The 52,500-nt window shown below is 41.4% G+C and overlaps 1 protein-coding gene across 1 annotated transcript; it reads left to right on the top strand.

Annotated features, from left to right (window-relative positions):
- The first annotated feature begins 3,245 nt into the window (after positions 1 to 3,245).
- Positions 3,246 to 39,401, top strand: LOC145406050 (L-allo-threonine aldolase-like). Its single transcript, XM_080277237.1, has 9 exons — positions 3,246 to 3,410; positions 20,334 to 20,481; positions 26,220 to 26,303; positions 26,894 to 26,982; positions 29,496 to 29,675; positions 32,593 to 32,786; positions 33,545 to 33,681; positions 38,038 to 38,162; positions 39,225 to 39,401. Exons 1-9 carry the CDS (start codon positions 3,246 to 3,248, stop codon positions 39,399 to 39,401), a joined length of 1,299 nt encoding a protein of 432 aa, XP_080133363.1.
- The last annotated feature ends 13,099 nt before the right edge of the window (positions 39,402 to 52,500 follow it).

The following is a 52,500-nucleotide window of genomic DNA, read 5'->3' as shown; positions in this document are numbered from 1 at the left end:
GGAAACCTTCCTCCAGGATATGGACATACTGGCCAGCAGTATAACGCCCCTCGTTGCTGGACAAGTCACCCAGGCCATGTAGAGTCAGGTATCCCCAGATGTTACAGGTAACGTGACCCGATCGTGCCTCATCACAAATGTTGACCCTCTTGTATCTGCATGTTAAATATATATTTATTTTTTTTTTAATTACTGCAGCCATGAGACAGAATACTAGGTGATGTCATGTCCCCCTAACCTTATATTATTTAGTACTGATCACATTTTTTTTCTTGGCACTGTCTTTATACAAAGAAAACAGAGGCAAAGAGTAGAAGGAATCATATCTTTTTCCAGGACAATATGAACAGAATAAGACCAAAATAAGGGATCCTGATTATTTTAGATGCCTGGTCATATTGCCTTTAAAAGACTGGAAATCAAGGATGGAGGGGTATGCAGACTGCGGAAGACAGCTTCAGTATTGACCTATTCCATACGTAAAAGTCTGAATATCGGTTAATCACTGTAACAGTGATAGAAAACAGATGACTGCAACGAAGACAGAGCCTGGAGGGGGGCAATAAGAGTACGGAATTTTATCAGCAATAAAAATGGTAATATCATATACCTGGTGTTGTTTCTCCTCCAGCAGTGAACCCTACCATGCGAGGTGAAGGAGCAACACTTCTCATCCATGAAGATGACTCGCGACCAAAAGTCTAGGTTCTCCTGGAAGTAGCGTTGAACAAAGGCTAACCTCCCCTCTCTGTGTTGTTGTGCCAGGCGTTCCTTCATTGCTGGAATTCTATGGTGTATACCAGCGTCATGCAGCCTTCGCCTGACAGTCAGCGCAGACACATCTAACTGAAGACTGTCCCTTATGGGCACCGCGTTCGTAAGGGGAGTTGGCTCTGCTGCCGCAACAATAACAGAATCTTCAGCCTGGGTGGTTCTTCGAGGGGCTCCCGTTCTTTCTAACATGCACGTATTCTATTCTATCTATCTATTGCCAGAAGCCTCAATCCCTTTCGGGGTGGCCACAAACAAATCGCCTCCACGTCACCCTGTCCCTCGCCCTTTCACTGCCCTGCTCCCAACTCACACCCCCCTCTCTCATATACCTCTCCACCCCATCCCTCGTTCTCATCCTCGGCCTCCCCCTCCCTCTCCTCCCTTCCACTTCACTCACATACACTCTCTTCGTCAGTCTTTCACCCTCCATCCACTCCACATGGCCAAACCACCTCAGTGTATGAAAGTATTCGCTATTAGTAAATATGGCGCTAATAAAAATCAATGCCGAAAATCTAGTTTGGAATAACATTACGAGTATGCATACTTGTGTTTAAATAAATTATATATGAAAATATTGTTACAAGGGCAACTGTTGTACTAAACAAACTACTGGCTATAAAGCTAGTGGTGTAGCGAGACTAAATGCAGATTAAGGCCAGATATCCTGGTTTCACCCCATCACTGCACGGGACAACCCTGCAGAGGCGATTGCTTGACTGTGGTTCATGGCTCTGCTTGGCCAGACAGACCAGGGTTACACAACAACAACAACAACAACAACAACAACAACAGCTATACATTAAGAGATGGGAACTGAAGTCTCGTTCTTAGAATGACTAGGACTGACTTGTATGTGACCGTCATAAATCAAAACCCTGTCAGTTCCTTCCAGTGAAACGTAAACACACAAATATCTATTCCATTGAGATGCCTGGACACACTGTGTTTCAAATAATGGAGCACTGTGCATTGGAAGAAGACATGCTGAGACATTCCACAAAATAAAGTCGTATACAAGAAAGACAGATTACTAGTTAACAGTTGCATTGCAGAGTGGGTGGGTGGATGGGGCAAGGCTGGTGCCTCGTTTCAGTCATAATGGGGGAGAGATGGAAGCAGAGAATTCAGATGAACAGTGGTGTGTGTGCGGAGAGAGAGAGAGAGAGAGAGAGAGACCGACGGTTATGTAGTTATGTAGGGGAAACATCATGTAAGCTACTTCATCATAAAACATATCATTTCCATAATTCCTTAGACTCCACCAATCGTCTTCATCTGGTTTTGAGTATCAATATGAGTTTTAACTGTTCTGATATTTCTTAAATGTTTGAATATCTTGACTGCATACAAATTATTTTTAGCTGCTTGGATTTTCTTTGGAGTGGTAGAACAGATCATAGATACTGAGCTAAGATGGTTAGCTGAAATAATGCCCTTGTCTAGGGAGTAAGACATGTGCTAACTCACTAGCTCGCCTAATCACACTGATTCATAGCCGAACTTCTTATATTCTGTTACATGCATTTCTGCTATTAGTACTGTATTATATTTTTTAAGGCACGCGAATATAAACATAATTTCATCATTTAATCAGCAGTAAGATTGACTGATACCTACGAGTATGAAAATAAAATTCTCATTTCATTTAACAGTCGGTGAGCGAATGACACTGCTTTGATACTAGCTAAATTCTGGTTGCTCGTGGGAGGTTCGAAACTGTAACCTGTCGTCTGGGAAGGAGGGGCCGAGACTAGCGCCTTCCACATTGGGTGTAGTACGAATTTCTGAACGGAGCTGTATACTATCTGCAATTTTTATCCAACATGGACCAACATCCGAACGATAGATTGTGGAAAATTAGCTTGATTTTAGAAATTATGAAGGAATAATTTAGATCATACTTCAGGCCATTCCAGAAAGTTGTTATTTACGAGTCGCCTGTTCTGTTCTGGGGACGTCTTGCCTTCATACAGTACATACCATCAAAAAGACATCATTTTGGAATAAAGTTTCTTGTTTCGTGTGACTGCAAGACTGGCTTTGTGATAGATTTTATTGTGTATACAGCCAGTGATGCGGAGTTATCAAAGGACGACACCCATGGCTTCTCTGGGTTAGTAGTGAAGAAGCTCATGGACAGGTACTTCGGTGGCAACCATATCCTGTTTACCGATAATTATTACACGGCGCCAAGTCTGGCAAAATACCTGCAAGAACACAAGATTGGATAGTGTGGCACTGCCCGCGCAGAGGGGAAACATTGGCCATCCTTTCCCAAGGGCACCATGAAGGGGAAGTGCAGGACCTTGAAATCAGGTAAACTTCTTGCTATGCATTGGCATGATAAGCAAAATGTAAATGTCCTCTTCACGGTCCATGAAGGTAAGTTGATACACACAGGCAAGGTCGACAAAAAAACAAGGCAGCCAGTCTTCAGGCCAAATGCAGTTATTGACTATAACGTCAACATGCGACTCGTCGATAAATCTGATATGCAGATTGGCACCATCTACTGTCTGAGGCGGTGCTGTAAATGGTACAAGAAGGCATTCTTATATGTACCTGACATCTGTGTACTGAATGCCTTCATTCTTTACAAGGACAGTAACACAGACAAGCACGTCCCTAAGACAGTTTGAGAAGGATGTAATTTACGGCCTCCTGGAGAGATAGGGCCAAACAGTGCCTGCTGGGACAGTTTGAGAAGGATGTAATTCACGGCCCTCTTAAGAGATGGCCAAGTAGTGCCTGCTGGGTAACGGAGGCACAATGTACAGCAACTGCCTGACAGGTTGCCGTGCAGGGACTACCTCAGTAGGCATTACATGGATGCACTGCCTCCAACACCTGCAGGCAAGGAAGCCGTCAAGCATTGCTATTTTTGCACGCCGACCACAGTAATGCCATATGACGAGGTGGTGGTGTGCTGAATGTCAGGTGGCACTGTGCACTACCTGTTTCTTTGAATTTCACTCAATGACCAAGTGGTTGAAGTCTGGGTTGTATACATAAGTTAGCGTTAGTTTAGTACACATGTTGTTTTTTGTGTAATTAGAAAAAAAATGGTTTTATTGCTCTGTGTATATTTATGTGAGTAATGGAGGCAGAAACTTTGTTTCATGATGAAGTCAATGACTTATTTTTATTGAGAGTTTTCGTATGTGTACATATTTTTATTATGAAAAAGTACAGTGTACTGGAAAAAAAAATCTGTTTTAGTGGTAAATATTTTCGATTATGGACAGTAGGTGAATACCTGTTTTGTACACAATTGTTTTTTTTAAGTTTTGTGGAGTAGTAGTATTAGTAGTAGTAGTAGTAGTAATAGTAGTAGTAGAATGCAAGAAGGGAGGCTTTGTTTGCATCCGACACGATGAAGTACGCGACCTCACTGCCAAAATGCTGCAGGAAATATGCCATGATGTGACGTTTGAGCCAGCTCTGCTACCCCTGGACGGCGAACACTTCACCCACAGAACAGCAAACACATCAAATGATGCAACAGTGGATGTCAGTGCTCGAGGTTTCTGGACACGTGGGCAGAGGGCGTTCTTCGACATCAGGATATTCGATCCCATGGCAGCGTGTCATCGTGAACTGTCTCTTGAAGCTGCACACAAAAGGAATGAACAAGAAAAAAATAGAAATTATCAAGAAAGGATCCAACATGTGGACCATGGTCGATTCAATCTCCTTGTGCTCACAACATCAGGTGGAATGGGTCCAGAGGCAGTGAGATTCTACTCGAGACTGGCAGAGGTTCTTTCTGAGAAGAAATGTCAACTGCAGAGTTCTGTTATGGCCTAGATGAGATGTCGGCTGTCATTCTCCCTCGTGAGGTCTGCTCTGCTGTCTCAGAGGCACAAGATCATCAGCCCTCAGGCCTGTCTCACTGGCTGGTATGGATTACGAAGCTACAGTGGTCGAGAGTCACATAGACCAGCGACTCCAATAGCTTAATGTCTTAATTTACACTGTATTATCAATATATATAAAATAAAATAATAAGAGTAATAGTAGATGGTTGGTAACCACAGCCGTTGGCGTGCTTGGGGCCAACGGATTGTAATATGAGGGTTAGTGTTAACCTTCACATTACAACTCCAAATGGTGAACTGTATTAGGAAGGTTGGTTTTGATCTTCACAATATAATTCCCCAATGGATGGAGGTTATTTAAAAAAAAAATAAGTAGTAGTAGTAGTAGTAGTAGTTGTAGTAGTAGTGGTAGTTGCAGTAGTAACAGAAGTAGTATTTGTAGTAGCTGTTGTAATACCCAGACTTCTAGTGGCACAGCGGTGCTAGAATCGAGAGACAATGCAAGCCTCACATACATATCCGTGTGTGTGTGTGTGTGTGTGTGTGTGTGTGTGTGTAAGGCGGTGGTGGTGGGATGGTGGTGAGGCAAACAGGAACACTGCCTTGTACAATACCAGAGACAGCCTGCCTCAAGGTCGTTGCTATGGTTACCGGACTTGGAGCAGAATCATGCCACACTTCTGGAAAATAGACACAGAAATAGTGTTTGTGGTGGACTGTGGTCTTCTGGAAGTGTTATTATTTTGGAGGGATAGTTTAAGCCTTAGTTGTGTTACCGCACCTATGCTACGCACACAGACACAGGCAAAGAAAAAAAAAATGCCCCTTTTCCCCACTCACTCTCTCACTACACGCACTTCATGGACCATCTGAGGCAATCAGCTTGAAGTCGAACGATTGTTGAGTATTATGAAACTTAGTTTTTTATTGTTGGTTAAGTATTAGCTGAGATGTGAAGGTTAAAAAATAGACGATTGTCTCAGAAATGGCAGCTTGGAAGAAGGGTTGGCGGGAATATATGTCAGACGCGATGGGTTTAAGCACTTCTTTAATGATGATCCATGCATTCTACTTTTTAAGTATCTCTAACATGATGTTTATCATTTTTAGATAAGGACGATATATGTAAAAGTCTGTGCACGAGAACACTAACATCGTGTATACTTGAATAACAAACACAAGTAAATGAGGAGGGGAGAGGTGGGAAAAGGAAAACTAATGTTGCACTTTTTTCTGAATTGGAAAAATTGTTGCTGCTAAAGATAACACACACACACACACACACACACACACACACACACACACACACACACACACACACACACGCAACTAGTCACTGTTAAGCGAGAAATTCTGTAGCACAGCAGGTAAACATATTTTCTTTCTCCCAATTATATCCCTACCAGGAATGTTGTTTATGGTGCTTGGCCCCAGTAATGTGAGAATGTGTTTGTCCAACAAGGCACGTTTGATGGAAATGGAACCATGTTATGTAGCAGATAACACCTCCTCTCAAGTGACGTACCACTGCCAACACAATAACTAGTACCAATATTCACCTAGCACTAAAGCTTCACTCCACACACGCACTCATTCACACAAACTCTACCTAGTCAGGTGTGGCTTTTAATGTTTGGCATGGTTGTTGTTGTTGTTGTTTCCTTATCCAAACATGAACCTTCTGGACTGCAGCCTGAATTTGCCCTTCTCTTGCAGTCCAATATCCTCCTTCTGGAGGGTAAGGAAAGGACTGAGGGATAACTGTATAGCTGCACAGTGGAGCCGCCTGGATATACTGATGCCACCACGTGAAGGCATCCTTCTCCAGCACCAATAGGGATGGGTGCACTGCGTGTATGATAATTTATCCTTTGACTGTATATGATTTCCCAACAATTAACTTAAAGAGATACGACCTAGAATAAGGTACAGTACCCAGGAGTCACCATAACAGTTGAGCTGCAAATGGTACTAAGCGATGGGTATGGGAGGGGGTTGTTTCACATCAGATGGAAATTTTTTCCTGCAAAGTCTGTCATTTGTTATGCATTACTTTCTGTTTCTTTAAATTCAATGTGATATGACCTTGTGAAGTGTCCTCATCACTCAAACTTAAGTGTCCTGAGTATCATTTCAGTTCTTGTAAATGCATCTTATTTCATAGCGCAATAAATTGTCAATATCAATGCGTTATAGCTCCATACTCTTAAATTTTGGTTATTGTGAGAATACAGTTACTTCAGTTAATTTAAATCTAGAACTGGTTAAATCTCGGCGTTATTATATTAATATAAATGGACAAAATTTGCCGACTGGAATTATCAAAGCAAGTGGACGTGTAGTGGGACAGGAACGCATTAAAAGGTAAAGTATAATACCTGCTGAAAGGTTGTGAAACAAAATATCCAACAAGAATAGGATATCTGTTGAAGTTATGCAAAGTTTTGAGTATTTAATTTAGAGTTAATATTAAAGGGTATTAAATGTTATCGAGAGAAAAATCAGAAAGGAAACCGAAGAGTGGGGGTGGAACATTAAGTTGGTACATGACGAAGGGGAGCTTACCACTTTGATTGCCAGTATTTTTCTCAAATAAGCAAAATCGTCAGTTATTAGCCAACTCCAAATGCCAAATTACATTCCTAATACTGAAAATGACAAGGTTTCTGTTAAAGAAAATCCTGGTGAGAGTATTAATATGAAATCTGAATGCATCCAAAACAATGCCGGGATTAAAGTGGTAAGGGAGAACGGTAATAAGGTTTGCTCTTTTGACAGAAATTGCTAGAAGCGTTTTGCTGGTGCCAGTCCTGGATGAAGTTTGAGATTAAATTTCAAAGAATAGACAGACAGGGAGAATGAGGCTTGTTAGTTCAACAGTAAGACTGGAGTGTATTTGTATGAAATAGAGAGGACAGGCAAGATAGGAACGACAGTGAAGGGGTATTATTACGTTGGGAGGAAGTAATCAGTTTGCAAAATTGTAATCAATAATACTTGCAAGAAATAGGGTTTAATAGATTATACATATACAAATATATGAGAAGATTGTGTCAAGTTAAATCTAGACACAAAAATTTAAGGCTATAACATGAACAGACACTGTTAAAATGGAGTAACATGGGTAAACATTTATAATTGTAAGTCCATATGGTACTTTGTGTAGGCTATAGGACGAATGTTACCAGCATGTTACTGGGTTCATAGATGAGTACAAACGAAACTGGAATGCAGGTTATATTTCATTAACGTGCTCTCGACAACTTTGGATTCGGATCCAAAGTACTGGATCAGTACTATGAACATTCTGTCTCACACAGATAAGCCACAATTGTGGAACAGTAGTATTTATAGAAGTCTTTCAGGAAAGGAACTTGCTTATCAGAAGTACAAAACCACTAATAATGGGGATCATAAAGATATTTACCATAACTTATGTCATAATGCTAAAAAGTTAATAAAGCAAAGTAAGAAAAACGTTGAAGTGCATATTGCAAGCATCAGTAAGTCAAACCCCAAAGAATTTTTCAGTTATATCAGAAATAAGAAAATATTAACACCAACAATAGGACCATCAGTATCAGCAGATGGTGAGCATACAAATGATGAAACAGACATGGCTAAAATTCTTAATACTTTCTTTACATCGCTATTTACGGTAGAAAGTCCATGTTCGATCCAGACATTGTCCTCTGCACACGTAGATGAAAACAACACACTCAAAGAAATTATTATGAGTGAGAGAGATGTACTTCTTCCACTAAATAAATAAAAGATAAATAAAACACCAAGGCCAGACAGAATATCTCCAAGAGTCTTAAAGGAGGCAAAAGATGAAATAGTGAGACCCTTAACACATTTATTCATTCTCTCTCTCATAAGTGGCACTGTACCAAGCGGTTGGAAATTAGCAAATGTAACTTGAAAGGGTACAGCAGGGAAGAAAGGTTGCTGGTTCTTTGAAAGCAGTGATAAGAAACAGGGAAGTGAGCATGGAAGTGAAAAAGTTACTACATGACAGTATTGTGATACCAACTCTAACGTATGGAAGTGAAGCTTGGACGTTGTTGGAAGGACACAAGTCAAGAGTGAGAGCAGTGGAAATGAGTTATTTAAGAGGAGCCTGTGGAGTCACATGGAGAGACAGGCTGACGAATGAGGATATAAAGGAGCGTTGTGGTGTGGATGTGGATGTGATAGGAAGTGTTATGAGGAACACACTGAGGTGGTTTGGCCATGTGGAGAGGATGGAGGGTGAAAGACTGACGAAGAGAGTGTATGTGAGTGAGGTGGAGGGGGGAAGAGGGAGGGGGAGGCCGAGGATGAGATGGAGGGATGGGGTGGAGAGGTATATGAGAGAGGGGGGTGTGAGTTGGGAGCAGGGCAGTGAAATGGCGGGGGACAGGGCGACTTGGAGGCGATTTGTTTGTGGCCACCCCAAACGGGATTGAGGCGTCTGGCAATAGATAGATAGATAGATAGAACTCCGATATTCAGAAAGGGAGACGTCTCAACCCAGCACATACCGACCAACAAGCTTGACATCAGTTGTTTGCAAATTATTAGAAACCATAATCAGAGATAAACTGGTCAATATTTAGAACAGAACAATATCATCAAAGTCTCTCAGCATGGATTCTGAAATAAGTGGTCATGTCTTACTTGTCTACTTGACTTTTTCAACGATATTATAAACTTGTACGACAGCATTAAATTAGTCGGAGTCATTTACCTTGATTTAAAAAAAGCATTTGATAATATTCAACATATCCAACTTCTCAAGAAACTGTGCGTCTGTGGTATCAGTGGCAGTGCAGTAAGATGGATTGAAAGCTGGATTACGAATTATAAACAAAGAGTTGTAATCAGTGGTAAGGAATCGGACCGGAAAAATATTATAAGTGGAGTACCACAGAGCTCAGTTTTGGGTCCTTTATTATTCTTGAACTATAGAGACGACATTGGTGAAGAAGTGTTGTGTAAATTATCAAAATTTGCTGCTGATGTGAAGATTGGTAATAGAGCAGATACTCCAGAACAAAGAAATTTGATTCAAAGTGATATTGATGAATTCCTTAATTGGGAGGAAAAATGTCAAATGGATTTTATTATTGATGAATGCAAACTTCTAAATACTGGAAGCAAAATTGAACAACTTAGTTATACAATGAATCATTCTCAACTCATGAATGTAAACCATGCAAAGGATCTGGGAATAATTGTAACAGATGATCTGAAGCCAAGTAAACAGTGCACAGAAGCTATAAAGAAAGCTAACAAACTAGTTGGAGTTGTAGGTAGATCATTTGAGTTCAAATCTGAATATATAATTCTTACCCTGTACAATTCCTTAGTGTGCCCACATCTAGAGTACTGTGTGCAGTTCTGGTCACCGTATTGCAGGAAAGATATAGGGAAATGCAGTGATGAGTAACAAAAATGATACCCAGACTGAGGAGCAAATCATACGAGGAGCAATTAAATGAACTAAAGTTATTTAATTTATCAAAGTGCACACTACGAGGAGATCTGATTCAAGTATTCAAGGTTATTGAAGGAATTGATAATATGAATGTTGGCAAGTAATTTCCAACTGATCCTTCGAACTATACTTGAGGTAATGGGTATTAGATTATTGGAAAGCATTTCCAGTCTAATGAAGTCAAACATTTGTTCTCTAACAGGGTTGTTAACATTTGGAATAAACTGCCCAGGGATGTCATTGACTGCTGTATATTGGCGACAATAAAAAATCGCTTGGATAAGTATCTCTCTTCAAATCCCCAAATAAAAGCCTTCATGACTGAATAATAATGTAAACTGTTTTTCTCTATTTCAGATCATGATAAAACTACAGCAGGGAAGTAATATGTAATTAATGATAATTGTAGCTTTATTTTTTTGTTTATGTGTTCGACTCTGGGCATAGGCTTCACAGCCTGCTCCCAAGGCCAGTAGTCCAACTACATATGATACACCTCTACATGTCACCACTTCGGTGCTAACACCCACCGTCCATATGGAATACATGCTAGGGCTGTCTCATACAGGACTGGTGTATTGGTATTAGCTGGGGTATTTTTACATGTCGGGAGGTCTCGGTAAAGTCTGCTTTACATGAAATTCAAATCCATAAACTGTTCCCTGTTCCAGCGGGGATTTGAACCTGGGTCCGGTAGGACCACAGGCCACCTCTCTGCCGATTGAGCCACCGCCTCCCCCACCGCTCATTGACACCCGTATTGTATAGATATAGGACAGACTATAGCTTACCATTTTTCAGCCTTTTCTATGAAAATTCCATGTCAGCTTTTCCATGCTGCATTGTGGTACTTATCGCTTCTTTCCTGCCAGCTTTGACTGGAGGGTTTGGTGGATGGGGCAGAACCTTCTTGCTTTATTATCTTTACTTCTACTTGCAGAATCAGATATCATAGTGATAGTCTTCTCTGCAACAAGCAGCCTCAAAAGGACCATAAGGTCTGTTGCTGTTTCCGTTCCTTTGTACTCCTTTGCATTCTACTCTCCCCTTTCCACCCACTCACATACACTTTCCTCATCACTCGTCAGTCACTCGCTCTCCATCCTCTCCACATGGCCATACCACCTCAGTGTGTTCCTCCTAATGCTGCCAGTCCCATCCACATCCACACCACAATGCAAACATATATGGACAATACCTCTACAATAATATGCTTTTATAAATGCTATAATTACAGTGAGAAAATTTTTAAAAAGTCTTAATGAATTCCATATCAAGTGAAGATAATCATAAAACACTTTTGTATATCACAGTAGCGAGTACATGGATAATCAGCATGTCTTTCCCCCAACTATGGAACACAGCAGAAGAAAGAGTAGGCCTACGTATTTTTCTTTGGCCAAAGCGTTTATGTAAATACATCCATTATTCCATTTAGAGTTAACAGGAACCGCCACATTTGCACATTCTTGTACAAAGAAGTCCTGCCAGTTTAGATTTACAGTGACGATTACAGAATGGCTGGGCTTTACAACCACATTTAATGAATTCCCTGCAGGACATGGTTGCCGCTCGTGTGTCCAGACAAGCTTCCACGAATCACTGTCCTTTCTCCAAGCACAACCTTCGGGGATTGGTCGATTTTGCTCTGCCCGCAGACAGTCTGTCCAGGTCAATGCAGTCAAAGCAGATGGATCAGATGGTTCTGTCTGAGCTGCTGCATGGAATGCAGCCCAGGCAACCTTGTCATCCCTTTCAAGCTGTTCTTTCTCTAGCAGTTCAGAGGTTTTCTTAATTCAGGTCTTCTCAGCAGTTGTTTCATCTTCTAGTACCAGTATTTCATATATTTCTTTTAGACTGACTGGCGATACAGACAGAAGGAGATTCTAGCTAGCCACAGCAGGGACAGTTGTGTACTTCACTGGCAAAGTGTAGTTTGATTTACCCTTCCAGTCAAGTGTTATACATTCTCTGCTCTCTGCTGTTGTCTTTCTTTGGAAACTGAAGCATGTTAATGCCAGTTCCGTGAAAAGAGTCCTCAGCTGTTGTCGATGAAGGATTATGGTGCATGTTATCTAGAGCCTCAACTGTGAAGAAGCTTTTGCGTAGCAGACTGGGGCAGACATGACCTTCATCTAAGTAATGCTTGCAAAGCAAATTGCACTCTTGATTTCAATCCTACGGTTATAGTTTGCACTCAGACCAGGAGTGAGAAGTCTCTGCCCCATTTTCTTGTTTCTGGTAAGTGTGTGTGTCTGGAGACTCAAGTAAAGGGGCAGGGTAGGTTCTCTGTCCTTTGAGTGACGCGTTTTATCACCCTGCGACATATGGTGCATGTTGAATAATATGAGCTGGCAAATTATTAGGCATGCCTGTGACTCTGGGGTGCTCTGTTGTTTTACACATGTTCCACTAAGCAGTATGGAGACTAGCGTCTTTAGACTTCTTGGCACAGACTCACTTTGACAGCCAGGTGTAAACTTGCCCATGAACTGAAATCCACAAATGTCAAAGACATCTTGACGAAGATATTTCACGACTCTTACAATCGAAAGTGCCTCAGCCTGATAGTCCCTTGAGTCAATGGTTTCTCTAGAAAGCTCCATTAATCCCTCATTGGACACGACTAATATAATCCATCCATCTGACTGAACCTGGCATTGACTTTGAAAGTGTCCCCAAAGCTTGTCTCCGAGTCGTGTTTTTTGACTCTGCTATGTCGAAATCTTCCAAGCGGTGAACACAGAGGCTGTGAAGCTCCACAAGTTTAAATATATAGGTCCCTACCTCATCACAACTCTCAATATATGACACAAAGTCAGCAAACACACGTGCTTCCAGAAGTTTTTTATCTAAATTATCGTATCCATAGTCGACTCACTGAGAACTCCGATACCAATTTGTGTATTGGGTCAGACAATCCTAGTGATATTGTGCCTCGATTACAACCAAATTCCCTGCAGCAACTTCGGCGAGTAATGCTGCATCCTGAACTTCATTTGCCATCTGCCTAAGCTTTTGATCGAGGGTCATAATCGAGCATTTATGTAATTTGCCAACGTCCTTGCAACAGAAGATGCATTGTTTTTTGGTTGGGGCTTCCCAATGCTTTTCATTTGAACTTCCTCTTCTGACCCCCTTTTCTATTTTCATTTCTTCACAGATTGTTACCGTACTCTTTCTAGTTTCGAGGTTGCAAACTTAAAGTGGCACGCTTTATGCCACTTTCCCTTGTTGGCTGCGAGCGTTTCTGCATAACCTTTGAAGGAAACCTCAGTGGGCATTACATCAAGTTCTCTAAACTGGTCAACATTCTGGAGAAAGTTCTGGTAATCCTGTACCTCATTTTTCATATGGCTGTTAGGACAACGCAGTTCACCACCTGGTTTTCTACTGATAATGCACAATTCCCATTTCATTTTGTATCTCTGAAAAGAAAGAAAGCACCTAATTAATCTGAAGTACGTAATAAGGTTCAGACAGACAGACACACTATAATGCAACTAAAACAGCGTAAGATGGTATGCTCTGTGTGTATGCTAAATATTGTACAGTCACGATCCCTGGTTCCTTTACACCCCCTGGCTGGAGGAGGGTCGAAACCACGGTTGAAGAAATGACGGGCCACCGAACATTGGCCAGTTCATGATGGACGGGTTCACTAAACTGAACCTTAATAAGACTCTCTCCGACGAAACACACGAGCCCAGTTATGACTTCAGTGATAGGTTTGTAATATACACGGAGTTCAGAAATACCTGCTGTTTTTTTCATAGTTTGTTGTTCTGTAATTGCTTGAGATATGGAGATGCAGTATTGTGTATATGGAGAAATAACGTTTCATTTTCATATGGTCAAATAAGAACACAACGCTGTACCCTTTATATCATAGCCACTTAAACAAAGCTTATTGTACTGAACCCTGTAGGAATTTGACACCACGGAGAGAGCGAAATAGCAAATATTTCGACAGACAGTTCGGTTGTTGTTATTGCATTAATTATGTAGAGTATTGTTACCCACACTGATATATGGAGATTATGTAATAATGTTTTGGTTGGTGGTAGCATTGGTGGAGACATAATTTATTAACTTTAGCATTTATGGGAAGAGGATCTCAATAATGTGAGGGACGAATGAAATAGATGTAATAAGTGTTGAGTGAGAAAAAGTCGGGATAAAAAAAAAAGACAGGAGAGGAAGGGAAATGCACTCTAGTAGATTAAAAAAAAATAAGGGAATGAAGTTAAATTCAGGTGTAGGAAGACACAAATTGACTAAGTTTTTATTTTGTCCTCGCAGTTACATACTTACTGTAGATATCAAATTTTTCAGTTTTATCTATGCAACTATGGTCATTACAAATACTGTGGGACATATTATTATGTACTGAGCAAAACCCCAAATGATAATATAGAGCATATTTAACCTAATTTTGGGAAAAAAACATAAATCTTTAAAAACAGTCATACTGTAAAACAAGGACACAAAACTATTGTGCCAATGTGACCTAATATTTAATCCCTCCACCTTGAGCATCCAGGACCTTCCACAGTCTGGTCGGAGGAGAGTCCACCAGGTTGCTGCATATATTTGGCCTATGTCGAATGCTCTCCCATACCTCTCTCGCCTTTCTTTCTACAGCCTCCCGTGTCTGCTCTGGAGCCTCCCATTCCTGAACCATAAATCCCCATAGATTTTCAATGGGATTACAATCGCACCCTTTTGCAGGTACAGTATATATATATATATATATATATATATATATATATATATATATATATATATATATATATATATATATATATATATATATATATATATATATATATATATATATATATGGAGCCTCTGTGGTACAGTGGTAGAGTGTGCGTTTCGTACACGGGTGAGCCAGGGTTCGCGCCCCGCCAGGGTAAAAAACTTTGGGAGTGTTCACCCGGCCACGTACTTCATTGGCGAACACAAGGGGTGCTGTGGTTGAACCAGTGTCGCCTACTATAAAGTAAGCTTGGACCCAGTCGGCTTGCGCGGGCCGATTACACTTGGTTCACAGACTACACACACATCCAAAGCCATTCCAACACAACAATTACACTTACAAGCACTTCTCACCCTACATACAATCTCTACCAGACAGCCTAAGCCACTTGGCAGAGATATATTGGCTGTATCGTCCCGACTTCGGTCGGGATAGGCCGGTCCTGCAGTGGATACTCAAACGGCTGATGATGATATATATATATATATATATATATATATATACACACAAACGAGGTGCTACCCAAAAGCTCCAGTAATTTGAACAGAGGGAGCCAACCATTTGTAGTTCTGCCTTTTGCCGCTAGGAGGAGTCAGCAGCACCCTTTGTGCATCAGGGTGGCACCGGCTGTGCCTGTTAAAGGACATGTTGTTGAGTTACGCTTTCTATTGTAACGTGGTGTGTAGGTCATTTGGCGGTTTCGCAGTGGCGGACCAATGGCGCAGCAATGTCAAGTCGATGTTGATCGTTTTCTTTGATATCCAAGGGATTGTCCACAAGGACTTTGTCCCACCCGGTCAATCTGTCAGCGGAAAGTTTTACTGTGAAGTTTTGCAGCGTGTGAGGGAGAACATCCGCCACAAACGTCCAGAACAGTGGAAGAACAAGGACTGTGTCCTGCATCATGACAACGCCCCCACCCACATATCAATTGTTGTCCGGCAGTTCCTGGCTTCCACTAACAAGGTAGTCATTCCCCATCTACCCTATTCGCCTGACCTTGCCCCCTGCGACTTTTTCCTGTTTCCCAAGCAAAAATTACGACTGAAAGGGCGTCGATTTGACTCGATTGAGGATATCCAGACAGAATCGCAGGAGGTGCTCAGGACCATCACGCCTGAAGCTTCCAGGGATGCATGGACTCGTGGAAATAACGCTGGGACCACTGTATACATGCCCAAGGGGTCTACTTCGAAGGCGACAGTGAGAACTAGGAGGTAAGGTAACTTAATTTCCTACAATATTCAAATTACTGGAACTTTTCGGTAGCACCTCGGATATATACACACACACACACACACACACACACACACACACACACATATATATATATATATATATATATATATATATATATATATATATATATATATACAGTATATATATATATATATACTCATATTTCTCTCTCTCCCTCTCTCTCTCCCTCTCTCTCTCTCTCTCTCTCTCTCTCTCTCTCTCTCTCTCTCTCTCTCTCTCTCTCTCTCTCTCTCACACACACACACACACACACACACACACACACACACGTTCTGCACATTATCATAATCTTCCTAATTCCTATGTAACACAGGGATAAGGTAGGATCATCATCGTCGTCATCATCATCATCATCATCATCATCATCATCATCATCATCATCATCATCATCATCATCATCATCGTCATCATCATCATCATCATCATCATCATCAACCCTAGAAATAATTTCTACACAAGTGACAATACAGTTGAATCATCATCATTATCATTATCAACTCAAGCCCCCACCGCAAAAAATGCTGAGAGTCCACTGATAGCCTAATCTTTCAAAGTTCTCTCTCTCTCTCCCTCGTCCCTTTCTCGTCCAGTGTTTCTCCTTCTCTCCACTCGCTCTCTCCCTCTCTTGGTCTCCCTTTCTTCACTCTTCCTCCTCATTTTTTCTATCCTCTCCCTCTCCCCCGCTCCCTTTCCCGCTCCTCTCCCTCCTTCCTCTCACCCCCCAAACGTCTTGAGATATTCCCCAGGTGGTCTCAGAGCAGCCAGTCTGTCTTGGCGCTGTTTGGAGGAGGGGTCGCCAGCATCATGTCTGCCAAGACAACTGTAAGTAAAATTCAATCATCTCCCTATCACCTCTTTCTTACTGATTTATTTTTGCATATGGCTGGCTAATATCAATGTGTCTCTTATCTATGAAGAGTATGGTGATAACAGGATGATTTAAGTGACACATAAGAGAACGGTAAAGTGCAATAAGCAGAATAAATCACTTAAGAAACGGCGTTAGAAAATGTATCGTTTAGGAAGAGGTGTTAGCGAACTTCCTTAACCGAGGAGATTACATGCCTTAGTTATGAGATAGGAATGAGTCTCCTTGGTTATTAGTCTAAATTTTCCGCCAGTGTACTGCGCCTGGCAATCAGCTGAGTTCAAAAGGTTTTGGATTCTTTATATTGTGATTATTTTAACACAGACACAGGACAGTACTAGTAGTATCAGTAGTGGTGGTAGTAGTAGTAGTAGTAGTAGTGTTAACAGTAGTAGTAGTAGTAGCAGTAGTGGTAGTAGTAGTAATGTTGACAGTAGTAGTAGTAGTAGTGGTAGTAGTAGTAGTAGTCTTAACAGTACGGTAGTAATAGTAGTAGTAGTAGTGGTAAGTAGTAGTAGTAACAACAGCAAAAGCCGTAGTAGTAGTTGTTGTTGTTGCAACAGTAGTAGTAGTAGTAGTAGAAGTAGTAGTATGAGGAGGAGGAGGAGGAGTAGAATAGTAGTAGTAGCAGTTGTAGTGGTAGCAGTAGTAAGAGTAGTAGTTGTATAGTAGCAGTAGTATTAGTAGTAGTAGCAGTAGTAGTAGCAGTAGTAGCTGCAGCAGCAACAGCAGCCGCAGTAGAGTAGTAGTAATAGTAGTAGCAGTAGTGGTGGTGGTAGTAATAATAGTAGTAGTATAGCAGTAGTAGTAGTAGTACCATCAACAACTCTCTCTTTCTCTCTCTCTCTCTCTCTCTCCCACACAACTCTTTACCACGCAACAGACCCATATACTCATCGCAAAAGACTCCTCCCTACCATCCCCTCACCGAATTGAGTACCTGGGCTAGGCATTTTAGTCCAGAGATTTAAGAGGGTGACCAGCCTCCCTCGTCCCTGAGTTGCATTATGTGTGTGTGTGTGTGTGTGTGTGTGTGTGTGTGTGTGTGTGTGTGTGTGTGTGTGTGTGTGTGTGTGTGTGTGTGTGTGTGTGTGTGTGTGTGTGAGAGAGAGAGAGAGAGAGAGAGAGAGAATGGTTTGTCCCTCAGAGTATAAGGTAGCAATTCATCGAAAGGGTTGATGGTTGGCGTCCCAAGCTATCTATCACTCTATCTATTGCCAGACACCTTAATCCCTTATACGGGGTGGCCACAAACAAATCGCCTCCACGTCACCCTGTCCCCCGCCATTTCACTGCCCAGCTCCCAATTCACCCCCCCCCTCTCTCATATACCTCTCCACTCCATCCCTCCATCTCATCCTTGGCCTTCCCCTCCCTCTCTCCCCCTCCACCTCACTGATATGCACTCTCGTCGTCAGTCTCTCACTCTCCATCCTCTCCACATGGCCAGACCACCTCAGTGTGTTTCTCCTAATGCTTCCTATCACATCCACATCCTCACCACAACGCTCCTTCACATCCTCATTTGTCAGTCTGTCTCTCCATGTGACTCCACAGGCTCCTCTCAAATAACTCATTTCCACTGCTCTCGCTCTTGACTTGTGTCCCTCGAACAACGTCCAAGCTTCACTTCCATACGTTAGAGTTTGTATCACAATACTGGCATGTAATAACTTTTTCACTTCCATGCTCACTTCCCTGTGTCTTATCACTGCTTTCAAGGAACCTGCAACCTTTCTTCCTTGTTGTACCCTTTCAAGCACTTCACCCTCCAAACTTCTATCCTTACTCATCACACTACCCAAGTACTTAAACGTACTCACATTTTCCATTTCCTAATCATCCAACCTCACTGTACATTCACTGACTTCACCTCTCTCGAAGACTATAACTTTACTCTTCCCTACATTCACCTTTAGATTCCGTTTCTTACACACTTTCCCAGACTCATCCACCAAGCCTTGCAGCTCCCCTTCGTCTTCACTTAGCAACACAGTATCATCTGCAAACAACAGTACAGGGAGTTTCCAAACACTGCCCTCTCTCATTAAGGCCACTCCAACATCCACTGCCCTACCTTGTATCTGTTTTATAACACCATCCATATACAGATTGAACAACCATGGAGACATGACACATCCCTGTTTCAACCCAACCTTCAAATAGAAAAACTCAGTTCACTATCCACACGCACTGAAGCCTTAGCACCCTCATACATACTCTTCACAGCGTTCAACAACTTCCCATCTACTCTATATATTCTTAATACTTTCCACAATCCTTGTCCATCCACCCTGTCTTACTGTATGCTTTCTACAAATCCATGAAGGCCTCATACAACTTCTATCCTTTCTCTAGAAACATTTCCACTAAAGATTTAAAAATAAATATCTGATCTACACAACCTCTTCCCTTCCTAAAGCCTCCTTGTTCTTCTCCAACTAATTCCTCTGTTATTTCCCTAACTCTGTCAATAAGTATTCTACCGTATACTTTTCCTATTACACTAAGAAGACAAATGCTCCTATGAGTACCACACACTTCTTTTTCCCCTTTTCCTTTGTACAAGGGAATAATTATACCTGACTTCCAATCCTCTGGAACTCTACCTTCCTCCCAGGCCAATCAGCACATCTTCCACATTCATTCTACTACAATCTCTCCCCCATGCTTCAGCATTTCACCACACACTCCATCAGTTCCTGGGGCTTTCTCTATTTTGACTTTCTTCATTGTTTCCACAACTTCCATCCTACTGATTTCTCCCTGTCTTCTCAACTCCCTCCTTCTCCCGGCCATTCCCCAGCCACTTACACTCGCATTAGTTTCATTCTCTATGTTCAACAGTTCATTAAAGTGTTCTCTTCATCTGCTCACTTTTTCTCCCTTCTCAACTAGTATTCTCTCTCAAGCTACTCGTAACAAATAAAAGATATTCTAAAACAAACGATTATGTTAAAGCGAGAAAGGGAGATTTATTTCATTCTCTCTCTCTCTCTCTCTCTCTCTCTCTCTCTCTCTCTCTCTCTCTCTCTCTCTCTCTCTCTCTCTCTCTCTCTCTCTCTCTCTCTCTCTCTCTCTCTCTCTCTCTCTCTCTCACACACACACACACACACACACTTACAAATCTACTCACTCACTTTCTTAACAAACCCCACTCTATTAACATTATTATCATTAGTAGTAGTAGTAGTAGTAGTAGTAGTACCGCCACTTTTACCACCACCATACCACCATCATCACCATCATCATCATCACCACCATAGTCATCAACATCTTCATTATCATCACCTCCACCACCACCATCACCATCATCATCATCATCATCATCATCATCATCATTCTTGTTGTTTACCTCATCCCCAGGACAGCGGTGAAGGGAGCGGTGGTGGAGGGGTAAGAGTGGTGGACGTCCGAAGTGACATCACGAGCCAGCCGTCACCAGCAATGAGAAGGACAATCATGGAGGCTGTACTGGGAGCTGATCCGTATGGCGAAGATCCTACTGTTAATGGTGAGTGTAAGGGAATTTATGAACAAACACACATGTACACATACAAATAGACACACACACACACACACACACACACACACACACATTCGAGGCAAACTGTTTTGTTGGATGCAAGACTTTCTCATAAAAAGAGAAATGAGGACAGTGCTAAGAGGAAACTACTCATCATGGAAAGAAGTGACTAGTGGAGTACCACAGGGTTCAGTGCTGGCACCAATCATGTTTTTAGTGTATATAAATGATATAAACAGTAACACTGGAAATGAGAGCTATCTGAATATGTCTGCAGATGATGCAAAAATACAAAGGAGAATTACTAACACAGACTCTTGTAAAGAGCTACAAGAAGAATTAAATAAACTTCATGAATGGAGTAGTACATGGCAAATGGAATTCAATGTGGACAAGTGTCATGTAATCAAGTTTGGTAAAAGTGGAAAAAGACCTGATTGGGATTATAAGTTAGGAAATAAAACCCTATATACATCAGAAAGAGAGAAAGACCTAGGTGTGATTATCAATAACAGACTATCTCCGGCTGACCACATCAGCGAGAAGGTACGGAACATGTATACACTGCTTGCAAATACGAGAATAGCATTCACATACATAAATGAAGACATGCTAAGAAAGGTAATAACATCATTCATTAGACCAACCCTGGAATATGCATCAGTAGTCTGGAGTCCTCATCTCAAAAAGCACATAGACAAGATTGAAAAAATTCAAAGGGCCGCTACAAGATGGATACCAAGCTTAAGGGACCTAAGCTACGAAGAAAGACTAAATAAACTGAATCTACCAACACTACAGGAGAGAAGGAAAAGAGGTGACATGATAATGCTATATAAATGCATATCAGGAAAGGAGAAAATAGACATAAATGATTACTTAACATATGGAGAAGCATCAGCAAGAGGACACTGCAAAAAACTGCATAAGAAGAGGTGATAAAGACGTAAGGAAATTCAGTTTCCCAAACAGAGCAATTGATCAAAGGAATGCACTACCGAATGAAATAGTGTGTGCCAAAACAATTCACAAATTTAAGGATATGTACGATAAATATGGTTTAAGACACGGGACAGTACGAGCTTGACTCATTCCTGTAAAGATACAATTAGGTAAGAACAATTAGGTAAGGTAAGAACACACACACACACACACACACACACACACACACACACACACACACACACACACACACACACACACACACACACACACACACACACACACACACACACACACACACACACACACACACACACACACACACACACACACACACACACACACACACACACACACACACACACACACACACACACACACACACACACACACACACACACACACACACACACACACACACACACACACACACACACACACACACACACACACACACACACACACACACACACACACACACACACACACACACACACACACACACAGACATTCATACATAGATACACGCACACGTACTTGACACATACATACACACATATATACATACATACACACGTACATATAGGTATATACATGTATACATACAGACATACACAATTTCAAACACACACATACACATACACACGTACATATAGGTATATACATGTATACATACAGACATACACAATTTCAAACACACACATACACACACACAATATATATATATATATATATATATATATATATATATATATATATATATATATATATATATATATATATAATATATATATAATGTATATATAATAATATATATAATATATATATATATATATATATATATATATATATATATATATATATATATATATATATATATATATATATATATATATATATATATATATATATATATATATATATATATATATATATATATATATATATATATATATACTGTATATGCAGAACAGTGGGTATAAAACGTACTGTTAATGGCAAGTGTATGGTAATTTATGAACATACATACATACGGATATAAATATTGGACAGTGCTTATCTGTCTATCTATCTATCGGTCTAACTATGTATATCTCTTCCTGTGTAACTATCCATCTATCAGCCTCTGTTCATATATCTTAATCAACCAGTCAGTCAATTTATGTCTACCCATCCATCAGTCTATACATATTACTCAGTTGATCAACTATCAATGAACCAGTCAATCTATATATGTATCTGGCTGTCTACCCATCCATCCGTCTGCCTGTACAGTCATAGTCATAAATAATCAACTATCCTCCCGTACCCCGTGCCTCAGGCTGGCTCCTTTTCGCGCGGCAAGTCACAGTGGAGAAAAAGGGCTTTTACACATTCATCAGCCGGTCAAAAGTCGCCAAGAGTTCTAACCCATCGCAGATTCTTGTCAGATTGGCCAAGAATCCAGCAATCTATGAGTGCGCCAGGTGAGTGCTACAAGTAGCTACGCATAGCTTATGCACTGCTACGAGTTCCTTAGGGCGGCGCTATGAGTAGTTAAGAGTCACTACACATTGCCGAACCAAATGGTCCGTAAAGGTCTACAAGTAGCCATGAGTAGCTAAGAGTAGCTAGGAGTAGCTAAGACCCCCACTAGAGTAGTTATGAGTGCGATACGACCATCAAGAATTTGATGCGAGTCTGTCAGGAGTGTCGGGCGGAAAAAAATATCTAAAGAATGTGATGCAGGTGGACTACTCATTCAATAGCGAGCTTGTATTCAGCATAGACCTGTGTATCCTCAACGACCATGGCCGGAGGTGCCCGCGATTTGAAACTGCTGAAGTTGCAGGTGGATTTGGCATGTGAAGCAGCCGACATCAGTGATGCAATAAGTAGGTTGTTACTTGAGAAGAAGAAAAGGAAACAAAAGAGAACCCTTTGGAGAAGGTTATGGCTGCAACGACGTCCTATGTACGGCCAGTACGAGAAACTTATTGAAGAGATGAAGTTAGGGGACTCCCATAGCTTCAAGAATTTTCTTCGAGTGGATGACATGTTCATGGAACTGCTGGAAAGAGTTGGTTCCCGTATCGAGAAGCAGGACAGCTTCTGGATGAAGTCATTGTCACCTGGGTTGAGGTTGTTCATCACTCTACGCTACCTGGCGACTGGAGATAGCTACAAAACTCTTTCATATGGCTTCAGAGTGGCCCACAATACCATCTCATTTATCATTCCCAAGACCTGTGAGGCCATCATTGCCGAGTACCTGAAGGATGTCCTGGCCTGCCACACAACGCCAGAACAGTGGGAGGAGGTGGTTTCCCTTTTCTCCAACAAATGGAATTTCCACCACGCAGTCGGTGCCTTGGACGGCAAGCATATTGCAGTCAGGTGCCCCCCACAATGGTGAATCCCACTGCTACAACTACAAGGGATTCCAATCCATTGTGCTCTTGGCGTTGGTGGATGCGGACTAGGGATTCCCAGCAAACTCGCAGTGACTCCTACCACACTTTTACCATGTTCTTGGCGTATTCGTAGCGACTCATAGATAACGCTTAGCTACTCTTCGTAACTCATGGATGAAACGAAACGAAACTTTTGAGCACTCCTTTGAAACTCCTACCTACTCTTGGAAGACTCCTTGCTAGTCTTAACAACTCATAACGACGCCTAGCTACTCTTGGTTACTCACAACGATTCTTAGCAACTCGCAAAGGTTTTTTGATACAAGAATCGGTTGAGGGTAGCTATGAGTCGCTAAGAGTAGTCTCGAACGCCTTAGGTACGAGCTAGGAGGTAAAAAAATTCGTAGCGATTCTCGAAAAATTTTGAACATGTCAAAAATATCAGGAGTGCGCGAGGAGTCCTGAGACATTGCCGAGAGTCCGTAGGACTATAGAGGAATTGTCAGGAGTAGGGTGCAGAGTGTCTCAAGAGTAGCAACTCGCAATGATTCTTCGTCCGACTCCTGAATGTGTGAAAGCCCCTTAAGAGGGGCTGAGAGAGAGGGGCCAGAGAGAGAAGGGAAGGTGGGTGGGGGGACGAGTGATGGTGCGGGGATGGAGTAAGGGAGGGGAGAGAGGAGAGGGAGAATGAATGCGAAGTGGTGGTCACTTTGTCTATTTTTTTCATTCATGGCATCATATACAGGAGATAATATTTAGTAGATAATGCTGCATTACACCTTGTATACCGGCGTTAGATAACAAGCTTAGGATAGGTGGTGATATCAAGGGCTGCCTAGGGAGAGAAATATGCTGACGTGACAGATCAAACATTAATGCAGAGCCATCGAGACTATGTGGGCCAAAAGTGTCAACACGTAGGAGCCAGAGAACGAGACGACACGAGCCAGCCTCCTCTAGCACACCACGGACGAGCGAGAGCTGTTCAGACGAAACCAGCAAACCATCAACAACATTGTTCCCCGGAGCGGCGAAGACTACAATAGGTTACTGAGGCAGGAGGCCACTTGACTACTTTCTAAGCTTTCCTGGTTGCTTTGGCTTGAACAGTGTCGCTAAACATTGACATGGATATATTTTGGGAGTTTGGGTAGGATTTTGTTTCATTTTCCTTTGGACAGATGATGAGATATCGTTATTATATTCACCTATGTGCACAGACATCAAATTAATTTACCTATTATGCACAATTATTTTAAATAGCCTTTTCATATAGATATGCTATAAAAGAGTTGACATGATGGTGACTGTATAGAGGGAGCGTATACCGAGAGGATGATCATATCTACTGTGGACACAGTCATGTCGAAGGTTATATTAAGATATTTGATTCCAAAAATTAAATACTTGTAAGAGTAGAGGACATTTCTTACATAAACATTGCTAAAGTCAAAGCCAACCATATTCCATTCTGCGTCCGAAGTCAAAATATACGGATAAACACGAGTATCTGGCTCCGCTCTAATGTTTGATCTGTCTATCTATCTATCTATTGCCAGACGCCTTAATCCCGTACGGGGTGGCCACAAACAAATCGCCTCCAAGTCGCCCTGTCCCCCGCCATTTCACTGCCCTGCTCCCAACTCACACTCCCTTCTCTCATAATCCTTTCCTCTCCATCCCTCCATCTCATCCTCGGCCTCCCCCTCCCTCTCCCCCCCTCCACCTCACATACACTCTCCTCGTCAGAGTCTCACCTTCCATCCTCTCCACATGGCCAAACCACCTCAGTGTGTTCCTCCTAACGCTTCCTATCACATCCACATCCACACCACAACGCTCCTTTATATCCTCATTTGTCAGCCTGTCTCTCCATGTGACTCCACAGGCTCCTCTTAAATAACTCATTTGATCTGTCACGTCAGTATATTTCTCTCACGAGCCAGCCCTTGATATCGACACCTATCTAATGCTTGTTATCTGACGCCGCTATACAAGGTGTAATGGAGTATTATCTACTGAATATCATCTTTATATAATGCCCTGAATGAAAGAAACTAGACAAATAATGTGACCACCACTTCGCACTCATTCTGCCTCCCCTCCCTCACTCCATCCCCGCACCATCATTAGTCTCCCCACCGACCCTTCCTTCTCTCTCTGGCCCCTCCCTGTCAGCCGCTCTTATCCCACTGTAACTTGCAGCGCATAAATGAGCCAGGGTACGGGAGGATAGGTGGTTATTCATGACCCCGACTGTACCAGTCAATCTTGTCACCACATTCCTTAATCTTCTCTCTCTCTCTCTCTCTCTCTCTCTCTCTCTCTCTCTCTCTCTCTCTCTCTCTCTCTCTCTCTCTCTCTCTCTCTCTCTCTCTCTCTCCTCCCCAGCTCTACAGAAGCGCGGTGCGTCCCTATTAGGAAAGGAAGCAGCCTTGATCGTCCCTTCGGGCACCATGGCCAACCTTATAGCCGGTGAGTAGAGAGAGAGAGAGAGAGAGAGAATTATGATAATGTTGTTGGGATGTAATAGGTTTGTCAATGAAATAAAAGTAATTTTAAGAATCATAACTAAGAATAACTACTGCATCAACAACAAAATGACAATAATAATAATAATAATAATAATAATAATAATAATAATAATAATGATGATGATGATGATGATGATAATAACAATAATGAGAAGAAGTACCGGTAGTAGTAGTAGTAGTTGCATCCATAATAATAACAATAATGATAATAATAGTAATAATAATAATAATAATAATAATAATATCCAAAACGACTACAATATAATAATAAAAACAATGACACTACTACCACAATAACCACTTCTACTCCTCCTTCTCCTCCTTTTATTACTACTATACTACAACTACTACGACCACCAAACTCTTTATAATAATAATAATAATAATAATAATATCCAAAACGACTACAATATAATAATAAAAACAATGACACTACTACCACAACAACCACTTCTACTCCTCCTCCTCCTCCTTTTATTACTACTACTCTACTACAACTACTACGACCACCAAACTCTTTTTTCCTTTCAGTCCTGAGTCACTGTGAGAGGCGAGGTTGTGAAGTAATATTAGGAGACCTGAGTCATATACATCTCCATGAACACACTGGCACTACACAGGTTAGTTCATGAAAGATTTCAACATGCATGATAATGGAATATCTGATAATAATAATAATAATAATAATAATAATAATAATAATAATAATAAGTAATCAGAATAAGCCGCTGTATTGGGAAATCAATCATTTAAATGTAAACAATATATATATATATATATATATATATATATATATATATATATATATATAAAAGTTTGCAGACTTTACTCAAATTCAGCTAGGAAGAAGGGACCTAAAAGTAATGTTGTCACTGTTGTTAAAGCCAAGTAGCAATCACATAATGCCTTTTTCAGGAACTAAAAGCTGCTTTGCATTGTGAAAAAAGAAAATAAATATATGTAAATAATATTTTCCTACGACATTGATAATTTTTTCTTATTGGGTAATAATTAGCACATTTTTTAAATTATTTTATTGTTACATGTTTTTTACTGAATATTAAATTTACCTAAGTGTAATTTCCTTTAGTAAATATTTCCATTGTTTATAATCAAAAATTTGAAAATTATATACATTTTTTTCACAAAAAATAATTCCTGAATTGAAACATTAGCCAGATCTCCATAAATTATAAAACAATCATTTCTCAGCATTCAAAGACTATTGAGAAATTACATTCTGGTGTCATCATCTAAATAATCATCATCTACACCATCTGCTGCCTGTAAGCTCCTGCAGAAATGTCTACTTCCAGCAGAAATCAGAAAAACGAGATCAATCAGGTCCTTCAGCATTTTAGGCGCAAGTTTCCGTGGTCCGTCTTCTAGTTGTTTTATAGCATCCTCCCTAAGACTCTGGGGACATTGGCCTTTGTAGCACTGAAATACCTATATTTTACAAGCTCCCTGGTACCCTTATCTCCATATGAGCAATTTTTGACATTGGCCCGTCTTGCACTCAGCCCTAGATATATACTGGTATATATATATATATATATATATATATATATATATATATATATATATATATATATATATATATATATATATATATATATATATATATATATATATATATATATATATATATATATATATATATATATATATATACCCCTCTCAAAGTCAAGTGGCCACCCCTTACGGGATTATGGCGTCTGGCAATATATATATATATATATATATATATATATATATATATATATGGGTCGTCAACATATGACAACAGTACGATCAGTATGCATCACTGAGTTTCCAAAATAGTATTGAAAGCGTAAGGTATTTAATATGCAAAAATATTTTTTTTCTTACTTGACGGAACCGGGCTAATCACAAGTTGAATACTCAGTCGTGACTGCATGAAATTCGATAACCCTTAGGTATGAGGCAGGAAATGGTGTCCTTGGTTACTAGTGAAATTCATCCTCCAATGTAGGTACACCTAGCCATCACATGAGCTGAAAGGGGATAAGGATCTTTACCAGGTTACAGTAAATGAGTCCCCCTGGTTTCTAATCAAATCAACCCTCCAGTCTGACTACCCCTTGCCGTTACCTGAGCTGAAAGGGGGTTTAGGATATAGAGCAGATTAGAATAAATGAATCTTCTTGGTTACTAGTCACATTAACCCTTTAGTCTGACTAAACCTGGCTATCAACTGAACTAAGAGGGGTTAGGGATCTTTGGGAGGCTAGATTCACATTCAACATGCAAGATGGAACATCCAGTTTGTGACTTTCTATTCAAGACAAGTCATAAAAGATTCATTATCCAACTAAGTTCTCACTCCAGTATAAGGAAGGAATAATGAAGAATTATCACTAAGTCATCATATGGCTGTATGGCACTGTAGCAGTAGGGGGAAAATAAAGGCCGGAAGAAACAACGAAATATTATCAAGAAGAGAGGCAGGACAGAAGACTTGACACGTAGGACAGAAGAGAAGAGAGATAGGATAGATGAGCTGAGAGGCAGAACAGAAGAGCAGAAGAGGACAGTAAGGAGAGAATGACTGGAGAAAAAAAGACCCCTTTTAGTCGCCTGTTACGACAAGTAGGGATACTGGGGAAATATTCTTTACCTCCCACCTTCTCCCCAGGGGGGGACACTAATACGAGTATAAAGCTAAGTAATCAAAACATGAAAATAGCAACACAATATGCAACATTCAATTTGCAATTTAGTAATCAATATAAGGTACAACCTACTCAATATGCAACAAAGTATTCACTTTAAATATTAAGACAAGTAATGAATACATAAACTTGGCTCATTTAATACCTAATATCCAGCACTCATTGGCAACTTAGTATGCGGTGTTATAAAATATCTATTGTGCAACTAAGCACATTAACATAATGCTGACTGAGTATAAAGATTTTACTCTAACTTGGCGTAAAATTGCCATCTCCCCATCTTCGGTTCTCAGTCACAGCAGTAGGTTAACAGAAAATAATGCTTATCATGAAAAAGTGTTGTGGAAGGGATGTAGAGCCGTATCATTGCCTGCTATCAATCTGTCCTTCTACCCATCCATCCACCTCTCCTTCACCTAACCCTCCATACTCCACAGGTAGGTTCAGTTTACCCAAGGACCTTGCGCAACCAACCAGACGGCACATTCAACCTAAAGGAATTCCTAGAAGCGGTTAGATCAGAAGACTTCCATTCTTCGAGAACTGCGCTTGTTTGTATTGAAAATACGCACAGTATGGCTGGTGGTAAAGTGTTGCCTATGGACTGGATGGACGAGGTAGGGAAATAATTGTTGTACTGGTGGTGGTGGTGGTGGATGGTGGTTGTGGTGGTGGTAGTAATAACAAAAATAATAATAATATTAACGATAATAATAATAATAATAATAATAATTACCTGTTGTCAGACTCCTTAATCCCGTAAGGGGTGGCATATAATAATACTGGAGAGAGAGAGAGAGAGAGAGAGAGAGGGCAGCTCTCAGTCAGGTCCCTTTCCCCCAGCTTTCTCTTTTCACTTCATTTAGTGCTAGTCACGAAGAGGTGCTACGGAAAGGATGTTGAGCTGTAACAAGAGATTAACACCAGAATAGAGTACCAGTCACGAAGAAGTGCTATGAAATGAATGTAGAGCCGCAGTATTGTCACATTCTGCCACTAAGCTAACGGGAATAAGCTGCAAAAGGACAAAAATTTCGGCCTACAGTTTGTTCAGTTTAACTTGGTGAAGGTTTTTGTCCATTCGCAGGATCTTTCTCGTGGTTCAATTGTCAGAATAAGACAGTAATACGGCCTAGCATCTTTCCATAACACTTCTTCGTGACTATTCTCGTTTTACTGAAACATGAACAAAAAGTGTCATCTCTCCATTTTGAACGCTGAGTTGTAGCAATGAATTAACACCAGAATATAATGCTGGTCATGAGAAAGTACAATAGCTTTTTCTATTTTATTTTCCTTTTTTCCCAAGATGAACTGAGGAAGGAAAAAAATAAAAACAAATGGTGCCAGGCACAATAAACTTTACCCGACAGCAGTTATTTTATAGCTGTTAAATACTGACTCGGTACTGCCATTTAGTGTCAATACACAGGTAAAGTAATGGCGCAGATGTTTGCAAATTACACTCTCCGAAAAACAATAATCTTGCGTTTGACCTTCCAAGGTCACTCAAGGTCAAAGGTCATCCTGCAAAATGAAAGACCATATAAGATTTCCTATATTTTGCTAATAGTGGTGGGTGGGGCGCTCACCATCCACTCACTCGATGCAGCGCTGCTTTGGGTGTCTGCCCTTTCGTCTCTTCCTTCCTTCCTCTTCTTTCTTTCCTTCATTCTTTCCTCTCCCTTCTGCCTACAGGTGACCTTACACTCTCTATTCTGTCTTTCTTTCCTTCATTTTCTCCTTTTCCTTTTGCCTATGGTTGACTACACTGATGGTTGACTACACTGAGTGACAAGCCAAATGGTGTCCTGTACACCAGGAAACCATTTACTGCGCTGGGTAATAACCATATAATCAAATTATGGCGCCTGGTGGTTAGTGAGTAATTAAGGCACTCCAATCGGGTTGAGCCAGTGCAGGTTTATATCCGAGGGATGGTTGGAGTTTATTTGTTCATGCAATGGCACTCAGGGATGAGTTAGGCTGGTCACTCTCATCTTAAATGTCAGGACCATTTTGCCTATCCCCTGGCTCCTATGATCCTCATGGGGCAACATAAGTTTGGATGATGGATGGATGGATGAAAGCAAATATCTTTATCTTCAACGAGTTTCGAGTTATAACCCCCTAAAGATCTGTGATCTTGAGTTTGACCTTTCAAGGTCACTTTCGGTCAAAGGTTATGGTACCGATTAAAAATCCATATAGGACTTCCTATATGTTGATAGCAGTAAATGTCTCTCTATATTTAACCAGTTTCGAGTTACAGCCCTCTGAATATCCGTGACCTTGAGTTTGATCTTTTAAGGTCACTCAGAGTCAAAGGTCTTATCTCCAAATGAAGGCACATATTACGAGTTCCTGTATGTTCATTACAGTAAATATCTCTATTTTCAACAGGCAGTTATAGCCCTCTGAATATCCGTGACCTTGATTTTGACCTTTGAAGGTCAAGCGATTACTATCAAAATTTAATCACTTTCTTTTGGGGCCAGTGCCCACATATCCTGAGAGTTTTATGTAATTTCAATCAGCCGTTTTTCCGTAATGTTGCTAACAAACAAAGAAACAAACAAACTCGACCAAAAACAATACCTCGCCGGACTCCGTCCGGGCGAGGTAAAAATCGATACACAAGATTACAGGTATCCTCCATTCAAAAACAATCTAAAACAGTTGGACTTGAACTGCCGCAGGTTGACATTTGGGATGAAACTATGAAATGCGAAAAAAAAAAAAAAAAAAAAAAAAAAAAGGAAAAGAAAGAAAGAAAGAAAATCTGGCTAAGTTCTGGTGAAAAGTATAGCATCATACTGTAGCATTAATCTCTTCCAGACATCAGTATTCAAGATGAAGAGATGGCATTTTTAGCCCAGTCTGAAGTGAAAAGAGTATATTACGAGAGGGACCCCATAAGGCGCTCTCAAAAGTATATAGGTTGCTGGTTCATTTGGGCACACAAACCCCCCGCCATCACAACAAGGTGGCTGCCATGGGGGGGAGAGGGATTAGTGTGTGTGTGTGTGTGTGTGTGTGTGTGTTCTGAGTCACTGTACTTCTGCTGAGACACTACACTGGTTAAGTTGGCAGGTATATGGGTTAGCGGGTGGGCAGATGGATGGACTGTACATTAAAAAAAGTAGTCCACTAGGGGGTGTGGCCATGATGAAAATAGGTTAATGGTAGACAAGTTCATCAATAAATGATCTTGATTTTTGCTCTGTTATCTAGTTTTTGTTTTTTTCATGGAGGGAATAATTTGCTGGCTCCTGGCCATTGGTTTCTTCTTCCTTGAATATAAAATATCAAATCCATGGTGAAAATAAAAACATGAGTAAAATACAAAACAAAAAGGTGCATGGGGAAAACAGATCCATGACAAATATTAGTCCATGGGGAAAACAGGTCAATGAGGGAAAAGGGTAAATAGGTAGGTGGGAGGCTGACTCCTAGGGGCGTAGCCAGAGCCAGGACTTTGTGTTAGTACTTATGTAATGACTGAATCTCATATAAATCCATTTCGACACACAGCTTGGTGCCATGTGCAAGAAATTGAACCTGCCTATACACATGGATGGTGCCAGACTTCTAAACGCATCTGTAGCACTAAAGGAACTGCCCTCTCGTATGGTCAGAGATTGTACCTCCGTTAGTCTCTGTCTTAATAAGGGTCTAGGAACGCCTGTTGGGTCTTTGTTGGCAGGACCTTCTGAGTTTATCTACAAGTGAGAAATTTCTGTAACACGTTTGTTCTAACCTGGTAAAGACTCTAACCCCCTTCACCTCAGTCGGTCACCTCAGACTGGGGGGTTGATTTAACTGGTAACCAAGGAGACTTTCAGTAAAGGTAGGAACTGGTTTGGTAATCAAATAGTGGATGAGTGGAATAGGCTACCTGCTGATGCATTGTAGCTGATGCTCCTTCCAGTGTGAGTTTCAAGAACAGGCCAGATAAACGTTTGACAGGCAAGGGTTGTATATGAATTCTCCTGCTTATTATTATTTTTCAAAGGTTTCGCGACGATAGTCGCTGTTTTCGTCGCCCATTTCTATAAAACTACCCATGCCAGTTTTTCTATACTGCTTTGTGTTCCTTGTCACTTATTCCTGCTAATTTTGGCTTGAGGATTTAATTGACAGGAAAGCTTCTTTGTAATGCTTTTCATTTTTGTCATGTGACAACTGATGGCCTATAGTAATCAAGGAGACTAATTCATAATTCATTGTTCATACTTCTAAGATTTCATGTAGCCACAGCTGAGTAAAATTGCAGGAATGGTTCACCTTCCCTGGGCAAAAAACAGGCTGACTATACATATCAGCCCATTTCTTCCTTTTTCTCTGCGTACCTTTGTAACATTCAATCAAACATTCCATTTGCTTATCAATATATTATCTAGCTATCTTTGTTATCTAATATATCTCATATTATCTATCTACACAACCATGTACCTATCGACGTTTCAATCCATATCACACACAGAGCACGTAGCATACGCCAAATGTTGGGTGGTGAAATGGGACAGCCTGGAATAATAGCTGCACCGGGACTTTACGCCCTTGATCATGTCTATCCACGTCTCCATGAAGACCACGAACATATACAGATCATTGCAAGAGGTGGGTGGTTGTAATATGTGTTCTCATGTACTAGCTCATGTTTGTGCACTGTATCCATAAGTGGAGGTGCTTTGTCTTTCATGAACTGGCATATTTTTGGGTACTTTGTCTATTCTACGAAGTGCTTGTATGTCTTTTCATATGCTGTCATTCAGCCACACCCTTCACCTGTTCTGTGTGTGATTATAGTGATGGTAACAGGTCCTTTAATGTGAATCTAATCAACAGACCACATCCTTCCATGCACCCAAAACGACATGAACACACACACACACACACACACACATATCAGGCAAATCTGACCAAACTGTGGAGAACAAGGACAACAGATTCTGAGGAAACTTATTCGCTTCATTATTTGAAATCATCACCAACAACATCAGAACCTCCTTTCTCACCTAAGTTTAGGGTGAGGAAGGGTTCCGAAAAAAAATATAAATATATATATATATATATATATATATATATATATATATATATATATATATATATATATATATATATATATATATGTATATATATATATATATTGCCAGACGCCTCAATCCCGTTTGGGATGGCCACAAACAAATCGCCTCCACGTCGTCCTGTCCCCCGCCATTTCACTGCCCTGCTCCCAACTCACACACCCCTCTCTCATATACCTCTCCACCCCATCCCTCCATCTCATCCTCGGCCTCCCCCTCCCTCTTCCCCCCTCCACCTCTCTCACATACACTCTCTTCGTCAGTCTTTCACCCTCCATCCTCTCCACATGGCCAAACCATCTCAGTGTGTTCCTCATAACACTTCCTATCACATCAACACCACAACGCTCCTTTATATCCTCATTCGTCAGCCTGTCTCTCCATGTAACTCCACAGGTACCTCTTAAATAACTCATTTCCACTGCTCTCACTCTTGACTTGTGTCCTTCCAACAACGTCCAAGCTTCACTTCCATACGTTAGAGTTGGTATCACAATACTGTCATGTAGTAACTTTTTCACTTCCATGCTCACTTCCCTGTTTCTTATCACTGCTTTCAAAGAACCAGCAACCTTTCTTCCCTGATGTACCCTTTCAAGCACTTCACCCGCCAAACCTCCATCCTTACTCATCACACTACCCAAGTACTTAAACGTACTCACATTTTCCAATTCCTCATCATCCAACCTCGCTGTACATTCACTGACTTCATCTCTCTCAAAGACCATCACTTTACTCTTCCCTACATTCACCTTGAGATTCCGTTTCTTGCACACCCTCCCAAACTCATCCACCAAGCCTTGCAGCTCCCCTTCGTCTTCACTCATTAACACAGTATCATCTGCAAACAACAGTACAGGGAGTTTCCAAACACTATCCTCTCCCACCAGGGCCACTCCAACATCCACTACCCTACCTTGTACCTCTTTTATTACCCCATCCATGGACAGATTGAACAACCATGGAGACATGACACATCCCTGTTTCAACCCAACTTCCAAAGAGAAAAATTCCCATAGTTCACCATCCACACGCACTGCAGCCTTAGCACCATCATACATACTCTTTACAGCATTCAGCAAGTTCCCATCTACTCCATATAGTCTTAACACTTTCCACGATCCTTGTCTATCCACCCTGTCATATGCTTTCTCCAAATCCATGAAAGCCGCATACAACTTCTTTCTCTTCTCTAGAAACTTTTCCACTAAAGATCTAAGAATGAATATCTGATCTACACAACCTCTTCCCTTCCTAAAGCCTCCCTGTTCTTCTCCAACTAATTCCTCTGTTCTTTCTCTAACTCTGTCACTTAGTATCCTACTATACACTTTTCCTATTATACTAAGAAGACAAATGCCCCTATGATTACCACACACTTCTTTTTCCCCTTTTCCTTTGTGCAACGGAATAATTATACCTGACTTCCAATCCTCAGGGACTCTACCTTCCTCTCAGGCCAATCTGCACATCTTCCACATCCATTCTACTACTATCTCCCCCCCCATGCTTCAGCATTTCACCACACACTCCATCAATTCCTGGGGCTTTCCCCGATTTAACTTTCTTCATTGCTTCCACAACTTCTATCCTACTGATTTCTTCCTGTCTTCTCACCTCCCTCCTTCTCCCAGCCATTCCACAGCCACTTATACTCGCATTACTTCCATCCTGTATGTTCAACAATTCCTTAAAGTGTTCTCTCCATCTGCTCACTTTTTCTTCCTTCTCCACTAGTAATCTACCATTTTTATCTTTCACTCTCCTGCTAACCTCACTTCCACCCTGTCTTACTCTCTTCACCTCTTTCCAGAACATTTTCTTACAGTCCCTCCACTTTACACTCAAATTCCTTCCAAATTCCTCATCCACTCTCTTCTTACTCTCCCTTACTAATCTTTTCACCTCTCTCTTTCATTCTACATATAACTCTCTCTTCCGCCTCTCAACTTCTTCCACGCCCCTATTTCTCATCCATTCATTGTATGCTTTCTTCTTTTGTGCCACAGCCTGTCTCACCTCTTCAGTCCACCACGCTGTTCCTTGCACCCCCCTCCGTCTTCTCTTCCTCCCACACACCACATCACATGCTGCACATATTTCTTTTGTAAATATCCTGCACACACCTTCCACGTCCCCCATCTGCTCCAATTCATATTTGCCCAATCGTTCCTCCACTTCTCTTTTATACTCTGCCTTTTTCTCATCCTCTTGTAACCTTTCCACTCTCCTTGCAACTACTCCTTCCTCTCGCCTTTCCCTTCTTCTATTCCTCCATCTTACTTGTATCCTAATTCTGGCCACAACCAAGTAGTGGTCAGAAAGTCCACTCCCCCAACCTCTATAAGCTCTTGCATCCATTACACATCTTCGCATCCTTTCATCCACACACACATAATCAATCATTGCCTTCCTTTCATTCACTTCACCATCCACCCTTCTCATCACTCGCCATGTATACCTGTGGATCATTATATGCCTGAAGAGGGTATTGGCTATCACCAACCCCCTCCCAGCACAAATGTCCACTATCGCACTGCCATTCTCATCTATGGCAGCAGGCACGCCCCACTCACCAACTATTCCATCCACCTTCACATTCCCTACTTTACCATTCATATATGCTGTATATATATATATATATATATAGCTATATAGATATATATATATGTCTATATATATATATATATATATATATATATATATATATCATCATCAGCCGTTGAGGTCCACTGCAGGACCGGCCTATCCCTACCGAAGCAGGGACGATACAAGCCAATGTATCTCTACCCAGTGGCTTAGGCTGTCTGGTAGAGACTGTATGTAGGGTGAGAAGTGCTTGTAAGTGTAACTGTAGTGTTGTAGTGGCTTTGGATGTGTGTGTAGTCTGTGAACCAAGTGTAATCGGCCCGCCTTAAGTCGATTGGGTGCAAGCATACTAGTATGCGACACTGGTTCAACCACAGCACCCCTTATGTCCGCCAAAGTAGCAAGTGGCTAGGTGAACAATTCCCAAAGTTTTTACATCTCGTCCACCAGCGTGCAAAACACACTGTACCACTGTACCACAGAGGCTCCATATATATATATATATATATATATATATATATATATATATATATATATATATATATATATATATATATATATATATATATATATATATATCACAGGAAGGACTAATAATTTTGCCTAATTACATGGGTAGCACTGTCATTCACTCACCACTGAAGCTTGCAAAGCTCTAACTCCACTTCACAGGCATAAATATTGGTGAAATAAACTTTGGAATTTTAGTTTGGCTGACCAAAGAATTTGATCACACGAAACCTTGAGTTTTAATGTTAATGAAAATCAGACAAATAATCAAGATATCAGTTAATCCGCATCACCAGATAAGTCTCTCTAAATATATGTATGATCATTTAGCACTAGAATAAAATGTAAGACCTAAGAAGTCTTGGATCAGGTCCGAGAAAATGACCTCAGTGATATGGGTCTGGAGAGAGATGCTTCCAGAGACTGAGCTACTACATCCAAGCATGTTAAAAAGCAATTTAAAAAAAGAATATGAAACAAGTGTTCTTCTTTTCAGGGGTTACCAAAACAGAGTCTAACATACGCAACCAAGGGAGGTTTTCCAAAGATGCATGAATTTTTCCCAACTAGTGACATAAGGCATGTTCCCAACTTAACCCAAATTTGTCCCTACTAATGGCATAAGATAAAGAGGGTGTTCCTAACCTGAATTTGTCCGTACTAATGACATAAAATAAACAGGATGTTCCAAACGTACCCTGAATTTGTCCCTATTTGTCGCATGAAATAAAGAGGATGTTCTTAACTTGACCCAACCTTCCTTGACCTAATGTGAGCTTATCTTTGTCAGCTGTGGCGGGGTGTGGCAGTCCAGCAATAACCTGTGATCTTGAGAGTGCCCATACCAACATTCTGATGCTGAACTGTAACATGGCATATCTAACACCCCAGCAGCTGTGTCAGAGGATGGAAGAGGTGAGGTTTACTCTTTGGCTTTAAAGTAACAACAGTATTCCTAACCCATGAAGAGTAATTGCAGCTTTAGCCATTTGCAGGATTTTTTGGCAATCTGACTCCCACAGTATTCAAAGGATTACTGTATTATGGATTATATTTTAGGTAATGACACAGTTTTATCTGATGGATTTAGTCTGAAGTTGTCCTCCTCCAGCATTCCACCATCCTCTTTTAAGGGGATAAGGAGGAGTCTGAGGGATGTTTATATTGACCGGGCAGTGAAGCCATCTAGTTATAATAGTGCCACCATATGAAGGCATCCCTCAACATCACCTACAATCCGCAAATCTCAATCACCACTTGGGTACCTATGCAAGACCCTTACTCCTGTTCACACATCACTTAAATCTTTGGAATTCTGGTTCAACCTCACATGCAATACCATTTGTGTATAATACTCTGCATTTATTATATGAAATGCACTACGCAAACACCAGTGGGAATCAATTAATGAATCTGGGCACTTCATCCATTGGTGCCAAAATTAATATCATGGCTAGTCCACACAAACTGGGAAATGCAAGAAGAAAAATAAGACAAAGAACATACCATTGACTTAAATGCCATGTGATAGCCTACTGAGAGGTAACGGATAACAGGGACTGAAATTAATAGATATTGAATTTGGCTCTCTCTTATTTTGTTTTTACTTTTTCTTTGATGGATCAGTCTTGCAGGCTTCTCACTTTTGGTTCCTTCTTACTTGCATAAATACATAAATAAATAACAAAGATCTAAAATACTTAAATGATGATACACCAGTTCACCACACAATCTAAGATTCATATACGGTATTTTATAAATCTGTGGGGTAAAACCATTCCACTGATTACCCTCCAAAGTAATCACAACCAAGCCATACATTCCCTTCCATCCCCCTAAAAAAGTAAAGTGGACCTAAAGTCATAAAATCAAGCTGCAACATTGAAGCTGAGACTCATCTCAAACGATTAACCTTTTATATAAAACCATTCCATCAATTACCCTACAAAACTCATCACACGCAAACTCTTATTCCAGGTAACTGAAGAAGAGATGGCAGTTATGGGTGAGCGTGTGGTGGCAAAAATGTCACCCGTTAACTTGACCACTGTGCGTTTGGTCACACACCTCAGCATCACCCCTGAGGACGTCAAGGCACTTGTGGTGAAAATGGTGTATGTCATCAAGGAACTGGGAAAGCCTAAATCTACCTAGGAATGTGGGCAAACGTAACAAATAAAAGAAAATTGGTTATATATTCTTATGGTGTAGTCACAAAAAAGGAGCTTCGCCATATGGTATCTAAGGTAGGCTATGTGTAACATAAACTAGATCTGAAAACCCTAAGGTAACTTCTTCACCAACAAGATCTGAAGATAAAGGTGTTGAAGAATGCATGTGTAATTTTTACGTCTGTCTGTCTGTCTCAGTAACTGCCTAACTGTATGTTTAACTGTAACCATACGGTATTCCTTTCAGATCATATGAATGACCACAGCTATATAACTGGAGAGTTACAGCTTTAAAACTTTGTGGTTTTCTCTAAAACGTGATGCAAAGAAAAAAACTGAGCAGATTAGAATTCGGTACTTTCCACTAGGCTAAATGGCAAAACAAGCTAAAATTATTTAGCAAACCTTTTCATCATTGAATTTTCAGCCAAATAGCTGTATCCGAATTAGTTCCTGAGAGAATTTCAAATGTGCAATATTAAGAATAAAAGGTGTATATGACCTTCCAAAATAGGTCAGTCATTTACATTTGACAAAAGGACTTAGTTAACCCTGGGGTACGTTCATGTGTAGTATCATCAATAATACACAAAAAAAGTGCAAAGAAAAATGATAATAACCAGTTACCTTATCTTTCTATATAGCTACAATAAGAATTTTCACAATGTGGTATGTATGTATGATACAAAAAATATCTGAAGACCCTAGGGTAACTTCTTGTGTAATACCATCAAGATCTTAAGACAAAGCTGTCCATGAATGCATGTGTAAATATTGTTTACCTCGATATCTGGCTAACTGTATGCTTAACTGTGACTATATTCCTTTCACTTCATAAGAGAGACCATAAATATATTTAAAAAGTTTTTGTGATTATCTCTAAAAACGTGGTGCTAAGGAAAAACTGAGCAGATTTGAATCCAGTTCTTTCCACTAGGCTAAATGGCAAAATATTAACCCAAAGTTGCTCAGCAAAACTTTTTCTCATAGAATTTCAACCAAACAGCTGTATCTCAATTAGTTTATGAGATTTTTCAATTTCAAATAAACAATTTCCTTTACAAAAATGAGTAAATGGCCTTAAAAAATGGGTCAGTGTCATTTATATTTGGCACAAGGACTTTTATGCTAGGGTACCTTCACGTACACAAGATAGAAGGAAAAAAGTGCAAAGATATATATATATATATATATATACTAGAACCCTGAAACTGCCCTGCAGACAGTCATTAATCTCCACTTACTGTTTCATACAGTGGCTTGACCCCATTGGCGAGATTTGGCATTTTTTCTATCAGCAATAGCCCAGACCTGGACACATAACCTAGGTTCTTCAAATTCCTCACAGTCTCTGGCTCTTCTGGAATCATTGCAAGACTCTGAGGCCAGAATTATAATAATACCAGGAAAAACAATAGCTTCCACATATGTAATAGGTGGAGAATAATAATAATAATAATAACAACAACAACAACAACAATAATAATAATAATGGTAATAATAATAATAATGATGATGGTGATGATGATGAAAACAAGAATCTTCGCCGTTTATATGGTGAGACTTAATTGGTTACCCATTCTTACTGCGTATCCACAGTAAGGAAGCTTCACCATAATTATCGCGTGCCTAAACAAGGCGGAACAATAATGCTTCTACCCACCTGTGTGTGTGTGTGTGTGTGTGTGTGTGTGTGTGTGTGTGTGTGCTCCCTTTATACCTCGTGAATGGCTTGAGCTATCAACATAAAACCTTCAGGGTATCATGATATGGCCAAAATCTTGGCCGAGTTCGAAAATGGGCGCTCGGGGTCAATATCAAGGTCACCAAAATTGGTGCCAAAGGTCAACTAGTTTTTATTGCCCGCTTTTAGCACCATAATATCTCATGAGCGGCTTGAGCTATCAACATGAAACCTTCAGGATATCAAGAAATGGGTAAAATCTTGGACAAGTTCGAAAATGGGCATTCGGGGTCAACGTCAAGATCACGAAAATGGTTGCCGAAGGTCAGCTAGTTTTTATTGTCTGCCTTTAGCACCATTTTATCTCATGAACGGCTTAAGCTATCAACATGAAGCTTTCAAGTTATGAAGACATGGCCAAAATCTTCGACTTGGCCAACAGCATATTCTGGCGGGCGATTAGCATTCGGTTCTCGAATGCTTTTTTTTTATTTTATTATTATTATTATGGTATATACTGTATTAGTACAACCAGTCTACTGTATGACCGGGACTTAATTGCAAAAGATAACATTTTTGCATTTTCAATTACCTTAGACAATAACATATACAAAAAAATCTAGAAAAGTCAAGCATCCTAATAAATGAAAATTTTCAGAACTTATTTTCTTAATAACGCTACAGTAGTAAATACCGTCACAAAACTGTATTTCACTCTGTGACGTCATGTGTCCTACTGTCTACAGAGCCTAAAAACTGATACTGTACTTTATGTTTTATCTATTTTACGGTGGGGCACCTAAAGGCTGAAATCGTTAAACAATGGAAGAAAGCATCAAGTTTTGTACACATTATCTTTAGGATATAGTAATTGGATTTAGAAGGGGTGCCACGACGTCAGACATTTGGGTGACCTTGAAAATCAAGACCAAGGTCATGATTCTCAGAAACTATTTTTTTTTTATATATCTGATTGCTGTCCATTTACAAAAGCACAAGGTGTATTGAAATAATTAGATTTAGGCCACAAATCTTATATAATACGGTTCCCATGATAATTTGAGAAGGGATACCCCTCATTTTGTAGGTTGAGTCCATTTTATATATATCATCATATCATCATCATCAGCCATTGAGGTCCACTGCAGGACCGCCCTAGCCCTACTGATACAGCCAATGTATCTCTACTCAATGGCTGAGGCTGTCTGGTAGAGACTGTATGTAAGGTGAGAAGTGCTTGTGAGTGTGATTGTAGTGTTGTAGTGGCTTTGGATGTGTGTGTAGTCTGTGAACCAAGTGTAATCGGCCCGCCTTAAGCCAGCTGGGTGCAAGCATACTAGTATGCGACACTGGTTCAACCACAGCACCCCTTATGTCCACCAAAGCGGTCAGTGGCTCGGTGAACGCTCCTCAATATATATATATATATATATATATATATATATATATATATATATAATCATCACTCATTCACCACATTCAGTAGCTTCACATAAATGTATCCAATAGAGTCAATCCGGAAGCTTTCACGTTAAACAAGGGTGCCAAATCCCTGATCATGCACATCTTCTCACAACATTCATATCGTAAGCTTTATCGCTATCTACTGCCTCAAAGACCTCTGAGAAGAATGACAAGTTTGTGAGGCAGGATCGTCTTAGCCTGAATCCGTGCTGACTGTCATTTATAAGTTTAAAATATAAGTGTTCCCTAATTTTATTTACCAAAACTGACCCTAGCAGTTTTCCTACTGTTGATGTAAGGCTTATCGGACGATAATTCAATGCAGATGCTTTATCACTGTTTTTAAAAATGGACACTTCGTTTGCGGTCTTCCACACTTCTGGATTTTTTCCTGAAATTAGAGTCATTAAATAACACTAAAAGTGGCTGACATAATTATTCCTTTGTTTCTTTTATAATTTTTGCAAATATATCGTAACGACCTGGTGATTTTTTAGATTTAACCCGTCACGTCCCGACCGCTTTCACACCTCCGACACCCCCCGGTCCCGACCATTTTTGGATTTTTTTTTTTTTTTTTTGGCTAAAACCTCCGCTTTTGATGAGAAACATCGAAAATTCATAGAGAAATCGCTCACCTGAGGTTTAAAATACTTGATACAGGTAGGAGTACCTCCTTACCTTACAGGGTTTTCTATCAGGCTGGCTGCAAAGAAAACGAGTTCTATGGGAGGATAACTATTCCACACCACTCCTAAACGGTTTATTTATTTATTTGGTACGAATTTATATGTAGTACGAGAGTATATTGGTTTTGAAACGGTAATATAGGCATTATAAGCATTGTTTCACTCACTAACTCATCACCATTCCTGACTTTCTTTTGCCACATTACCTGATCATCATTTCTGACTGTTTCTTCCTCTAATGCTATGTAAACTTTGTCCTCCACATTGTCATCGATTGGGGAATCACTCTGGCCCTGAATGTCTTTATTGGCCAGGTCACTGGTAACAGGTGAATTGCCGAGACAATGGCGTGCAGGGGGGGTGAAGGTTATGCGGTGTAAGGTAATGTCCCTGCTTGGCATCTTGTAGAGGAATAGAGGAAGGTGTCCCGTGTAAACATACGAAAAATCACACATGAAAATTGAAAATTGTGCAAATTAGGGACCTTGCAATTGCAAAACGTACCAGTACGTCAACGGGACTGGCAAATGCAAAATGTTGCAACGTACCCATACGTTGACGGGACGTCTCGGGTTAAACTTATTAATTTCTTTCAATACGTCCTCATTACTAATGGTTATTTACAAAGAATTGTTGTTGTTGTTATTATTATAATTATTATTATTATCCATCCATCTACCCATCCATCATCCAATCTTACATTCCCCCATGAGGAGCGTAGGAACCTCGGGCTAGGCAGTTGGTCCCGACTTTTAAGATGAGAGTGACCAGTCTCACTCATCCCTGAGTGGCATTACATGAGCAATCAACCCCAACCACTCCTTGGATATAAACCTTCAAAGGCTCAATCCGATTGCAGAGCAATAATTACCCACTAAACCACCAGGCGCCATAATTTGGTTATATGGTTACCACCCAGCATAGTAAATGGTTTTCTGGTGTACAGGAAACCATTTGGCTTGTCACTCAGTGTAGAGTCACCCACAGGCTGAAGGAAGAGGAAAGAATGAAGGAAAGAAAGACAGAAGAGGGAGTGTAAAGTCACTCATAGGCAGAAGGACAAGGAAAGAATGAAGGAAAGACAGAAGAGAATGGAAGGAAAGAAGGATGGAGAGCAAAGGGCAGACACCCAAGAGCAGCACTACATCGAGTGAGTGGATGGTTAGCGCCCCCACCTACCACATATTATTATTATTATTATTATTTTTTATTATTATTATTATTATTATTATTCTGTTAGATCCAGACACCCATCATCCACCCACTTAGTGCAGTGGTACCCTGTTTTGGGGGTAGCACTGCACTGAGTGGCAAGCCAAATGATTTCCTGTAAACCAGGATAGCATTTACAACACTGGGTGGTAAACTTATAACCAACCAACACGTGTTCCCTTCGTGACAAGTGGGTCAGCGGAGGGTTAGTGCCCCTCCCCGGAAAACATCTAACTAAAAATACGAACAAAAAGCCTCGGACCAGGACTGACCAAAAGGTGACGACTAAGGACCGAACAAAGGACACAGTGCCCATAGCCACATGGAATGTAAGGGGTGCAAATGATGAGGTGAAAGAGAGATTGTCCAGGTGCTTGAGGGTGCAAAAGTGGATGTATGTGGATTAACTGAAACTAAATAACGAGGTGAGAGTGGAAGAGAATGGGTGAATGGATGGGGTATATGCACGGGAGTAGGTGAGAATGATAGGGTAAAAGAAGGAGTGTGTATTGGTGTGAGTAACAGATGGAAGGAGAGTATAAGAGAATATGGATCAGTTGACTCAAGGATTGCGTGGGTAAGATTGAAAATCGGACTACAAATGTGGGCGATTGTGTGCGTGTATGTGCCAATGCAAGATCGCGCAAGCAGAGTGAGAGAAAAGTTCTGGCCAAATATGGAAGCATGCTGTTACGTGTAGCCGATATACATTGCTTATATTCATATATAATATTCAGAATCTTCAATATTCATTTATTAGTACCATGCTTTGTATTCTGTGAATCAAGTTTATAAATATCAGACTGCAAGAAACAGCCTGGCCCTGCTGTGTGTCTGTTTCTAAGAGCTGTTTCGAACCATCTTCCTGTATCTGCTCACGGGTTCGACCTTAAGTTTCTGTTCTGCCCTTCTAGCTTCATTGAATTCCGCTTCTTGCTTCTCTGAGTTACCCTTCTCGCTTCTTTGAGTCTGTCTATTTAAGCAGGGCTGGGACTCCCTCGAGTTTTCCATCCACCAATGGTCATTGCAGTGGGGATTTAAGTTTTCCATTCCTAATTGTGCCGCTATAGTCTTCACTAATCGTAACGTACCTAATTTGTGCATAACTTTGGATAATCAGGCAGTACATTTTCAAAATTCTGTGAAGTTTTTGGGAAAACATTTTGATCGTCGTTTGAACATCATAATTCATGTTAATAATTTGCTTGCTTGTTGGGATAAATCAGTAAATGTCCTCAAGTACCTAGCGGGTACTACATGGGGTGCCGACAGAAAATCTTTATTAACCCCTACAACGCGGGCTTGTTTACCAATGACTTGCGTGTCCCGCGGGGTTATTTGGGCTCCTACAGACTCTCAAAAAATATTTGCCAAAAATCAGTTATTAGTCCTAGAATATTAAAATTACATATGCTTATGGCACATACCTTCAGCTTTCTCCTGGAATGATTGTTGAGCCTTCGTCGGTTACCGTAGGACTTGTGGAGACCTCTGAAGTAGGGTAACGAAGTCTCCACTTTACACTTCCCGACAACCCGTAATATGATTACCACAGCCAGATACAAACACTATAAACACTATTCTACAATTTTCAAGTAGTTTGGGATCCATACTAAAAAAAAAAAAAATGTGAAAGCAATGGAAAGTACGAGCGCGTCTGATCGTCGCACTTGCGCTAGTTCGCTCTAGGCACTCTGTCATTTATTATTCATAAAACCCCTCACACTTTATATTTCTAATACTATATCACACTTATATATATCTGGAGTCTTTCTCCATAAGTTTCCTTCAGTCGTATTAGTTTATTGTCACTGAAGTCATTCAATTTTTCAGTCAGTAAAATACGTAGAGAGCCACGGATTCACTCTCACTGTTATAACATAAATTATTTGTACTCATATTCTTATATTACTAATTACTTACATTACTATTTACATTTTCTATTCTGTTTTCAATATTTACCCTGCTATTTTACTTACACTATGTTATTCACTGTCACTTTCAGTAAGATAAAACTATAATACACTGTTCAATCATATGAACTGAACATCCATTGCTTTCACCTGCTATTTACACATTATTTACACATTATTTCCAAATAATTCTGCTTCCACACTTGCACTGTTAGAACTGCTTCTGGCTGTGATAATCGAAGAAGCAGGTAACACAGAGGGGAACCTGGCACTCAGCGCACTGCCAAGAGGTGCATTTATGCTCAGGTGTGCGGCGTGTGGTATGCGCACATATCTGACACCTGCGAATCGCAGCCTTCCTTTTCCCTGTGGCAGGCATTAGCTCAAGTCTGTGCCGATCCATATACGCCCTCTGCTCAAGTCGGTCGGGAAGTGTTGCTGGATGGCGCCATGGAGTTGCTGCTTGCACCCTACCATATCTTTCCAGCAGCTGCTGGACACAAGTCCTGGCGAACAACCTCAGGGAGAAGGACTTGGGTGGCTTTACCTTCATCTTGTACAGGATGAAGGCGTTCAGCATCGTCATATCTATGAGATGCAGAAAAACTTTCCTGTACCACCTAGTATTCTTCCTGAGGCAGTCGATCTCACCAGTCATCATGTCGGACTTGTCCACCAGCCGCATGTTGATATTATAGTCCAACACAGCATCAGGTTTCATCACAGGTTCGCCTGTCCTACGGTCGACCTTCCCACTGTCTCTCATCTCCCCCTTATGTACGGTGGTGAGCATGTGCACGACTCTCTTGTCATGCCACCGTGTTGCCAGCATCTTCTCACTTGCGTAGGTGCACGTCTCCTCGCTGCGAGGTTCCCGCCTCTGGAAATTTGGGGAAGTTGGCACGATTACTTTTCACAGTGCCGCAGGAGCCAATGCCGTGCTCAGAAAGGTATTTGGCAAGTTTCGGTGCTGTATAGTAGTTGTCTGTATACAGCACATGATTCCCACCAAAATACTTTTCTAGGAGCACTTTCACTACACAGCCTATGAAGCCAAGGGGGTGAGTTTTATCGAGATCGACAGTGCTGGCTGAATATATGACGAACTCAAGGATGTACCCCGTCTTACAGTCGCACAGTACAAAGAACTTAATTCCAAAGCGATGGCGTTTGCTTAGAATGTACTGAACAAACCGAAGACGTCCTCTGAACAAAACCAAGGATTCATCAATGACAACCTTCTGAAAGGGGTGGAAGAATGACATGAACTTATCCTTCATTCTGCTCAGAATCTCACGGATCTTCCAGAGTGGGTCGGTTTGGGAAGGTACATCATTGTCGGCAAAGTGCAGGTTTCCCATGATGTTCCGGAAGCGATCTCTGGCCATGTACTTATTGAAGGTGGGTGAGGGTAGTAAGGGGTCCATGGACCAGTATTCTTCCAACTCATGCTTCTTGGAGTGTGGCATAAGAAGCATGAGGGCAAAGAACACATACAGCTCCTGCACTCCCAGCATGGACCACTGTTGCATCTTGGCTGCACCTGTACCACTTGCAGCACGTTGTGATTCGTACCTGTTGGTCTCATCACATATGTGCTGCATGACTTCGTCATCTAGGAAGGCCAAAAGGTAGTCGACACACTCAGCATTTTCGTCCATAGTGAAGGCAGGCTGAACTCCTGAGGAGCTCTCATCGAAAACAAGATTTTCGGGGACAAAATCTGACCCTTCCGTCCACGCGAAGGCGTCCAGGATTCCCTGTCGTGGCGGTGTAGGGTGGGTGATGGTGGTGGTGGTGGAGGTTGGCTGTAAGGGAGGCTTATCTCTGTCAAGGTCACTCTCACTGACCCTAGGTTGCCGTACAGCACTAGCAGCCCTTACCCTACTAGCTACACTACTTTTCACTCTCCTAGATCTACCTCTACCTCTACGGCCTGCCTTCACTGTTGATGCTGGTGGTGACTCCGATGACGAAGACTCCGGAGAAAACTCAGCCGACGATGATGACGAGATGAGTAAAGCGGGGCTTGGGGAACGGGGAGGTGAATGCACTCGTGACTCATGGCGGGCTGGGTCACGTGGGGGCATTGTTCTGGGGTTAACACACCACCTTTTCACTCCCTTCCCAAATTCTTGTCCTTCCTGCACTAAAGGCTCCTTTCCCTTGGAGCTAGACACTGATTCACTTGTTGAAGCACTCGTTGTTGCTGTTTCTGGCGCGATAACCTCACCCGGCTCATCACACGATTCACCCGAATCGTCATAGTCACTGTCCATCATTATCATGGACAATTCTGCACGTTCTCGTGCCACTGCAGAGTCACTGAGGCCTTTCCTGCTTGCCTCAACACTTTTCTTTGGAGTAGAGGTTACGGGGCCCTTTGCAATGGGCGCAGAAGCGGCAGGAATGGCGGGGCGCGAGTGCGACATGTTTTCTCTACAGCGGAGGACAAGGAACTAAATGCCGCAGCTTATCTGAGAAGGGAAGGGTTGACAATGACACTTTAGGCTGACTGCTGCTAACTTACAGGCAAATTTTTTATAGGTAGAAAATCTCGGCAATAAATAAAGAAATAGGTAGTTCCAGGTGAATGTAAATGTCAGTTAGGATTCTCCCTTCCTTTGTGATATATATTTTTATTACAGACATCGATTACAAGGCATAAATCAAAGGGGAAATTACCGTGGTAATGTAGCGAATGAATGCACGTGAGGTTTTGTCAGGTGATAAATAGCCAATGTCTGGAGTATAACACTATCACTTACCTGTTTTTTTTTTTTATATATATATTATTTGGTATAAATATAGGGCATAGGGCTTATTTCAATGGATGAAATCCGTGGAAAAATCAGGGGGAAATTTCCGTAGCGCAGCGCGGCGTGGGAGGTGAGAGGAGAGGGTAATGGAGGGCAGGTAGGGAGGGGAGTCACGAAGGGGGTAAAATCGCTAAAATGTCAACAATGGATGGGAGTACAGATGAGATTTGGAGTGCTGACTAGTGTTGGACATTGGCAGTACTGATAGATGATACAAGCCACCACTTGAGAGCCCAGGATAATTCAAAATAATACAGAATCACAAAAGTGATGCCCCGCGGTATGATCCATTGTGGCCGAGCGTCACGAAAGTGACGCCCTGCAGTTAAGGGGTTAATGGTGTATAAGTCCCTTATTCGATCAAAGCTAGACTATGGCGCACAGGTGTATGGCTCGGCATCCGATGCCACGCTGAAAGGATTGGATGTGTTGCAGAATAAATGTTTGCGAATGTGTCTTGGAGCCGTCTGGTGTACACGTGTAGCTCGTATGGAAGTGAAGGCGAATGTGCCTCCCCTCCGTATTCCCTGAGACAACGTGGCTTGGTCCTATGGCCTCAGAACATCAAGGAAAAGTAATATCGGCAATGTGGCCTATACCCCCCTGTGCCAATACCACCACCTTCTGCAGGGGATGCATCGGCCTCTTGCCATTCGCCTCCACTTACTAACTCAGGAGCTTGGTGTGGACCTCAGTGGCTGTGACAAGTTGGTGTTTAAAAATATAGCGCCATGGGAGCCACCCAGCTTTACTGTTGATGTATCATGGCTCCCAGCACCAAAGGCCCAAGCACCGGAAGCAGAGGTCCACCACTTGTTTCGTAACATCATCATTCGTCACTTGGGGTCCCACCATTTGTACACCGACGGCTCCAAGTCAAGTGAATGTGTGGGTGCTAGTGTATGGTCGACTGAATGTGCCCTCAAGTATTGGTTGCCGGCTCATACATCTGTGTTTACCTCCGAATTTTTTGCTATTAACAAAGCCATAGACTATGCTCTAAATTCTCAGCACGACTCATTTGTCATATTTTTAGACTCGAAGTCAGCCCTTCAGGCAATCGCATCTTGTACTACAGACTCGAACGAGATCCAGGGCCGCATCATTAATAAGTTGCATTCATGCAACAAATCATTCACGCTGATCTAGGTGCTTGGTCATTGTCGCATGTACAGCAATGAGCAGGCTGACTTACTTGCAAAGTCGGCTATAGAGCTCAAGGAGACTTGGGATGTTCCTCGTGATCTACAGTCAAGTCTCTCTCTCGGAAAGAAATCAATAAATCTTCTGTGGCAAGCTCAGTGGACCAGACTAAATATTCGAATGTGTAAGCCGTACCTGGGCGACTGGGACACTGCCAACCGTCCCAGTCGCCTGGAATAAAAAGTGTTGGCGTGACTAAGGCTCAATGCCACCATGCTCACGCACATGAAACCTTGTATGGAAAAACGATTCCCACCGCATTGTGACATCGGTGATGCTGTGTTATCAATCAGTCATATCATCCTGCGCTGTCGGCGATTTATTCATGAACATGTTTCACTTATAAATCACTGCAGTGCAGCAGATGTCCCTCTAACCATTTCCACCATCCTGGGTGATGGGGACATTGTTATGACTGATAAATTGATGGCTTTCTTGAGAGAGACCGGACTGATCAGAGTGATGTGACTTTTTTACTGTATGGTTTTGTTTTTTATCAACTGTAATTATGTATATATTGTACTATTAATTAGGATTGACAGTTGACATATTTGAAATAGTTCCTCCTTCCCACTAATGTATTTCTAATATTGATGTCCCCTACATTAAACCCCGTTCCTCACCTGACAGTCACCAGCTGATGAGTGTAAGTGTGCAATATAGAAAGGTACTGGGGCAGTTGTAGTCGATGGTGGTCTGTTGGGTGAGGTCCTTCACTTTCTGTACATTTATGTAAATACCTTCTACCACCTTGTTTAAGTTGTTCTAATTAGGGCCGACAGCTGACGTATATAGAAATGTTCCTGACTCGTCTGGTTCTCTTTCATATATTGATGTCCCCTATATTAGGCTGTGCCTCGACTGACAGTCGCCAGGTGATGAGTGCAGGTATGTAATGTAGAAAGGCATTACATATCTGCAGTCGATGGTGTTCTGTTAGTCAAGGTATTTTTACCATTAGTGTAGGTCTAGCTATTTGCCTCTGTAGGATTTAGTATAGGTTAGCGATTTGTCTGCTAGGTGATTAGTTTTAGGGTCTTTAGATTAAGTATTTATGTTTATGAATAATGTAAGGCCAAAAATAAAAAAATAAAAAAAATATCATAAAAATAAAAATACGAAAAAACAAAACTTATAAAAATTATTATATATATATATGTACGGGTGCACGAAAGTGTGTCTGTATATAAAATACACACATCCGCCGCCGCCGGACCACCCACCCTGCCACCCCCCACCCCGCTGCCGAGCCACAGCCTTACCACCACCCCAGAAGGACACCATGGCAGGCCAGGTCAGTGTGGGAATGACTCAGAACAAGAAGGGCGTCGGGGCGCCCCTACCTAAAGTCCCTCTTCTGCTCAACTGACCCAGCAACAATCATGCAGGAAGAAGAGACGACCCTGCGAGTGGAGCAGCCTTCCCCAGGTTCGGGGTGGGACTGCTCCAGATTCAGTCCCAAACAACACCTCGGTAACGGCCACTGTACGTGTCGGGGAGGGAGCTGCCACTGTACACCCCTCAGTTGTTTTCCCCTGTAGCGCCGCCACAATGGCCACCGTACATGTGGGGGAAGGAATGGCCACTGTACACCTTTCAGCTACAGCCACATCTGGAGACAGCCTCGGAGCGCTAGTTATTGAGCGCGCTCCGACTGGCAAAGGAAGGAGAAGTGGAGCCGCGATAACGGCCACTGTATGTGCCAGGGAAGGAGCGGCCACTGTATGCCCCTCATCCACTTCCTCCTCCTATGGGAGTAACACCATGGTAACGGCCACTGTACGTGCCGGGGAAGGAGCGACCACTGTACGCCCTTCAGTTACTTCCCTTTGGGCAGGCAAAGCCGCGGTAACGGCCACTGTACGTACTGAGGAGGGAGCAGCCACTGTACGCCCCTCATCTGCCTCTTCCTCCTTCGGAAGCAGCACCGCCACAACAGCCACTGTACATGTGGGGTAAGGAGCGGCCACTGTACGCCCTTCAGCTGCTGCCCTTAGGAACTGCGGAACTGCCACAACGGCCATTGTACGTGTGGGGGAAGGAGTGGCCACTGTACGCCCTTCATCCGTGGTTCCTGGGGTTCTCCTGGAGGAGAAGG

The sequence above is a fragment of the Coenobita brevimanus genome, chromosome 69 (genome assembly GCF_032717465.1).
Source record: "Coenobita brevimanus isolate Jiangsu-jjx chromosome 69, ASM3271746v2, whole genome shotgun sequence".
NCBI lineage: Eukaryota > Metazoa > Arthropoda > Malacostraca > Decapoda > Coenobitidae > Coenobita > Coenobita brevimanus.
The sequence above is the reverse complement of the archived record's forward strand: the minus strand, read 5'-3'. Positions and strand labels throughout refer to the sequence as shown.

Coding starts and splice junctions, on each gene's coding strand:
- LOC145406050 (XM_080277237.1), top strand. CDS start 3,246: ATGCGACTCGTCGATAAATCTGATATGCAGATTGGCACCATCTACTGT. Junction 3,411..20,333: donor ACAAGCACGTCCCTAAGACA/GTTTGAGAAGGA, acceptor CCTCATCCCCAG/GACAGCGGTGAAGGGAGCGG. Junction 32,787..33,544: donor CCTTCTGAGTTTATCTACAA/GTGAGAAATTTC, acceptor TATCACACACAG/AGCACGTAGCATACGCCAAA.